Source organism: Myotis daubentonii, chromosome 2, assembly GCF_963259705.1.
Source record: "Myotis daubentonii chromosome 2, mMyoDau2.1, whole genome shotgun sequence".
Taxonomy (NCBI): Eukaryota; Metazoa; Chordata; class Mammalia; order Chiroptera; family Vespertilionidae; genus Myotis; species Myotis daubentonii.
The window spans coordinates 171,077,557-171,149,645 of record NC_081841.1 but is presented as its reverse complement, the minus strand read 5'-3'; the positions used below and the strand labels follow the sequence as shown (position 1 = coordinate 171,149,645).

The 72,089-nt window shown below is 39.0% G+C and overlaps 3 pseudogenes; 2 read left to right on the top strand and 1 right to left on the bottom strand.

The window, feature by feature from the left end:
• The first annotated feature begins 34,396 nt into the window (after positions 1-34,396).
• On the top strand, positions 34,397-35,093 carry LOC132226393 (peptidyl-prolyl cis-trans isomerase A-like; annotated as a pseudogene).
• Positions 35,094-61,773: 26,680 nt separating this feature from the next.
• LOC132226391 (jun dimerization protein 2-like) lies at positions 61,774-62,293 on the bottom strand (annotated as a pseudogene).
• Positions 62,294-71,093: 8,800 nt separating this feature from the next.
• On the top strand, positions 71,094-71,557 carry LOC132226390 (ferritin light chain-like; annotated as a pseudogene).
• Positions 71,558-72,089: the final 532 nt, after the last annotated feature.

The following is a 72,089-nucleotide window of genomic DNA, read 5'->3' as shown; positions in this document are numbered from 1 at the left end:
TAGTTTGGAGAAAATATTGTGTCAAAAACAAACACAACCATAACAACAAAATGACAAAAGCTGTATAATATTAGTGAAAATAGAGGGAAATGAAAAGATTAGTATCATAGAATTTAGTGAGCGATATAAGAGTAGGTAAAAAGAAGTTAAATTCTATTTTGGTTCTAAATTGGGCAACTGAATGGTGGTACAATTCACTGAAATAGGGCAAACAGGAGAGAAGCAGGTTTAGTTTGGGATATGTGAGTTTGTTATGCTTATGGTTCATGCAAAATGAATTGACCCGGAGGATCAATGCTGTAAGTATGACTAAAATCTCAGTGGATTAAAAAGACAATGATTTATTTCTCATGTGTGTTAAATTCTCATTATGGATAAGTGCTGTTCTCTGAATTCCAGATGCTTACTTATTCCAGGGGGATCCATTCTGAATTAAAATATTTCATGGAAAGAGAATCAGAGGCTCTAATTCATCCTGTAAGAAGCATGCTTTTAGGAGTACCATGATTACTGTGTTGGTGCATTGTGTTTCAGAAGAAATCTGGCCTGGGATCACCTACTGTATTCTTATAAACTCCTATTTTAGTCTCATTGTCATTATATATTCCTGTAAAATCACAACAGTTCTTAAGAGAAGGAAACTGCTCAATTAATGTCAAGCTCGGTCAAATATACTTCATATGTAGAAGTCTAACAGTGAAACTCTATAATTTGCAATCACAACAGTCATTGTCTAAAAGTAAAAACCTTGAATTTTTATTTAATTACTATGGGCATCCAGAGCTCACCTCCACATTTTTTTCGAGAAGTAGAGTTAGACCAATGCATTTAAGCCCTAGAATTTATGTAGAATTATCTGACAAGACTTTCTTGTCAATCAAGGTAAATTTTTCTTTGGAATGTTCTATTATAGTGTACCTGACTTGAGACAAACTCTGTATAGAAGTACTATCATTAATATTTAACATTCAAATGGAAGCATTCAAATTTTAGACAATTTTACTTCCATGACTCTTCTAGACTGCTACACTGAATTTCTTTGTATAGGACATCTGTGCCTTTGTGTGTGTGTGTGTGTGTGTGTGTGTGTGTGTGTGTGTTTGTTTGTTTGTTTGTTTGTTTGTTTTTAGCAGAGCGCTATGTACCAGTTACTAAGGCTAAAGGGGAGCAGAACACTCTGTGGCAATTACTAACCCCAGATAGGACTCCAAAAATTTCTACTAATTGTATCTTAGTATTAGCGTTGCCAAGGAAAGCACACACAGTTAAGCCCTGAATGGAGCAACGTTAACTCACCTAAAACTAAAGAGACCCAGCAGGATGAGCTTCAGTCATGGGTGTTGGTGCCCCATCACTTGCAGATCTCTTCTGGCAGCTGACACGGGGCAATTTGCCTATCTGCCTACACGCACCCCTCTAGTTCTGTACTGCAAAAATGTCAACATTTCCCCTGGGAAGTCTGAAATACTAAATGCTGGGGGCATGAATGAGGACCATTGACATATACCCTTAAGCAGAACAAAAGAACATACAGTGAGCTTGAAACAGGAAAAGACATCCCCACACAAAGCAATAAGCACAATAGTCCGTGTAGGCTCTTTATTTCTTGATAAGAAAGTGCTTCATGTCCAAGGCCAATTTTTATGTGGCCAAGCAAGGGTTGAATGACTGCACATGAGATTATATTTTGCAATACATTTCAAGTGAGTGCTAAGAAAGACAGGTTTTTTTCAAGACACATGAAGACCTCCAGTAGCATAAGAATGCTTGTGGGTGATCTGACCAGTTAACTAAATTCTATACCTTAGTTTTTTGTTCATTTTAAAAATAAGAATAATATCCAAACTCAAAGAGCTATTGTGAAGACCAAATATGCGAATGCATGGTAAATGCTTAGGATTATGACTGGCACAGTAAGTGCTAAACAAAATTAATCATTATTATCATAATAATTATTATTAATATTAAATGTGTGGTCACGTGCTTTTCATGTAAAAACTATAAGATCTCAAAAAGATTTCTCCTGAACCAAATAACATCTGGCCATACACATCAAATGGGAGTATATAATTGCCAATTTTATACTATATATTAATATTAGTCATGAAATTATTAGTATTATATTACTTTAATTTTTTAAAAATTTAATTTCTACTATTCCTTTGTTCCTGGTACAGCACCCTCATGCTATCATATCTACAAATCTACTCCAAATATTGAGTGTCTGGAGCAAAGAAATAAACAAAGAATAAAAAATGTTAAATGTCTTCTCTAAAATTAGTTATTGGTGAAGAGTCCTCCATGCAAAATTTGTAAACTCATTTTGGAAATGAATTTGCTTGTCCACATACTTTAACTTTACTCTGTTTTCTTCTGTCTAAGAAAACAGTTTATTTAAAAAACCTGATGCATGACTATGATTTATAAATTTGCTTAAATTACTTACTTTTGAAATATTCAATGATTTTATTTTTAAAAGGGAAGATGAAATATAATTATGATGAAGTGTTGGACCTTCAAAAGTATAATTTCGTAAACATAGAACAGTGATGGCGAACCTATGACACGCGTGTCAGAGGTGACATGCGAACTCATTTTTTTGGTTGATTTTTCTTTGTTAAGTGGCATTTAAATATATAAAATGAATATCAAAAATATAAATCTTTGTTTTACTATGGTTTCAAATATCAAAAAATTTCTATATGTGACACGGCACCAGAGTTAAGTTAGGGTTTTTCAAAATGCTGACACGCTGAGCTCAAAAGGTTCGCCATCACTGACATAGAATAACATTTCATGTAAAATTTGTAATTAGAAAATAATACAATATTGATATTGTAAGTAATTTTTAAAAACATGTTAAAGTGATTTTAAATAGTACTGTTCAGTCAAAGTGCAAAATACTTTAAAATGTACATAGGTTCAGAAATGTTCAAGGCCAATAAAATATATTTTATTAGATAGAGAAAAATAGATATAAAAATATAAAAACATGTCTTTCAGATAAGAAACATGGAAATAATTATCAATAAAATATATTTATTAATGGGAAAGGCAAGAGGGAATAAAAGCATAGAGAGAAGAATATTTCATTGTGAAGTAAAATGTGATTTTTGAGTGAGTGAGTTGCAATGCAGAAGACACTGAGAAGATGAAGTGACTCATCATCCTATTCTATATTGAAGCAAAAGTGAGTCCTATAATAATCTTTTTCATGTACTTAGTGATAGATTAGTTATCATCCAAGGGGACCCTGAACTGTCATGAGAAATTCAGTGTAAGAAGAATTTTAACCTTTCAGAAGCAAACACAGGTCTTTCAGTGTGGCGTGCTTATATGGCAATCAAGTAAAGAGCAGGAGATCCACAAGGAATACTGCTGGGAAATGAACTCATGCAGAATTTATAAGAGTTATTTAGAAGCTTGGTGAAATTTAAACTCAAACAATAAATTACAGTTATAGAATGTTGAGCCATAAAAGGAGACATCATAAACTACCCAATCACTCACATTCCTAATGACGTTGATGGTCAGTATCAGGGGAAGAAGCCAAGGTTATTTGACTTAAATCTGGGAAAATCACTGGTCCATCAAGGCAGTCCATAAATTGTTCATCCATCATCCTGAGTCAGTAAATCTAGCCAGGAACCGAAGAATATTTCATATCTAGTAACTACTCAAAGATGAATATTTGTTGTGATAGGTAAAGGCTTTAATCTCAAAGACACAAATATTTTATTTTAATTAAAAAACAACAGTTATCAGGTAATAGTTGTATGTGTGTGTTTTTTTAATGTGGAAAAAATATTTAGAAAAGTCAGATTTTGACCTTAAGAAAGAATGGTTTATTTTGTAAATATTAATGGGTTCTTAAAGTTTGCTATTTTGTTTTGTGTAATTTTAGAAAATACTCAAATTCTTTTGTCCCAGGGAACTAAGCTTGTCTAATGACTGTGAGGAAAAAGAAAAAAAAGTATATGTTGTGCTGCAAAGTAAGTTTCAAGAAAAGAATTATTGTGTAAAAAGTTGAAACTTATTTTAAGAGCAATTACATAGTATAAGATATGTCATTCTAAAAGTTCACTCTATAGGGGATTAGAGAGCAACCAAAGGACTTGTATGCATGAATATTAGCATAACCAATGGAAACAGACACTGGGGATGTGGGGGCTTGCCCGAGGTGGGAATGGCTGGGGGGAATGGGTCAATTGGGGAAAAAAGAGACATATGTAAAACTTTAGACAATAAAATATATATATATATAAAAAATACAAGTTCACTCTCTAGAATGAGAAGGCTTGGGATGGAAGAGAGAGCAATAGTTAGGCAACTATCTCAATAAGCAAAATTATGGGTTTGGAACAGCACCTATGAAACTATAAAAGGGAGAGTTATTGACACAAGAAAAAAATATTTCCCCTGATGTTTTGGATATGTATGCTATAAGGAAAGGGGGACTTTAAAAATTTAAATGTATAGACCTTTAAATATAAAGATAATAGAGTTATGTGCCAATGTTTCTGTTGAGAAATCAGCTGACAGCCTTATGAGAGCTTCCTTGTAGGTAACTAACTGTCTTCGCTTGCTGCTTTTAAGAGTCTCTCTTTATCTTTAAACTTTTCCATTTTTATTATGATGTGTCTTAGTGTGGGCCTATTTGGTTTCATCTTGATTGAGACTCTCTTGGGCTCCTTATAACCATTGTTTTGAAATGTATGTTCGGTATATTGCTTGCCGCCATTTCATTCAGATTTTGTTTTATTTGTTTTTTGTGTGTGTGTTTTTTTTCCCCTAGATATTTTTCCTACTCTTTTATTTGGGGCTTGTTTCTTTCTTTCCTCATTTGGCTGCCTCTCTCTGTTTGTTTCTGTGTATTAGGTAGATCTGCTATGTCTTCCATTCTTGGTAGGTTGGCCTTATGTAGTGGGTGTCATGTGGTATCCAATGGCACAGTCTTCCTGATCACATGACTTAGGTGCTCCAAGAATGTCCCTTGTGTGAGTTATGTGAGCCCTCCTATTGTGGTTGAGTCTTGCAGGCTGTTTGCCCATCGGTGAGTGGGGTTGCCCCTCATTCTGACTGACTGTGAGGATTGACCCCAACCACAGTGTATGAGCTGCTGTGCAGGTGCTAACCACATAAAATGAAATGAGCCTCAGCAGGGCCTCGTGCCTGCAGAGATCTCCCTTTGGACGTACTGCTTATGGGGACAAGTAGATCCTGTTCTGATGTTGTCTGAAGCCTGCTACTGGGTGTGTCTGTTCTCGGGCCTCTTCGAAAGGACTCTGATACAGGTCAATGTCAGATGCTGCCTGTGATTGGCACTGGGGAACCTGTTTGAGGCTACAACTCAATTGATAGTTTGTGGCTGCCTCTGTTGGGCCTAGGTTTGCATGGGAATGGCCAAGCTGTCTACCAAATCGGGCTTCCACCAGCACTGAGCCTGGGAGCAGATCAGAAAAAAAACCAGGGCACCATAATATTAAACTCTGCCTGCCTCCACCTTTGGCTGCCTAGTAGGTTCAGTCACTGAAGGAACTTCTGGAAATATGTGAGTTGTGTGAGGTAGGTTCTCAGTGAGTCACTATGTAGGGTGGATGGTATTCACCAGACTGATACAGGTTCAAACTCGGTGCCAGTGCTGGGCCACTCAGCAACAGTCCTATGGCACACCAAGGCCAGCTTCCCTCCACCAGTGCCTGCAGACTTTTGTGTTGGGGCAGGTCTCACAGAGTCGTCATGGGGAGGCCATCAGTGTTGATCATGCCCACATAGAGCAAGACCTCACCATGTGAAGGGAAGGCCCTGCACAAGTCTGGCATGTAAGGAAAAAATGGGCCTCATCCTGGAGCTCCACAACTCAGTCTGACCACCTGGAGCTCCTGAGCTCAGCAGGGCAGGGCAGGGCAGCCAGCAGCTGAGAGGGGGGGGCTAGTGGATCTCCCAGGGAGGCAGTGGTGGTCAAGCTTTGGGGAAGGTGGGGGAAATGGTCCCTGTCCTAGAGCCATACAACTCAGTTTCTGTCACTCCCTTAGTCTGCCCAGACCTCTACACCCCAACCCAGGCAGCTGGCTTCTCCACAGGGCATGAGCTCTCAAGGGCCGTGTGACAGGGATTCATGAGTTTGGGGCTCTTGCATTCCCCCTGACTGATGTCATATGGAGGGGACTGTTCCCTTAAAAACAAAGGCGTCTGTGAGCCATATGGGAGAGGGACTCAGTACAGGGACATTGGCAGCTGTCGCTTTAGCTCTCTCCCCAGAGCCACACAGCCCAGGCTCTCCTCACATGACTCTAGTCTGCTCTGAGCCACCTTCCCTTTGCAAGAGACCAAGGCGAGTGGCTGAAAATGAGATTTTTTTGTTCTGTTCCTTTAAGAGGGTGCCTGGATTTTTAGCAGACTCCCATCTCTCTCTGGCAGACAGCATCCCCACTGATTTTCACAGCCAGATGTTTTGTGGGCTCCGCTCCCTGGCTCTGGTGCTCTTGGCTAGGGAGCCCAGTGTGGGGTCTAAACCCCACACTCCTTAGAGGGGACCTCTGCAGTTGAGATATAACTCTGGATACTCAACCCCTACATGTGGATGCAGAGCCAGCCCTTTTTGCGTCTTCATCCTTACTGCTAGTCTCAGCTTGGTCCGTGTAGGCATGATAAACACTGCTGGCCTCCCCAGGATGACTCTGTGAGATCTACCCCAACACAAGGATTTACAGAAGAGCAGCTTCTTTTGTAAATCCTTGGTAATAAAATGTCTGTTCAGCTAGATTTCAGTTGATTATTCAGGTTGATTGTTCTATAATTTAGTTATAATTCCAGTTCGTTCCTGTGAGAAGGTGACTATAATTTCCACCTCCTCCACCATAATCTTGAATCTCCTTAATTATTATTTTTCAAATCCCCCCACTCTCCAATATGGAATTAATTAAAGCACAGCTAAACCAGAAACAATTTCAATTCTAACCATAAACTCCTTACATTTTAAGATTAGTTAATACAAATGGCTGTAAAATATATGTCATTTTTGTCATTAGTTGTTGTAATGCTCTAATTATTATGTAGCATCAATTAATAGAAAAATTATCTATCTTTTGGTTCATATTCATAGAAAAATCTTTTAGTTGTTCAATGAAACAACAGTAGAAATTAATTATTAACCTCAAGTAATTTATCATCAAGAGAATGGTGGAATTGGAAAGTGATCAAATTAACCTAATTATTTTAAAAACCATGACTATCATTTCAATGCCTTAAATAAATACTGGGGTAAGCAAAATGTTGTGTGCTAGTGTCATAAAAATGTAACTCTTAGAAATATTTTCTAAATTTTTAGAAAGAAAAGGAATAAAACAGCCTAAATTTTTATTTGATATATTTTATTATTCTTTTAAGGTTTGTTTAATTAGTTGTCTTAAAGCAGTTAATACATCACATTTCTACTTACAGTAATAGTGTCAGGTGTTCAGGATATCTTATTTATATAGGTACTACGTTTCATTAACCTCCACCTTCAAGTGTAAGGTATTCATGCATTAGGTAGCAGCAATATTCCCTGAAGAATCTGGAAGATTATACAGACGATGATAATGACTAAAATGTTCTTTTGATGAGGAAATGTCATATCATAAATGTGTCATTTAGAATTCTACATGAATAAGGTCATCACTGAGGGAGAATTTTGATTTCCCTTTTTAGAAAATGACCTCATAAATTTCTTCAAGTTTTCATGTTCTGAAATAAATGGCATCTCTTACTAAAACATGAACTTTCAGTAGGTCATTCAAAGTAAGTAAGTCCTGCAAAGTAAGGACTAAGGGAGACCATGGCCACAAGAAGCCAACACTTTCTTAGAAGAAAACATTCATAAGGTCAAAAATGTCAATCAGAAAAGGCGTAAGACTGTGCATATATTGTAGCATCAATTTATTATTTTAAAACTGTTTGTTCTGTCTTTAGTATGATCCAGGCTCGATTTTAGGAGCAGGCAATTTTTTTAAAGCCAGTAATAAAATAATAATAATTGTCATCAGAATAAGTGATACAAAGTCAAAGTAGAATATTCTCTGAGAATTTACCAAAGGTAGTCTCAATGGAGATGCAACAACTTTATAAAAGAAACCTTCTACTGTAAAGTATCATGTAACCTATATCCTACATAATGAGCATAAATTATGTAAGTAGGAATGAGGGATGGAATGGATGCCATTGTATGTGAAAGCCATTAAGCAGAACCTTAAAAAAAATCATAGAAGTGTTGGAAATACTAGATTGTCTAGATTTAAATTCAATAAGTGAATGATTGGGGCCTTCTAACCTTAGGCATATTCTATGTACACTTTTTTAAAAAAATATATATTTTATTGATTTTCTACAGAGAGGAAGGCAGAAGGATAGAGAGTTAGAAACATTGATGAGAGAGAAACATTGATCAGCTGCCTCCGGCACACTCCTCACCAGGGATGTGCCCGCAACCAAGGCACATGCCCCTGACCGGAATCGAACCTAGGACCTCTCAGTCCACAGGTCAACTCTCCATCCACTGAGCCAAACTGGTTTGGCTCTATGTACACTTTTAATAACAGTTATTTAAGCTAATATCACCATGCACATTTGCATTGGTGATATCTGCACTTTGTTGTTCTGAACTCCCATTTCAAAAGCTTTAGTAAATATAATTCTGAAGCTTACTTACTAGATGGTTTTAAAATATAACTGTAAAGGCATAATTTGCATATAATGAAATGCACCCACTTTAAGAGTACTATTTCATAATTTTTGACAAGTATACATACTCAGGTAACCACTACCACATTCATGGTATCAAATTTTCATTATTGCTGCTCTGTTGATGTCTATATGAGTGAGTCCATAGAAAAGAATTTCCATGACACGTTTACATTTCTTCATATCATGTGAGTGAGGCACTGACTACACTTTGCTCCAGACTAAATTTTCAAAGCTGTCTTTAGAGCAAAAGTCCTTGGATGAAAGAGAGAGTGCCTCCCTCTCACAGGCATGTTTACTGCCCAGTATAACACAGGTTAGGTGTCCTACCAGGAAAAAAGGACAACATGTGCATAACACATTATAAAAGATTCAGGTTCCCTAAACTCAGGCTCCCCCTCCTGTAACATAACTGAGTGTTTTCAGGTATCATATAACCTACCTCTCATAGCCATGTGGGAATTTGAGCTAAGGAAACCACAGGCTAAAATGATGATACACTGCCTACTACTATTTGAGCACAGTGAACAATAAACTGAATTTCGTCTGTGACATTGGCTCAATTGTTAGCTTTCAAGTAGGTAAAATTTCAGACCTTTCACAGCTTTGGCAATAATGATTGAATGCTGAAAGAAACATGACTTTGGAGGAAGACAAATTTGACCAATTACTGGAATCTCATAGAAGTCCATGGAAATAGGTAGTGATCATGCTAATGAAATTATATCCTCAACCAGGCAACAAATTGTCCTTGAATCTATTGTCTTCTAATGAGAAGGAAAGGGGGGTGGTGCATGTGGCAAATTACTAGAGAGAAGGCTCAGCACAGCTGTTTCAAAACTGTTACTCTGGCTGAGCTAACTCTCTTTGGGGTTGGAGACCTTTCTTGAGAATCTGGCCCTTAGTCCTAGGTCCATCTCATTTTAACTGGATAAAAATGTATCCAAAGTGTGAAGAACTTTTTGACCTGTTTGCAGATTAAAGTACAGATTCACACCTACACGGCACACAAAATAAGGAAATTTCATGACTGCTATGGGCAAAGACTGGGCCAATTATTAGATATTTGGATGATTTGGGGGAAAATGAAAGGTCAGAGTGTATAATATGAGTTAAATAAAAATGCAACAACACCTGGGAAGTCTTACTGCTTAATCTCTTCTGCAGACTAACACACCTACAGTACAGCAGCTGAGAGGCAAGAGTGACTATCCCAGGAGGTTTGTTTTCTTTTTTTCTTTGGGTGTTCGTGTGTGTGTGTGTGTGTGTGTGTGTGTGTGTGTGTGTTTAATTGTATGTTTGTTTGTTTGTTTCCCAGTGAGACCGAGTTGCTACAAGGCAGCTTTTGTCTTCTCTGGGAGAATTCTCTGAGACAAGCTCCTATAAGGAAATGGAGATGAGGCATTGACCGGTAACTGTGTTCTCATTGCCCCAGATTGGGTTTACTATGCTGATTAAGTTGACCCACTGAGTAACGAGAAACGGACACAAATAAACCTAGATAAAATCTTAGTAAGTACCCCTGTCCTGAAACACCACCACTGTACACACACACATAACACGCGCACACACACACACACACACACACACACACACACACAGCCTTTATTTGTCACCAGTCAAGAACTTAAGAGATATAATTTTAGTAATGGGACTACAAATGCCCTTGATTTAGCAGTCATTAAGAAAGTTTCTGCAGTGGGAACCAAGTTCATGTAAGTTGCAATGTACAACTTTTGGCTCCAGCCAAAGAAAAATGTGCTCATGGCTGCTGTTTCCCAAGTTTCCCAAAGTTAAAATAGATGATGACAGTCATGAACACCTTAACTCCTGATAAAGAATACACAGAAGGTCAAAAACATTTGGAAGTTTGTTTGGTTAAGTTATGAACTTCCATCCCAGCACTTGCAACAAAAAGTATATCTAAAGCCTCACAGTCATGGAGCTACTCTCTTCCTTTGTACCTACTGATTTCTTCTTCCCCTTCTATCCTGATTTCAGCCACTGTAAGAGCAAAGATAATTAATTAGAAGTGGGGCTGAGGGACCTCTCTGCTCAAGGAAGATTGGTGACCAAACAGACTTATCTGAGTATGTTCATGAATTTCAAGTAAAGACAAAATAAACATATGGCTCCATTGGATGTGTGCACAAAAATCAGGACTATAGAAGGAAGAGGTAACTAAATTAAGCTCATGTGGTTTGTGCAGGTTTCACAGTAGGGAGGTGGCATTGAGGGTGAGTCCCGTTGGGCCAATTTCATGTACTTTTTTTGTTGTTTTTTTTACATCTTAATGTATTATTGGAATTGATGTGTTATAAGTATGGACTTCTCAGTCTCATAATTGCCAAAGGGAATTGTCCTGAGTGGAAAGAATCCTATGTAGACAAATGTAGGTTAAACACATGAATTGCTTTTGTCAAACAATGTCATTGTCGCCGATTCAATGTCAACAGGACTCCCCAATTTGGAGTACAGTGAAGAAAGAAAATATTCAGTGCAAAACAGCTCAATTGTGATACATCATGGCTGGCAGCACAGTGGTGAGGCAGCCAAGGAGACAGCCACCTCTTTCTATATGAAAGAAGTTATAGAAATGCATTTCTGCTAAAAGTCAGGAAAGTCACATTATAAAACATGTAGAAGAGAGAATGGGCTGAGAGAAGCAGATGCTAAAGAGAAAGGATTCTGAGAGAAGCTGAAGAGACATCAAGGGCTGAGCTGAAAAGAAGAGAATTTAAGAGCTAATGTGAGACAAGTTCCTCATGCCAGCTTGGAACTCCAGGCTTTCTGGAGCAGCTGTCAGGTCTCGGAATGACATCTTGGGGCTGAGGCAGTGAGTGGATGGTAGCCTGGGGAAAACTCCTGTCATCCCTGTGTGCCAGACACCAGCTACAGACATAGTTGCATAGTTATCTTCAAGTACCTTATAAGCTAGATCACTCCATGTTGTGAGATCTTTGTTGAATACTGTTTAAAAGAAATGTAAGAAAAAACATAGCTAATATCTGTAAATAGTATTAAAAAAGCATTTGTGTATGTGTATCCACCCCCTGACATTTACCATGTGCCAGATGTGCTTTATTCAGATTATCTTATTAAGTCCTAATAACACACTAAGTGAATTACTATTATTGCTTTCATTTTAAAGACCAGGGGATTAAAAATAAAAACTTTGAGCCCTAGCCGGTTTGGGTTGGTGGATAGAGTGTTGGCCTGGGGACTGAAGGGTCCCAGGTTCGATTCTGGTCAAGGGCACATGCCCGGGTTTCGGGCTCGATCCTCAGTGGGGGGCGTGCAGGAGGCAGCCAATCAATGATTCTCTCTCATCATTGATGTTTCTATCTCTCTCTCTCTCCCTCTTCCTTCCTCTCTGAAATCAATAAAAATATATTTAAAAAATATATAATAAAAAAAATAAAAACTTTGAGTAATTTTCCCAAGTTCAAGCAGCTAGTAAATGTTTAAAACCAGGCAGTTTTATTCCAGAAGCAGGGTTCTTGAGAACTATGACACACTGCTTTTCTAGATGGAGTGTACTTTTACTAACCTCTGAATACTGTTTACTTATGCATTTATTTTATGATGTTGGTCTGTTCATTTCACTGCCTTACCCAGTGAGCATATACACACGCACGCACACACATGCACATGCTGATGCACATGTGTGTGCATGTAATGGCAATAAGAAAAATCCCAAGTAACTGCAACCAGAAAGTTGTTTAAAAGAGGGTGACAGGAATTATGTATTATCTGAATCAATAATTTATATGTAGGGGACTAGAATTCACAAGTGTTTTCCCTGCATCTAACTAAAACTTATTTTCTCAGGAAATATCAGTATGTGTTGTACAATTCTTGAAACTCAATGGGAATACCAGAAAAGAAATGGCAACTTTCGGATATGGTACAAGAATTAATTAAGCACAGATACATTTCTTCGACCCCAACATTTTATGTAACTCTAACGTAAGTATAATAGCCACAAAAAGGCAGTGACTGTTGAAGTGTGGACATTGAGCAATTATTCATGAAATAATTGTGGATTTTATGTAATTGCTATTTACACTTTGGTAAAATGAAGAAAACTTTCCCAGTGGTAACAAGTGTGAACTGCATGGGCTGGTTAGTTTGCAGTGTCTGATGTAAGGAGAAATAGGCCATGAGTTGTACTGAGACAAAAACATTTCCTTTAATAATATGCAGATTAGGGTATCTCCAACTCTGTAAATTTAAGAGATTTAAAATATAATAATACTAGGGTCCCGGTGCACGAAATTCGTGCACTGGGTGTGTGTGGGGGGGGGAGTGTCCCTCAGCCCAGCCGGCCCCCTCTCACATACTGGGAGCCCTCAGGCGTTGACCCCCATCACCCTCCAATCGCAGGATCGGCCCCCTGCCCAGGCCTGACGCCTCTGGCCTAGGCGTCCGACCCGGGCAGCGGGGACCTGCAGTGGCAGCGGGGGGTGCCGCGATTGCGCGGGCTCTGCCCCTGCCCCTGCAGGATGCCTCTGGCTGAGGCGTCCGGCCCGGGCAGCGGTGACCCACAGCTGCAGCGGCCCTGCGATCATGGGCTTCGCTTTAGGCCCAGGCAAGGGACCCCTAGCTCCCGGGACTGCCAGCTTTGACCGTGCCCAGCTCCCATCGCTGGCTCCACCCCTACTTCCTGCTATCACTGGCCAGGGCGGAAAAGGCACCTGATTCTCCGATCATGGCTGGGGGGCAGGGCAAAGGCGGCCCCAGGGCCACCTTTGCCCTGCCCCCCAGCTCTTAGCTCCCCCCTGGGTTTCCGATCACTGTCAGTGGCAGGGGGCTTCTTCCTGCTTTCCCTTTCGCCTCCCTGCATTGTGCCTACATATGCAAATTAACCGCCATCTTGTTGGCAGTTAACTGTCAATCTTAGTTGGCAGTTAACTGCCAATCTTAGTTGGCAGTTAATTTGCATATAGCCCTGATTAGCCAATGAAAAGGGTATCGTCGTACGCCAATTACCATTTTTCTCTTTTATTAGTGTTGATAAATATATTGTGGACAGAAATTGCCAACATGTAGTTGTTTATGTTAAGGGCACTAAAATGGAGAAGTTTGTCTTACACAAGTTCCACCCAGCATGTTTCTTCATTAACTTTTGAACTTTTCAGCTGTGCCTGAACTGTCTTCTCCTCACCATGACAACGAAACCACATACATTCCTTACTTTAAAAGGAGCCTACCCATTTTGCCAACCAGCATCCTTTGTGTGCATTTTGGACTCAACCAATCCCTATTGATTTAGCCACAACCTTTCGTTTACATACAGAGAACCAGATTGAGGACAATACATGCAGCCCAAGCCTTTATTACCCCTGTTTTCTTTGTTCTCCCTGGAGCACTCTTTAGGTTGGTACTTGAATCTGTGTTTCTTGGTTATAGTCTCTGACCTCAAATAAATGCTTTTTAGTTCTCTTTTAGCTTAAGCATCTTTCTTGATTAACAGCAACCTATTATACAAATTGTGCATCTTTTGCATTTTATATAGTTTTGTCAAACCTTAATATTTCTATTTATTTCTTAAATATTTCTTGAAATGTTACTGTTTTCCTTATTTTCTAACCCAACCCAGTCTTTCACTTCATCCTAGCCTGCCCTGTCAGGGTGCTATTAATATGAACTTGGGATTTAAGGCAGGCATGCCTATCTTAACTTCTTTACTTTATCTTTATGCCTATTTATTCCCAGAAAGAAAACTTAGAGATACATACCTAAAAACATCTCATGCTGTGGAAGTATATCTTGAACAAATGGAATATTACCATTGACATTAAGCTCTTTCTATACATTTACTTGGCAGTGGCTGACATAAATATAAAGGGGTTTGCTTAGCAGGCACATTTGTCATTTAGCATATATAAACTCAGAGAAATGTTAAAAGCATTAAATATTTATCCCACATTGAAGCGTCCTCCCATGCACCAAGAAGTCTCAAATTTAATTCCCCATCAGAGCACATGCCTGGGTTGATCCCCAGTAGGAGGCCTGCAGGAGGCCACTGATTGATGTCTCTCTCTCCCTCTCTAAGTAATCAATAAAAACATGTTTGAAAAAGTAAATAAAATATCTTCTCAAAATACCTTTTATCACAATCATTGAGTTTCTTTAATTAAGAATCTGATTTTGAGAGTCTAGTCTTGAGAGTTACTGACTTACACTAGCTGTATTCAAAGCTTCACACGTTGGTAAATGGAAACTGGACCATTAATTGATGAAATTTGGAATCCCCCAAAATTAGAATGGAGAAATTTATTAAAATTCAGGTGGTTTGATTTTGCAGAACTCCCCTAATACTAATCCAATTCACTTGAAGACTAATGAGCTCTCATCTTTCTCTTATAATGCTGTTTCTATCTTGCTAAGGGAACCATTAGCTACTTCATCTGAGATACTTAACTCCTTTTTTACAACCTCATCACCCTCATTCCTGCATACCCATTAGAGGAAATAGGTCTCAGCCTAACACAGAGAATTAATGACCAAGCAAAACTCAAAATTAAACTCAAAATTAAAACTGTTATGCTCCAAATACTTCAACATTTTCATAATTTCCATTAACAAACCTAGATCACGGAAATAAATTTAGATAATTCACAATTTATAAATCTATGTACATTTACTTACAGTCTGTTTTCAAAGTGTTAGGTTAAGCAGGACTGAATCCAAATCTTTGCTACTGTGAAAGAAATATCATATCTTTGAAGATGCTGCCAATATAAGCATTACTATTAAAAACATGAAGGACTCAGAAGTGGCAGTTTCTATCCCTTACCCAATTACTTTGTTCCCATTTGTCCTGTCCTGATAGCAGATGGTCTTTAGATTTTGGCAATGAATTATTATAATCTTATTCAGATGGTGTATCCAATGTAGTAGCTGCCATTCTTGTTATGCTCTCTTTGCTGGAGAAAATCAAAACAGTTCCCTGGATTCTGCTTTGTGGCCATTGAGTGCCAAGTGGTTTCTCAGTTAACAATAAAATAAGTTTAATTTTACCTAATGGTGTAGGAAATATAACTTAACTGTTTTTGTCCCAATGCCAAAACAGCTCTCCTGATATATGCTATAATTTAGTCACAGAGACTTTGAGCAATCATGCTGGCCCACTACCTGATGAAATACTGTTTACAGAACCGGTTAAACAGGAAGTATGAGCAACACGGGGTGGCTCTATAAAACAACTTTGTCCTAGAGGGTGGAATACAAACCCATTACAGTTAAGGTCTTGCCGTCTCCATTACCCATCTCTATGGAGGATTTAGTTGTTAGGGTAAATCAGGATGCTTTCTCAAAAAGTAAGTCAACTAAACATACCTCCTGTCCCCAAGGCAGTGCTTGATGTCCTCTGAGCTGTGTTGGCAACATAACTAGATTCAGTTTTGTGATTCCCTGTTCCATTTCACTTACTCTTTGATATAGTGCTTATTTGTAAGACTGTAACTTAGTTCATAGATTAAAGGCTAGATTGCAATTTTTATTGATTCTAGAGAGAGGAAGGAAAGAGAAACAACGATGTGAGAGAGAAATATCTATTGGTTGCCTCCCACATGTGGCCCGACCGAGGATTGAAACCACAACCTAGGTACATGCCTTGATTGGGAATCTAACCTGCCACCTTTTGATGTATGGGACAATGCTCCAACCAACTGAGCCACACTGGCCAGGGCTAGATAGCAATTTTTAATAGGATATGGTATAGACATTGTTTAAAGTTGGATATTGTGACTGATAACACTTGAACTTTCACTCTTAAGGAGTTAAATGCTTATGCTTGCTTGAAAGAACACAATATCATTCTATGTGGGAGCATGCTATTGGTTGCTACTGGGAAACTGTACATCATTCATTAGTGCAGATTGGCTCACTTAGTATTGGTTCCAACTGTCTATATTCAATAAATACCTTGCCCCTTGAATTATATGACCTAGGTTTGCCAAGCAGAAATGCAAGAGAATGAAGAGAAGGATAGGAATAAGTAATGTGAACTGGTGGCCACATGTGGGGAGATGGATTTTTTCAGCAATGATATTTGGTGATGTTGGATCACCAATGGTAAAGGGATCACCCCCTGGTCCCTAGTGTTACATCAGAAAGAAAGAGGTAACAGTGAAAATGCCTTTCTGCTACAGAAAATGATGTGCTAGTTAAATGTCCCCATCCCCTGCATTATTACTAGATAACAAGCACACAGTTTGGTTTTCTTGCCCTCCTAGAAATTTCAACAGCTGTATAATATAGTCCATTAGGTTCACTGCTACTCAAATTAAATGACAGAGTTGCCTACAATTGAGATTTCTGACTAATAAATTTGAAAGTATGCTATATTCCAGAAATGCAAGGACAGATTAGTGGTATGGATTGTCATGTTGTAGCTCCTTAATTTAAGTACATAAGAGAAATGAAAGCAAAGTTTGGTTACCTAACTGTTAACCTCAAAAGAGTAAATCAATATCTTCATCCATCCAAGAAAAAATTTTAAATAATAATGAATTCCACATTTATCTAAAATGTATATACTTGATATCTATTGCAAATATACATTGAAGATTAAATACTAACAGTACCAATAAAGTCAGAAAAAAGATAAGAATGTTTATAATCACAGCTAATATTCAATTTATTTGGAAGTTCTATTTCATTGCAATAAGATCACTAAAATGTTTTATTTTATTTTTTTATTAAATCTTTATTGTTCAGATTATTACATTTGTTCCTCTTTTTTTCCCCCCCATAACTCCCCTCCTCCCAGTTCCCACCCCACCCTCCGCCCTCACTCCCCACCCACTGTCCTCATTCATAGGTGCACGATTTTTGTGCAGTCTCTTCCCGCATCTCCCACATCCCTTTCCCCCACAAGAATAGTCAGTCCATTCCCTTTCTATGTCCCTGATTCTATTATAATCACCAGTTCATTCTGTTCATCAGATTATTTATTCACTTGATTTTTAGATTCATTTGTTGATAGATGTGTATTTGTTGTTCATAATTTGTATCTTTACCTTTTTCTTCTTCCTCTTCTTAAAGGATACCTTTCAGCATTTCATATAATACTGGTTTGGTGGTGATGAACTCCTTTAGCTTTTTCTTATCCGTGAAGCTCTTTATCTGACCTTCAATTCTGAATGAAAGCTTTGCTGGATAAAGTAATCTTGGTTGTAGGTTCTTGGCATTCATCACTTTGAATATTTCTTGCCATTCCCTTCTGGCCTGCAAAGTTTCTGTTGAGAAATCAGCTGACAGTCGTATGGGTATTCCCTTGTAGGTAACTGAGTTTCTTTCTCTTGCTGTTTTTAAGATTCTCTCTTTGTCTTTTGCTCTTGGCATTTTAATTATGATGAGTCTTGGTGTGTCCTCTTTGGATTCCTTTTGTTTGGGGTTCTCTGCACTTCCTGGACTTGTAAGTCTATTTCTTTCACCAGGTAGGGGAAGTTTTCTGTCATTATTTCTTCAAATAGGTTTTCAATATCTTGCTCTCTCTCATCTTCTGGCACCCCTGTAATTCTGATGTTGGTACACTTGAAGCTGTCCCAGAGGCTCCTTAAACTATCTTCGTATTTTCGGATTCTTTTTTCATTTTGCTCTTCTGGTTGGGTGTTTTTTGCTTCTTCACATTTCAAATCTTTGACTTGATTCTTGCGCTCCTCTGGTCTGCTGTTGGGATTTTGTATAATATTCTTTATTTCAGTCAGTGTATGCTTAATTTCTAGGTGGTTCTTTATCACAACATCGAGGGTCTCATTAGATTTCTTGAGGATCTCATTAAGTTTATCAGTGGCTTCTAGACAGTTCTTGAGAGACCTTAAAAGTGTGGTTTTGAGCTCTATATCCTCCATTTCTGTCATTTCTGTCCTGTTTCTTTGTCTCTGCATTTTTTATGCTTTCTTGGTGCACCCCCTAGTGGTCTTTGTGTGCAGTCTTGTTGTAGTTAAGCCTTGATTGTTGTGGGTAATGCCAGCATGATTTGACCTCCAGGCCAACTGGCTGTGAGAATCAGCTGTGTCTGCAGTGAGAGAACTTCTGTCCTCTGGGGAGGTGCTAATCTAGCCTTTGCCTGAGGCTATCCGGCCAATGCCTCTGTGCAGGGCTTGGACAGGGCGGGTCGCACGGGATCAACAGGGTGGGCGGAGGGAGCAGTTCTGGCTGCTCGCAGTCCCGTCCCCAGAGGCTCTGCCTCTCAGAATCCCAGCAACCGCTGCAAACCTCAGAGAGAAAGCTGCCTTCGAGTTCCGACCGAAGCCAGAGAGTCCCGCTTCTCCCATTTGAGTCTGGGTCCCTAGAGACTCGCCCAGAACTGGAGCTCAGAGCCTGAGACTCCCTCCCAATTGAAACAGACAACTGCGCCCTCAGCCATCAGCCCACGCCGCACGCACCTCCGCACCTTTGTATTTTCCGCACTGTGCCTCCTCTGAGTCTCGGTATGCTGTTCTCTTTCCTTCTAGTTGAAGAATTTCCCCTCAGCCAGCCTTCCTGTGGTTCTGGGTGATGTCCGTTCCGTCTTTTAGTTGTATTTTTGAAGTGGTTGTGCGAGGCAGCAATCTCCGGTGTTTACCTATGCCACCATCTTGGTTTCCCTCCTCTAAAATGTTTTAAATGTATTGTATAAAAATCACAATATCAAACATTTATAGTTTTTCTACCTAAAATATCTAGGAAGATCAATTAAAACAACCATAAAAATTGTAATAATGCCGGGGAAATTGGCAAGATAAATGGTAAACACAACAGAAGCAACAATTCTCCTTTAATGCCAATAATAAACAATAGAAAATGTAATTAGAAAATATTTCATAGAGTCACAGCATGTTAAATTAGGCATTTGTAGGCTTGTGTTGGGTTTTGATTAGAGCAGCCGTGGGCAAACTACGGCCCACAGGCCAGATCCAACCCGTTTGAAATGAATAAAACTAAAAAAAAAAAAAAAAGACCGTACCCTTTTATGTAATGATGTTTACTTTGAATTTATATTAGTTCACACAAACACTCCATCCATGCTTTTGTTCCGGCCCTCCGGTCCAGTTTAAGAACCCATTGTGGCCCTCGAGTCAAAAAGTTTGCCCACCCCTGGATTAGCGTGTGGCAGGAGTTCTGAGAGCAGGAGCAGATTGTTGTGCATGCTCCCTACAGTTTCAATGATATCCTCACATCACCAGCCACACATTCCTTTCAGGTGGGGATAGTGGAGAAGTCCACATCTGGGAGCCAGGAAGGCTAGAAAACTCTGTAACTAAAAGCCAAAAGATAACAATGCATGGATGTAGTTATATCAGTAGGACTTCAGGAATATTAATACCCTTTATCATAATTAGCAAGATTTAAATTTTTGCCACCACATTTATCTATCCATTATATATATATCCACTAGGGGCCCGGTGCACGAAATTCGTGCACTGGGTGTGTGGAGGGGGGGTTGTCCCTCAGCCCAGCCTGCCCCATCTCACATACTGGGAGCCCTCAGGCGTTGACCCCCATCACCCTCCAATCGCAGGATTGGCCCCCAGCCCAGGCCTGATGCCTCTGGCCCAGGCGTCAGGCCTGGGCAGGGGACCCCCAGACCCCTCCGATTGCTGGCTCTGCCCCTTGCCCAGGCCTGATGCCTCGGCCAGAGGCATAGACCCCCATAAACCTCTGATCGCCTGATCGGCCCCTTGCCCAGGCCTGACGCCTCCGCCAGAGGTGTCAGGCTTGGACAGGGGACCCCCATCTCCCCCATATCACTGGCTCTGACCCCCGCCCAGGCCTGAGGCCTCTGGCCCAGGAATCATGCCTGGACAGGGGACCCCCATCTCCCTCTGATCGCTTGCTCCACCCCCCGCCCAAGCCTGATGCCTCTGACCCAGGCTTCAGGCCTGGGCAAGGGGACCATCATATCCCTCCAATCCCCGGCTCCGCCCCCCACCCAGGCCTGATGCCTCTGGCCCAGGCATCAGGCCTGGGCAGGGGACCCCCAGCTCCCCGCAGTTGCAGGCTCCGGCCCGGGCAGTGTGGACCCACAGTGGCAGCAGGGGGCGCCGCGATCGCGCGGGCTCTGCCCCTGCCCCTGCAGGACGCCTCTGGTAGAGGCGTCCGGCTCGGGCAGCGGGGACCCACAGCTGCAGTGGCCCCATGATCGTGGGCTCCGCTTTAGGCCCAGGCAAGGGACCCCTAGCTCCCGGGACTACCAGCTTCAACCGTGCCCTGCTCCCATCGCTGGCTCCACCCCTACTTCCTGCTATCACTGGCCAGGGCGGTAAAGGTGCCTGATTCACCGATCATGGAGGCCGCCTTTGCCCTGCCCCCCATCTCTTAGCTCCCCCCTGGGTTTCCGAGCACTGTCAGTGGCAGGGGGCTTCTTTCTGCTTTCCCTTTCGCCTCCCTGCATTGTGCCTACATATGCAAATTAGCCGCCATCTTTGTTGGCAGTGAACTGCCATCTTAGTTGGCAGTTAATTTGCATATAGCCCTGATTAGCCAATGAAAAGGGTAGCGCTGTACGCCAATTACCATTTTTCTCTTTTATTAGTGTAGATTAACCTTTGTCTGCGTGTTGGTATTTTTTAAAGGGGAAATGTTGCAAATATATTTTACATTCCTAAAAATTCAGATCCACTACTTTTCATTGCTTCTATATATATATATTGAATGTTGGGCAGCTGTCTCCCATTATAGTAGCCCTATAATATTTTAATTTAAAAAATATAACTGATGCTGAGAGAAGGAGAGAAACATTGATTAGTTGTTCCACTTACGTATGCATTGGTTGATTCTTGTATGACCCAGACAGGAGAACAAACCTGCAACCTTGGCATATTGGGACAACAATCTAAACAACTGAGCAGCCTTATGATCATATAAAAGTTTTTATTACACACTTGAAGCCTATATTTTTCAAATAATTCCCTTGATTTACCACTTCACTTGCTAAGTAAAAACATTCAAAATTATCCAATGTTTTATCTGTATTAAAACCAACCCTGTATATTTGATATTTAGTTATTTTCAACCCACATCATTTACCTAAGTTGAAAATCCTTTTATTTAGTATGTCCTGAATAGTTATTAAGATGCTATCTTTTTGAAACATGATATAAGTAAAAATAAAGTGAATCTTATTCTTGTGCCAACTATGAAAGAGAATTTTAGAAGGAATGACATTTTGTAAATTCTGTTCACCCTCTTTTAAATCACATCTAACATTGCTTGAGATAATCTTAAAATCTGCCAAGAGATCTTAGAGACAATGAGGCCTTTAATGGAAGATGTAAGACAAGAAGGTTAACTTGATTATCCTATAATATAAACTGATAGGGCCAAACTCTTCTTATTTCATTCTTGTGCCATGTTTGTCTTCTAACTCCCTTACTGTACACACATGAGCATGCACATACACATACACTTATTTACATTGCCACCAAACATATTTTAAGAAAAGCAAAGTATGTTTCTTTCTAAACGTATAATTTATTTTAATTCTTTCAACAGCACATAATCATTAAGCACTGAATATATGCTATTATTATAGGTACTAGGAACCCAATAACAATCAAGCAGTCTCTGTTCCTATTTTCCTAATGTATATAGTGTTATGAGGGAGAGGGATTTAGCTAGACTACATAAAATCACACACACACACAGAGACACATACACACACACACTCCACACACTCACTCACACACATTCCTGCTATAACTTAGCTTCGAAAATATACACTAAAATTGTACTCTATGTGGTAGGAAACTTAACTACTCTGGTGAAGGAGGGGTTTGGAGTGCTCCTTATTTTACTCCAATTATTTATTTCTTAGTTATTTCTTGCTTCCTATTTTTCTAAGCTGGCACCAAGAGTGGGCTTCTCATTGTGTTGTATCCATAGTTATACACATTTGTTCACTGTAGTTGCACAATCATCCACAAGAAGCAGTCTAACTATCCTACAGATTACTGGGAGGGGTGCCCTTCACCTTCCTGTACAGGGTAGACTCACAGACATTTAAGTGTTCAGATAAAGGTTCAGTTCTCAGTAGGTGAGGTACCGCGATATTTTCCTCCTTCTCTCCTTCTAATTTTGGAGAGAAAGGTTTACCTTTTTAACTTTAGATCTACTTTTTTTTAAATAGTAATTCAATAAAGAAAAGGTAACTTTTCTAACGAATGGTCTGGAGCAATTGGACATCAATAAGGGGGGGAAATAAACAATCTATTTCAGAACTTAACAAACAAAGTAGTTTAAAATTGATTACATGCATAAAAATGGAAACTAATTCTAAAAATTAGGAGAAAATTTCAGCTCTCGGGCTAGGCAAAGAGTTCTTAGGCTTGACATAAAAAATGACTTATAAAAGAGCCCTAGCTGGTTTGGCTGGTTTGGCTCAGTGGATAGAATGTTGGCCTATGGACCAAAGGATTCCAGGTTTGATTCCGGTCAAGGGCACATGCCCGGGTTGTGGGCTTGATCCCCTCCTATTGTAGGAGGCAGCCAATCAATGATTCTCTCTCATCATTGATGTTTCTCTCTTTTCCTCTCCCTTCCTTTCTGAAATCAATAAAAATATATTTCTTTAAAAGATTTATAAAATGAAATTTTGATAATTTGGACACTATTTAAAATTTTTATGAAACATCCTATTATGAAAAGGAAAGGTATTGACTGGAAAAAAATATTTAAAAAAACACACATATCGAGAAGAGGATTCATATCTATAAGACATAAAGATGTTTCAATACTCAATAGTTAAACACACAAAATATTTAATTAAAAATTGGGGAAAGTAATAAGCACACATTTCACCAGAGAGAGAGCACTGAGCTGCCCAGTGCCTCATGGCCAATTAAAGCAACAAGCATAAAATCAAAGCGTTAAGTCTTTCACACTCCTACTGTGATGGTAAAAGCAAGAGACTAGAACTAGAGAAAGCACTGATTATCTTTTATCCATTTTCCTTCATCGGCCTGTGCAGAGGTTGAGGGTCATTTGGTTAATGAAGACATGGGAGTCTTCACCATTGAGGGAGCCCAGAACCAAAGGCTCAGGCTGTTATATGGACCATGGGTTTGCAAAGAGGGTGAGTGGGGAGGATTAGAAGTGGAAATGTAGTGGATTCCGAGTCAGAGTCCAGAAAAAGTGCATTCAAGGTTTCTCCTTCCTTTGTTCTTAAGGAGACCTCAGAAGAGGTGCCTGAAGAAGACCTCTGCCAGAGGAATCAGGTAAGAAGACCTAGCAATAAAGACAGATGGGCTCGAAAGTCAAATATGTGAGAGTGTGACTTGCCAGGGTGGCCTGAGTACTCAATTGCAACTCTTTTCAGGGAGTGCAATGCATTGGCTATGCACCAAGTCTGATGTGGGGAGGGCAGTTTCCTGTCAGGTGAAACATTCTAATGTCCCTGATCAGACCTGAAAAATTAGTTTCTAAATTAGGAGCTGGAGTCCCCAATTCTTGTAATGATATATGAAGAATGTGTTGGGATAAGGCCGATGAAGAGTTGGGATGGACCCCTGGATTCCAGAAAGAGAAAATAGTCTATTAAAATACTGAGCCAAAATAATAGAAAGGAGAAGGAGGAAAAGGAGGAAAGAAAAATGGTTTATTGAATTAAATAAAAGAAGGCTAGTAATACTGGAGGTGACTGATCAAGTGAAAGCTAGGGAAGAGGCACATTGGAATGGCAGTAGTCAGAAGGCGTATGTTGTTCACTTGAAAGATCGAGATGTCTGGGAAGTATTCTAAGAACAATGGAAATCGATGAATGGCTTTTAAGCAGAAAAGTTACATACTTAAGTTTGCCATTTTAAAAGTTACTCCAACTGCTTGTGAAAAGTACATTATAGTGACTGCAAAAAAAAAAAAATTGGAAACGGGACTTCCAAGTAAATTTATTTTGTAGTACTTTAGGAAGCATGTTGGTTTTGTAGATGGAACTTAAAAATAAAAGAAAAGAAAAGTGATTAGCAGAACCAAGAGCTGTATTTTGTATTAGAATTGATATTCCTAATCATTTTGGTGTGTGAGAGTAAAGGATAAGAAGAGAATGACCCTTTATTGTGGTAGGATCAACTGAGTAAATGCAGTTTTATTTGTTTGTTTGGTTGGTTTGGGTCTTTTTATGGATTTTGGAACAATGAAAGAAAAACATTTGGAGAAAAACAAATACTTTATATTGGTCATATTAGGAGATTGATATAAAAATCAAAGGTAAGTGAAATAGGCAATAATAGAAAGATATCTCTGTAGTAAATATTGAATTGTAAAGAAATATTGAAACATATATAAAATATTTAATAGTTTAGATATTTAGATATCCTAATTGACAGGACTGACAACTACCTAGTCTATTTTCATTCAAAAGTTAAGAAATTTCAGAGCTTGATTACAGCAATAAATTTAAAATAAAAAGTGAGGATAATGTGAGATCTTCATTTATCAACTACTAACATTTTTTATTTACTAGGACTGGCCATTGAATTCCTGTTAGATTTAAAAGTCCCAGAATGACCATTTTGAAAATTAGTGCCCAACAGTAAATGCTTTTTGTTATGAGGTATGTACAAGGACAAAGTCAAGTTTTGATTTAGTAATTTTTTTCTTACTGTATGAAGAAATTATACTAAATCATTTGTTGACTACCCTTTTTCATGTCTCATGAAAATATATACTTATAACAAGACGTTCATCTTTGATATGTGTGTCAAAATAGTTTTATGGGGAAAATGCTAGGTGAAAAATGAAGATTATTTTCTTCTAAGCTATGTGACTACTGATTGTTATTTTTTATAAGCACTGTTTTTTAATGGGCACTCCCTCTCACTGGGGAAAAATACACAATAATTCAATGATATATATCAGAAATCTAAAAACATATATCATTAAATTTTTATAACAACCTTGAATGTTATATGGTTTAATACTTTTTAACTGATAAAGTATTTAAATCTCAGAGAGAGCAGGCAACATGTTCAATACCATAGGAAAAATATCCATGGCAGGATAGGGATTAGGTCTCACAGATTTGAATCTTACATTCTTTTCATTACTTAATTATATTTCATAATTAAAATAACAATAATACTATATAATAAAAGCCTAATATGCTAAGTGTCTGGTTGTCTGGTCAGCCATTCAACCAATCAAAGCGTAATATGCTAATGATATGCTAAGGCCACTCAACTGCTCACTATGACATGCACTGACCACCAAAGGGCAGATGCTCCGACCGGTAGGTTAGCTTGCTGCTGGGATCTGGCCGATTGGGACTGAGCGAGACAGGCTGGACATGCCCTGGAGCCCTCCCATGGTCCCTCCCTGGCTAACCAACCTTCTGCATTCCTCCCCAGCCCTGACTGTGCACCAGTGTGGTCCCTCAGCCTGGCCTGCGCCCCTTTGCAATCCAGGACCCCTAGGGGGATGTTGGAGAGCTAGTTTCAACATGATGGCAAAACAACCAGTCTCTATGACGGGCACTGACCGCCAGGGGGCAGATGGTCAATGCAGGAGCTACACCCTGGTGGTCAGTGCATTCCCACATGGGGGAGAAGCCTCAGCCAGAAGCCAGGCTCATAGCTGGTGAGTGCAGCAGCACCAGCCAGAGCCTCTCCCACCTCCACAGCAGTGCTAAGAATGTCCAATTGTCGACCCGGGGAGCGGGCCTAAGCAGTCAGTCGGACATCCCCTGAGGGCTCCTAGACTGCAAGAGGGAACAGGCTGGGCTGAGGGATCCCCCCCCTCCAGTGCACAAAATTTCATGCACCGGGCCTCTAGTATCAATAATATTAACTTTCTTTGAAGCCCTTTTTGAGAATTGGGTAGATTTTAAATTTCTTAATGGAAAATATTATTATATTGAATTTTACTGTTGAATGTTTTGTCTAAAGTTTTTCTAAAGAAAATTAGCATTTTTTATACACAGAGATCTCCATATATATTGTGCTATTTTTCTGGCCTTAATTTATTCTAGATTAATATTTTCCTGCTTTTATTTTCCACCAAGTATATTTTTGGAATGTCTTTTACATTCTAGTCACTGTTTCACATACTAGATTTTGATAACTTTTTATTTATTTATTTATTTATTTTTCTTAAATATATTTTATTGATTTTTTACAGAGAGGAAGGGAGAGAGATAGAGAGCCAGAAACATCAATGAGAGAGAAACATCGATCAGCTGCCTCCTGCACATCCCACACTGGGGATGTGCCCGCAACCCAGGCACATGCCCCCGACCGGAATCGAACCTGTGACCCTTCAGCCCGCAGGCTGACGCTCTATCCACTGCGCCAAACCAGGTCCAGCTTATTTTTTTATTTTTATTAAATTCATTAATTAAAAGTTTATCAAGCCCCAGCCCATTTGGATCAGTGGATAGAGCCTCCATCTGTGGACTGAAAGATACCAGGAACCCAATCAAGGGCATGTACCTTGGTTGCAGGCTCCATCCCCAGCCCTGGGGTGCCTGTGGGAGGCAACAAATCAGTGTTTCTCTCTCACATCAATGTTTCTCTCTCTGTGTCTCCCCGCCTCCCTTCCACTCTTTCTAAAATATATATATATATATATATATATATATATATATATATATATATATCCTCAGGTGAGTATTAACAACAAAAAATGGTTTACAAAACTTGGCCATGGCCAGGTAGCTCAGTTGGTTAGATAGAACATTGTCCCAATATTATAAGGTTGTGGGTTTGATCCCCGGTCAAGGCACTTACAAGAATCAACCAATCTCTCTATATAAAAGGCTAATATGCTAAATGTCCATCTGACTGGTCGTTATAATGCACACTGACGACCAGGGAGCAGACGTTCAACACAGGAGCTGCCTTGATGCACAATGGCCATTTACAGAGAAACAGCACTGCGGATCTGGTGCCCACAAAGTAACACTCAGCTTCCCCAAAGTGGGACAAAGGCTCTGCCACCACCCCAGAGTGACAGACCACCAAATCACAGTCTACGCTGCTGAGACCTCATAGCGCAAAATGTGGCCCACAGCGCAGCAAAGCCGGTAAACAGTGGCTGTGGGTGCCAGGTAATGACATCAAGTAGCAACACCCAACTTCCTCTCTCTAGTGCAGTGGTTCTCAACCTTCTGGCCCTTTAAAAACAGTTCCTCATGTTGTGATCCAACCATAAAATTATTTTCGTTGCTACTTCATAACTGTAATGTTGCTACTGTTATGAATCGTAATGTAAATATCTGATATGCAGGATGGTCTTAGGCCAGTGATGGCGAACCTTTTGAGCTCAGCGTGTCAGCATTTTGAAAAACCCTAACTTAACTCTGGTGCCGTGTCACATATAGAAATTTTTTGATATTTGCAACCATAGTAAAACAAAGATTTACATTTTTGGTATTTATTTTATATATTTAAATGCCATTTAACAAAGAAAAATCAACCAAAAAACTGAGTTTGCATGTCATCTCTGACACGCGTGTCATAGGTTCGCCATCACTGTCTTAGGCGACCCCTGTGAAAGGGTTGTTTGACCGCCAAAGGGGTCGCGACCCACAGGTTGAGAACCGCGGCTCTAGTGACTAACCTCCTTGGAGTTTCTTCAGCCCAGGAACCTGACTTGCTTTATAGCCAGGTGAAAACATTGTACAATTTAACCAAATGTTTGTGAAGCATTTTCACGTGCCTCACCTCATTTGATCCTCACAGAAGTCCTAGAGTAGGTAGAAGACAGTAGAATCCTATTTTCTTTCTTTTTTTTCTTTCTTTCTTTATTTAATATATTTTTTATTGATTAAGATATTACATATGTGTCCTTATCCCCACATTGCCACCTACCCCGCCCCCCCCCCCGCCCCCCGCTCATGCCTTCACCCCCCTGTTGTCCGTGTCCATTGGTTAGGCCTATATGCTTGCATATAAGTTCTTTGGTTTATCTTTCCCCCTTACCCCCACCCTCCCCTACCTTCCCTCCAAGGCCGGACAGTCCAATCAATGCCTCTCCGTCTCTGGATCAGTCCTTGTTCATCAGTCTATGTTGTTCATTATATTCCACAAATGAGTGAGATCATGTGGTATTTATCCGATCTCCAGTTCCACCCATGCTGTGGTAAATGGTAAGAGCTCCTTTTTCTTCATCTTCTTAAAGAATACCTTTCAGCATTTCATATAATACTGGTTTGGTGGTGATGAACTCCTTTAGCTTTTTCTTATCTGTGAAGCTCTTTATCTGACCTTCTATTCTGAATGATAGCTTTGCTGGATAAAGTAATCTTGGTTGCAGGTTCTTGCTATTCATCACTTTGAATATTTCTTGCCACTCTCTTCTGGCCTGCATGGTTTCTGTTGAGAAATCAGCTGACAGTCAGATGGGTACTCCCTTCTAGGTAACTGAGTTTCTTTCTCTTGCTGCTTTTAAGATTCTCTCTTTGTCTTTTGCTCTTGGCATTTTAATTATGATATGTCTTGATGTGGTCCTCTTTGGGTTCCTTTTGTTTGGGGTTCTCTGCACTTCCTGGACTTGTAAGTCTATTTCTTCGACCAGGTAGAGGAAGTTTTCTGTCATTATTTCTTCAAATAGGTTTTCAATATCTTGCCCTCTCTCTTCTTCTGGTACCCCTATAATTCTGATGTTCGTACGCTTGAAGTTGTCCCAGAGGCTCCTTACACTATCTTCATATTTTTGGAATCTTTTTTCTTTTTTCTTTTTCGGTTGGGCATTTTTTGTTTCTTCGTATTTCAAATCTGTGACTTGATTCTTGGGATCCTATTGTCTGCTGTTGGATCTCTGTATATTATTCTTTATTTCAGTCAGTGTATGCTTAATTTCTAGTTGGTCTTTTTTCATATCCTCCAGGGTCTCACTAAATTTATCGGCAGTTTCCATAAAATTCTTGAAAAACCTTATAAATGTGGTTTTGAACTCTATATCCAGTTGTTTGCTTTCCTCCATTTCTGTCATTTGTGACCTCTTTGTCTCCGCATTTTTTATGCTTCCCTGTGTTGATAAAGTGGTTTTGAGTGCTAGGTGTCCTGTAGGGCCCAGTGGCTCAGCCTCCCCAGTTACCTGAGGTGGACACTCTTGGTGCACCCCCTTGTGGGCTTTGTGCACACTCTTGTTGTAGTTATGCCTTGATTGTTGTGGGATCACTGGGAGGTATTGACCTCTAGGCCAATTGGCAGTGAGAATCAGCTGTGTCTGCAGTGGGAGAACTTCTGTGCTGAAGACACCCTTCTGGGGCAAGACTTGCTTCAGTGGGGCTTTGGTGCTCACTGAGACTGCACCCTGAGTGTGTCCCTTATGGATCTGAGGAGTTGTAATCTGGGTGGTCCCCCTCTGACCACTGGGTACAGTGGCTCTTGGATCTAAGGAGGTGCTAATTTAGCCTCTGCCTGAGGTTACCCAGCAGGAGCTACGAAAAGAACTGCAGATTCCCCTTCCTTTTTTGGAGTTTGGAGGTGCCCTGATGAGGCCCAGCTGTGAAGCAATGCAAGCTGCTGTGGGGTCTTGGGCCTTCTCTTGGAAGTTCTGGGTCTGTCTGGCCCAGCTGCAGTTTGTTAGGTAATTTTCAGGTTGCAAAGGGCCAAGGCATTCATATGCAAAAGCCTCTGCCCCAGCCTGGGTGGGGCAGGGTCTCAGGGAATCAAAGGGCGGAGCAGCAGCTATGTTAGATCCTCAGCCCTGCCCTAACGGGCCTCCCTTCTCAGTGTCCCGGTAATTGCTGCAAGCACCTCTGAGGGAAAACCGCCCTCAAGTTCCAAGTTGTGCCTGCTGCCAGACAGTCCAGTTTCTCCCCGTAAGAGTCCTGGATCCCCAGAGACTTCCCGGAACCGGAGTTCACAGCAGTCGGAAGCTTGTGACACCCTCCTGATTCAAAAAGACAGCCGCATCCTCAGGTACCAGCCCCTTTCCATGAGCGCAGGAGAGCCTCTGTACCTTTGCACTTTACTTCCGCAGCTCCTCTGAGTCTCAGTGTGCTTTTCTCTTTTCTTCTAGTTGTAGAATTTACACTCAGCCAGTCTTCCTGTAGTTCTGGATGATGTCCGTTTTGTCTTTTCGATGTATTTTTGAAGTTGCTGTGGGAGGCAGCAATTTCCCGGCGTTTACCTATGCCGCCATCTTAGTTTCTCCCCTATTTTCTTTTCATTAGCCGGAAAACAGAGATTTAGAAAGTTCAGAAACTTGACCAGACTAAAAAGAAGTAAGAAATGGTGAACCTTGAAAATGACTTCAGGTTTTTTCACTGTGCAGAATATAGTTAAGCACAGGTACAGTAAAATATTTTACCCTTTGCTCTCCCTGCATGATCTACAGTAATAATCTGCTTTGTGTTGATATTTACTGCTGTGTTGCTGACAATTATCTGAAAGAGAAGTTGGGGTGCTTCACTGAGCTGGAAGAAGTTTAGCTAAATCAGAAATCAGGTCTAATTAAGCAAGTTTATCTATATATATAAAACTCTCGTTGGCACCTATCACACAAGTATGTTTCCATCTGTCATTGTGGATTCTGAATTTGGTTGACACTTCTATTATAGAGAAAGAACAAATGGTGATATTAAAATATTTCTTCTAATTAATTTCCTTTCAATTAGAATTTGTGCACCAGGCCTCTAGTGAATACATAAATGAGTGGAATAAGAAATCTCTCTTTCCCTCTCTCTCTCTCTCTCTCTCTCTCTCCCTCTCCCTTTCCCTCTCTCTCTCTCAAATCAATAAATTAAGAAAAAAAACTCAAATTACTCTCTTATCAAACAATACTTATCTGACATGTTCTAGTTTTTGTAATTATGTTATACCATTTACTGGTTATTCATTTTTGAAACAATAATTATAAAATAATATATATTTTAATATAGTTTAACAGATTAACATGGTATTAAACATGATACAATATTTTAAGGATTCAAAATAGTACTAGAACATAGACATTCTAAAATAATTTATTATGGTCATATTGCATGAAATTTGCCCTTTAGTCAATAGAATTCTGAGTAACAGATTTTATTGGATTACGTCTAATAGTTTATTAGCATTTTTCTTTTAGCAACAAAAACTTCCAAAGCTGAAAAATAAAGTTATATTATAATACAATTTTCTCGACACTGTAATTCATATTGTTTTAAACAAACTACACAAGATTAGGGATAGTAGATATGATAACTTATGAATAAGCCATAAGCATAAAATAATTTTTTAAAATTATTTTTAAAATGTGACTTGAATCTTAACCATATTTTAAGGAATTGATTCTACTGATTAATACATAGATTCCAGCTGGTTTTCATTACATAACTCAGACCTTTGGGCTTTCATATTCTACATTTGAAGTAGTAGTTAGGATTGGCTTCGTAAGTGTGGGGTTAGTCCAGTGCCATTGAATTCAGCGCAAGCGGCCCCATCATGAGATCAGTAAAACGGTATTCACTGAGAGATTATTGTGCATATAAGAACAGTGCACACACTGGAGCCCTCAAATCCACAGTGGAATGAGCTCAGCATATACTGTTATAAGACAGCTTACATAGTGAAAATTTAGAGGCTGCTTATCATTTACAATAATTGGTTATATCATTCAAGTTTTTATAGGAATAAGGGATTGGTTAAGGTGGTTACTCATGACAATTTGGGGAATAGATTATGTTTCTTTTATGATTTTCAGAGGCATTCATAAGAAGTAGCCCAAGTTAAGTTTTCCCTATTTGCAAAATAAGCTAAATTAGGTTTTCCTTATGTATTCTAAATTGTTTTGCCCATTCAGGGAATTTTCAAATTTATCTTCATTTTGTATTTTACTTTGACAACACAGAATTCCAAGCAGTATAATTAATTGATTCATTCATTAATTCAATCTTCTCTTTAACAAATATTGCATTCCAATTAAGGTAGGCACATGAGGGTCAAAATGAAAGATTAGAAAGAAAATATATCCATGATTCTGACTTACTCTCAATATTCTAATATATCATGTTACCCCAAGTATTAAAAATATATTTATTGTCTTTATTATAGCAGTATATGGATATTTTTAACAACTTGTTTTAGACTTTTACCATTGAATTGGTAATTCTTACAAGAAAAGTAAACATTTTGTCTTCATTGAGATAATTGAAATATACTGTGAAAAAATGTTAATTTTCATGCAGTAAAATAGATCATTCTTGTGGAAATATATGTGATCATTTGACATTTTATTTTCTCTACAGGTGTTTCAAACTAAGGAGATAGCTTTGGAAGTGGAGGGACTAACATCTACAACTATTATCTATTCCTGGATACAGTTGTTTTACTAGTATCTCAAGTTTCATAGAAAACCAAGAAATTAGACATTAAGTTCAATTTTGAATACATTTTTAGAAATGTTCTGGCATTAACAAACAATTTTTGCCAAAATATCAGTATTTGTATTATAATATATTGAATTTAAATAATTGTTATCACAGATTTTCAAGACTTTTCTTTCAAGATAATTATAAATTAAATGGCTATTTTGTTAGTAGTATAACTACTACTATTTAAGAGGAATTCCACATGATATGAAATCATTTTCCAATGATTTGCACACACACACACAATTGTTAAAATCCAATTTGTGATTTCTTGGTGTTATAAGTAGTTAATGTACATAAATTCTTCATTCTATATCTCAATCTTATCAGGACAATCCAATACCACATATAAGAAAACTGAGGCACTGAGAGACTAAATAAATTCCCTATTTGTGAGAGTTATTGCTTACATCAAAGAAATTATAAGTGAGAGGTCACACTCTAGGTGGTTCCCTAAAACACCTAAAGGAAACACTCCACACAAGAAAAAAATCAGTATTTGAAATATGCCATAACTAGAAATCACCAGTGAAGAATTTTGTCCTCTACCACTCTCTGTCTTCTTGTTACAAATGTGGTGAAGCCCAAATCAACAAAGAATGAGTTTAAGTGAGGGAGAAAAAAACACCAAACGTGTCCCTCCTCCCATAAGAATAGTCTTGATTTTCACTTAAATTTAATAAGTTCAGGTTTTTCTTACACTGTATTTTATTATTTGAACAATAGAATAGTGTCTTCTCTTGGTAGACAAAAGCAGATATTTCATCCTGAGTGAGAAATAAAAGTTAAAAGAGTAAATAGCAAGACAATTTTGGAAAAGAATAAAGTTGCTTTGTGCTGGCCCCCTATGATGTCAGTATATTCAATACACTGATCTATACACATGGGCCAGGAAGGCCACACAGAGTGTGACAGTCTGTGTTCCAAGCAGAAGGTTACCAGCATGCTTAATGGAGTTCTTTTAGCTCTCTCAGGATGGAATTTCCATTGGGAATGAACCAGTTATTTGAAAATACTTTGTTTCCTGCTACTTAAAACATTTGTTTTAAAATAGACTTTCAAAACATTTATATTCCTCATAATTGAACTTAGCATGAAATACATGAAAAATGAGCTTTTCACATGAACTATAATTATATTTGATGTTCTCTGGTCAGTTAGTTCTGAGTGTAATGAGTAAAATAATTAGTTATTGAGAGAATTTTGTTGATATTTTCTATTGAAAGCATATAAAGTATACTACTAGTTCTTCTAGGTTTTACTCTACTGAATTATTTTAAAATAGAACAGCAATCTTGTATCACTTTTTCCCTGGGTGTCCACACGTATCTTGGATCATTAAGGATGTAATTGTCCACTTTGCAGATGCCGCTGCCTTGGAGACACCTGTGACCAGCCAGGGTGAACCCCACCATGTTCTTCGACATCTCCATCCCCGGTGAGCCCTTGGGCCATGTCTTCTTCCACCTGTTTGCAGACAAAGTTCCAAAGACAGCAAAAAAACTTCCGTGTTCTGAGCACTGGGGAGAAAGGATTTGGTTATAAAGAAGGTTCCTGCTTTCACAGAATTATTCTGGATTTATGTACCAGGGTGGTGACTTCCGGCGTCATAATGGCACAGGCGGCAAGTTCATCTATGGGGAGAAATTTGAGGATGAGAACTTCATCCTGAAACATGCAAGTCCTAGCATCTTGTCCATGGCAAATGCTGGACCTAAGACAAATGGTGCCCAGTTTTTCATCTGCGCTGCCAAGCCTGAGTGGTTGGATGGCAAGCATGTGGTCTTCGCCAGGTGAAAGAAGGCATGGATATTGTGACAGCCATGGAGCGCTTTGGGCCCAGGAATGGCAAGACCAGCAAGAAGATCACCATTGCCGACTGTGAAGAACTCTAACAAATTTGACTTGTGTTTTATCTTAACCACCAGACCATTCCTGTTGTAGCTCAGGAGAGCGTCCCTTCACCCCCTGCTTGGAATGTTCTATAAACTTTGTGCTCTCACCACAGTTCATTGGGTTCCATAATTTCCTTACCCCATCCCAGTCTAGCAGGATTGCGAAGTTAAGTTTATGATTATGAAATAAAAACTAAACAGTTAAAAAAAAGAATGTAGCTGATCTTCAAATGTCCTAAAATCACATTCAGAACCTGCAAAAGGTACTTCTGAGGCAAACTGCTACATCAACTTATTTATGAGACCCTATATGTTACCTCATTAGTTAGTGATTATTTCTACCATTTCAGAAAAATCTCAGATACCTTTGGAGAAAGCTCACATCCACAACAGAAATGCTTTTTTTTTTTTTTGCTAATATTATTGTTATTTCTAATATTGCTATTTTTACTTATTTCTTGGGTATTGTATTCACTACTAATGTAGCTCTGAATGTTTCCCATGATATAGACAATACAATTTCATAAATAACTGGGTAATAACAAAATGTTAAAATCTCATAGCAACATCTGCTGTGGTTATAGCCACCACGTAAAAGAGCTGGCCATGTTCTCCTTAGATGGACTTTTCACATGATGTACAGATATTGTGAATGTGACACATTGGCCATCAGGGTTAGACACTGAGTCCAAATGTTACAAAACAATAAATGATTTTTTCTACTGACTAATTTTCTAATCCTCACCTGAGGATATGTTTCTTCTTATTATTATTATTATTACTGATTTTAGAGAGAGAAGGGAGAGGGAGAGAGAGAGAAACTTCCACCAATTGCCTCCCATACATGCCTGGACCAGGGATGGGGATCAAACCTGCAATCTGAAATCATGCTTTTAGAAATATTGCTTTATTACCTGTCTGATGCTGTATATAATAAACTTGCATTAGTATTTAAAATACAGAGGTGTAGTATATGTAGACTGACAGATTAAAGAAAAATAATAAACACTACTAAGAATAGATGTGGAAAACATGCAGAATACAAAATAAAACTGAATTATAGTACCTGTAAGAGAAAAAAATACAAAAGCTATAAGAAATCTTACATTAAAAGATTTGAGTTTTTCTTGTTAACAATGTTGCACAGTGACTTAGACTAACAAGGAAAAACAAAACAGCTCTACAACAAAGTGGATGGCATTTTTGAATCCCATGTATAAAGGGGAAATTTTACAACATGTATACATAGATAGTGGTATCTACAAAATAAAGATTATCATTCTCACATAGAATTACATCTTTAAAATGTAAAAATTAGAACTTAATGTCACAACATTTTTGTTTTTATTTCCAAATAATTACTAACAGAGAAATTTTGCAATAATTGTACAAATAATGTTTTTTCCTCAACAATTTATATATATAAAAAGCCAGGGTTCGTAACGTCCACAACAACCAAAAGCTATACCAAACACCTGCAGTCCTGCAGTTAGTGCTGGGTTGCCATGGCGACCCAGCACTGACTGCCACTGGTGCGGGCACAGCGACCCAGAACTTACTGCTAAGGGGGCTGTGGATCAGGCCCAGAGAGAGGCCCAGAGAGAGAGGCAGGGTCTGATCTGCAGTCTCCATGGCAGCTGTTTATCAGCTGTTACCTCTCTCTTTCTCTTGGGGCCTGGCCAGCAGCTGCACCTCACTTTCTCTAGGGCCACCACTGGGGCTGCTGATCAGCCCTGCCTCTCTGATCAGGCCCAGAGATAGGCCCGGAAATGCTCCTTGGCACAGAAACCTACCAATCAGAGCCAAATCTGGGTGAAGTATGAAGAGCCAGTAGCCATAGGAGGCAGAGATTTGATGCTGCCTGGCATAGAAACCAACAAATCAGAACCTACTCTGGGTGAACTGTGAATGTAGAACCTAAGGTGGGGGCTGAGGAGGGGTTTTAAGGGCAACAGCTGTTTGGTGTAAGGTGTAAGAAAGTGGTTCAACTTTTTTAATGAGCGGTTTGGCAGTATAGTGCATATGGCTGACTATCAGTCCAGATATAGGAATTATGTATTTTTGTCTGCCAAGAGCATCTCCTCTGATGAAAAAGCCCCCCCTCCCCCATTTAAGCAATCCTATCCTATATAATCTATCTATACTACTAAAAGGGTAATATGCTAATTAGACCGGGTCAACTGGCCATCTTCCGGACGTCCAACTTCCTTCCAGACAAAGCCATGGTGGTGGGGGCCAAGGCAGAGGCAGTTAGAGGTGATCAGGCCGGCAGGGGAGGGCCGTTGGGGGCGAGATCAGGCCAGCAGGGGAGGGCAGTTGGGGGCAATTAGGCAGGCAGATAGGTGAAGGGTTAGAAGCCAATGGTCCCAGATTGTGAGAGGGATGCCTGACCACTGGTTTAGGCCTGTTCCCTGTGAGATCAGCCCCAAACCGGTGGTCAGACATCTCCCAACGGGTTTCTGATTGGAGAGGGTGCAGGCTGGGTGCATCTACCCCCCCCCCCGCCCCGGTTCCGTGCATGAATTTTATGTACTGGACCACTAGTTTAAAAATAAGCCACTGACATTAAGCCTTATAACCTCCTATCTCTTTACTGTATATTTTTTACAAACAAAAGGGACTTTATAACATTACAATATATTAAAATGAGGAATTTAGATTTATCCATTCTGCATTCTTATCATGGACCTCATTGAAGTTTTGGCAATTGTTTCACTGATCTCTTTTATAGAAAGAGGAATGAAAGGGAATAAGGCAGGAAAAGAGGAACAAAGGGACAAAGTCAAGGATGGAATGTAATAATGTTAAATTCCTTTGATATAAAAACATATATGATAAAAATATATATATTCAGCCAAGGTATTATTTACCTTCCAAAGCAGAGATAAGGCATTTCCATTGATGCAAGTAGTATCAAATAGCTGTATTTACCTGCTAATTATAACCAAATAAAGATCAAGTAAAAGTAAAAAATAATAATAAGTAAGTTAATGACAAAATACATAAAACAGAGCTAACATTTCTATTATGAGCTAGATTAAATTTATAAAATAAAAAATATAACTATGAGAGTATACATTGCAATATAAATGTTAAGGGAAAATGGTGTCATAAGGGAAATCATAATAGCATTAAAAATTTTTTCTATGGGATAAGAAAATAGATGAGAGTTGGGTTGTCCAGGAAGAAACACATTCTAACTATTTCATCTTAAGAACAAGGGATATACTATAATATCATATTAGAATTTTGAAATATTTCAATTGGGATACATACTTATTATTTAATATTAGATTTTCCATATAGAAATATCAATTGAACTATGTCTGTTCAAGAAGGAAGATAGCAATACAGGATTGAATAGGCATGGGTAATGGTAAAATGTGGAAAATAGAGAAATACAAATACATTACTCTAGAATGACATAAATGATGATTGAAAAAAAAAGCAGAATAAAATGCAAATACACCAAATGAGGAGAAAAAAGAAAACACTGCAAAGTAAAAGCTATGAAATAACTAATATTGATTCATTGGTATCACTATGTGTACTCTGCGGTTCTCATGAAACCCTCAAAATCCTCTGTTTTATGAGTGAATAGGGTCTTTCAGCCACAACCACTCCCATTTTTTGAAACCTTCCATTCATTCCATTTTCCCATGGCATTCATCAGGTACAACATCAAAGAGTTGTCACTTTAGTTAACAAATACTTGCCCCAAATTTTCTAATGCATCCTCTCTCCTCACGTTTAAATTTGAAAATAAGGAAGGTTCTACAGTTTATTGCTCTGGGTGCTCAAACAGTAATAGAAAAACACTGGCTGATTTTGGGTGCCTGACATCCACTGTGAAGCGTTCTTACAATGTTTCAAGTATCTGATTCCAGTTCTTCCTTTGGTCCACGGACATTACTATGAGTTCAATGCTTTCTCCACAGCCTGTTCATAACCAATGTCTCCCACTGACTAGAATGCCTATACATTTTGACATGCAAAGAAAAAATCTTAGAAATCATTATATTTTTTGTAATGCATGTCTTATTATTTTTAATATATTTTTAAAATAAATCTTTATTATTGAAAATATTACATATGTTCCTTTGAACAAAAATAGACCCAGAGATATAGAAACATTGAACAGACTGACAAATCTCAGAGGGAAGACAGAAGAGGGTGGAGATGGGAAAGAGATCAACCAATAGAAATCATTCTTCATGCTGCTTTTGGTTCACCCCAATGCTCTTCAAAAATTAATACTTGAGGGTGTATACATTCTTTCTGATTGGTGTTTTGGGTTTCTTAGGATATATTCCTAGAAATGGGATCACTGGGTGGAGGCCTGGGTCGGGGCAGGGGTGGGCTAGAAGAGGTCAATGGGAGAAAAAAGAGGATATATATGATACTTTCAACAATAAATTTTTTTAAAAAATTTAATACTTAACAAAATCCCATTGATTTTATCTCCTCAATAGTCATGACTTCATAAATTATCTCCCTTTCTTCATCATCTTCTATGCATTGTCTATTGTAGAGAATGGTAAAATGTTGATACTTAAATACTGACTGAAAAACTGTATGAGTAAATTCAGAAATTTACAATAGCAACTTTCAATTTTCCTTTTTAATTAAGTTATTTGAAGTTCATTTTGCATGATTTGAAAATAAAATCAACCCAGTAGAGTACTCAAATTATCTTATGAAATTTTTAATAATATTCTTTTTATTCTGGCTAGTATGGTTCTTGAAGTTAGAAATTTTTTAGTGCCACTTTACATGTATGATAGTCAGCTGGTTTTTCAAAGAGAGTTGCTTGAGTTAGTGATTGAATGCTTTTATGACTACAGAGTAAGTTTATATACAGAGTCAGATTACATAAGGATAAGATGGATGTAGAAATATGGCAGTCTACTTTTTCAATTTCATTTGTCATTAAAATCTTAATGGAGAATAAATGTTGAAGTAGTCTACTGAGCAGCATAATTTTAAATCTTAGAACATTTTACTTTTAATTGTTTTGTTGTCTTATTTGATAAATGTTTATATATTATTACTCATGAAAGTTTTTTGAAACCCAAATATAGTGCATATTGAGTGTGCATAAATAAATATAAATGTGAACAAGTTACTTTCTTCTGCTTTTAAAGAACTAAGAGTAAAAGCACTTTACATTTAAATGGGTCTTTCATCTAAACTATTTAGAAATGCCAGCCCATGACTTGTTCAGTGAACTGATACAAAAATGTCCTAAATGGCATCAAATTATCTTACATGTTTCTTAATATATAAGAATAAATTTCTTGAATATGTTCTTATGTTTAATATTGCTAATTAATTTTGAATATATAAAATATTTAATTTTATAAGAAGAAAAATATACAATAAGACAGAAATTTTAATAAATGATACTAATTAAATTACATATATAAAACATAATTCCTTCTATTAGAAATACAAATCTTTAACTAAAATTATTTACTATATTGTAAAATTTCTACCATGCTGCCCTTTAATTATACAAGAAAACTATATGTACCACCTCCAATCAAATTACACACACATTCACCCTCTCCTCTATCTGTACAACATTTCCTCTTAATTCAAATCTACAAAACAAGGTGTGTTGACTGAGTTAGGTCCTACCTAGGATTTCACTCTGTAGGTAGTGTAACAACTGGGCTATTATACGCATTTGTAAATAGTTTTGTGATATGTAGTTATATGTACTGGATAAAGCAATGACTCTCCAAAACAAACAATCCACCAGGAGAATAAAAGAAAGAATGAGACTTGTAATCCAGGAAGACATCCATAGGAGAAAATGTAATGACCTTATTGCTGTCATCTGGGCAGGAGAATGATTAATATTGATGGGTGTTATTTTATACTACCCACTATAATTGCCTATTAGATACTTAACATTTTATTTACGAATTAACACAACTTTCTATTAACATATAGAAATATATCACTTTCTGATTAGAGACCATGTCCTACATTTTGGAACTTGAAACATTCTATAGTAAAATTGTGTCGATTTTTCTGTTATTTATAAAGACACTTTATACATAATCTTATATAATTCCTATAACAAATTAATCAGATAAGTTTTCACAAAAGAGAAACTTCTAGTTTATTAGGAGATTCTCCCCCCCCCCCCCAAATCACAGAGAATTTTTATTGTAACTGAGTATAATCCCTTAGGCAGGGAGAATTAGTACAGTTATAGCAGCATGAGTACATACATTGTTTCGCGGTAGAAACACCATATTCAGACATGGTACATACAAATTGTAAAGGAGAAAACAACACCGAGCGTGGGTTTCAATTTCCCCCCCATCTCTGTTCATGACTCACCCTGGGCTTTTATTCAATTCTGGGCTTCAAGATGCAGAACCATCTGAATTTTCCTGTGCGGAGCTACTCAGAGGGGTTCTTTTCTGCTCTTCATGAATAAATATGAGCAAACCAGTTCTATTTACTTATGAAACAGTTCAACCTAAGCATCAACATGTAAAACAAACATGATGAAACAGAGCACACATTTTAAAGACTATTTCATTTTTCTGTCACTTTTTGTTTTATTTATTTTAAATACATCTGGAATCATTTGCTCTCTGTTAATACAAAGACTCTCTAAAGAACACAATTACTTTTCATGTCTGGATGATGGCTGTTAATACAACAGCAGTGCTTCACCAGTGAATCAAATGACTCAAAGAGAATTCCAGGCCACCTGCTGAAATGGCACCTTGTAATGAATAAACTTGATTTCTGAGTTTTGATCCTCAAAATCTTCCCATAAATTGAAAGTATTAAGTCTACTGCTTTCTCAAAAATAGTTTGACATTTCTAAATTATATTGAATTATCAGCAATGTCTAGAAAAAAATTCAACTAAGGTTTTATTTGACTGAAATTTGACAGAAATTTGACTGTTGTTGTTTTTTTGCTTGAAAAGAGCTCAATTTGGAAGAAAAAAAAATCACCCCATTTCCTTAAAAAGACACACTAGATTCAAAATAGTTTAAAGAATACATTTTTTACTTTTCTTTATTTCATGCAAATGTAGAGAGACTATATTTCTATGGATAATGGATATAATGATAATGATGAGATGAAGAATTATGAGATTGATTGTTTCAGGGAGTAAATGAAAATTTATAATACTGAATTTGGGGCACATTTCAGGTCTTGCTAACTTATTTAGCTCAATTGAAAGTAATACTTTCCTTGATGTTAGTATACTAACCTCATAATAGATTTTACATAGTTGTTATTAATATGGTCTCTGGATGCACCTAGTTGAGTACAAATTCCAACTTCCCAATGACATGAATGTTGTGACATTGATTAAGGCAAAAATGATGAAGATACATTTTTCTCATCTGAAAATAGGGATGAAGGGAAACTAAACTGAATACTAAAAGAGCAATGCACATAAGCAACACAGAATTCTATTTGCTATATTTCATTTATTATCATTCTGAAGTGATTGTTACATAGGTAGTGAGATATAATTCACATATCAAAGAATCCAACCATTTAAAGTATACTATTTCAGTGTTTGTTTGTTTTTTATATTCAGAGCTGTGCAAATAGCACAACAATCAGAATACTTATATCAGCTCCCACAGAGGTAGGCGAACACTAACCTGCTTTCTGTCTCTATAGATTTGCCTCATCTGGACATGTCCTATAAGTAGAGTCATATACTATGTTGTTTATAGTAAATGGCTTCTTTCAGTTACCATAATGTCCTCAAGTTTTATCCATAGTATAGCATTTGCCAATATATCATTCCTTTTTGTAATTTGAGGGACCTTTGGTCCTACTAGTAAGCATGGAAAACTAGAGGATAGCAGCTGAACGGAGAGGGCTCTCCAATTCATGGGTAGAGGACAGAAGAAGCAATATATATGTCATAATAAGGAAAACTACATTCAATCAAAACTGACTTAGAACTGACATAAGTGGCAAAATTAGTACATAAGGGGAATTAAAAGCTATAACGACAGTCCAAGTGTCCCAGTAGAAATAGGAAATAATAAGTAGATATGGAAAATATTAAAAAGTCCACTGCCCTGACTCTCCATAAAAAAAAAAACAACTCTGAAAGTAAAACTACAATGTTTGAGATAAAGACATTCACCATATGCTAAAAGCATATGAAAAGTGATAAAACGAAAAAAAAAAAAAAGAAATGAAACTTTAAGCAAACATAATCAGTTGAGAGGGCATATGGGAAGAGCTAAGGCTTATGGAGGTTCTCACACTTTACAAAATCCCAAGACCCTACAGGAAGAACTCTGTGTTAATAATAAACGCTATGGTTCCAACTTCCTTTTCCCTTCTATTAATGCCTCTCCATCTCGGCATGGAGGCTAGAGTGTGCACGTACGATCGTGTGATTTTTGTCCTTCATTTTGTTTATGTGATTTATCACATTTATTGATTTGCCAGACTTGCATCTCTGGTGAGGGAAAAGGGAAGGAATGAGGGACATTTGTAATACTATCAACAATAAAAAAAAATATTTTTTAAGAAGAAAAAAAAGACATTCACCATATAGAATTAACAGCAGATTATATTACAGCAGAGAAGATAAGAGAGCTTGAAGATCTATCAAAGGAAATTCTATGATGAAATAATAGTGACAAAAAAAAAAAACTGAAAAAGATACATAGAGCATCCATGAGCTATGATATAATTTCAAGCAATCAAATATGTGTTTAATTGAGATCCCTAAGTAAGAATAGGTGGAATATAAAAAGAGTGAAACCATAAATTCCAAGGAAAGAAAAGTGAAAACAAGTAAACAAGCTATGGTAAAAGACAGCATCATCATCATAATGCTTAAAACCACTGATATAAAGTCTTGAAATTAGTCAAAGGATAAAGAGAAGATACAGTATAAATATAAAAATAAGACTAAGAAACTTTTACGGAAAACAATGCAATCTTGGAAAAAGTGAATCAACATATTCAAAATAAAATAAATTGTAATATAGACTCAATACCCAGAAAATAGAATCCAAAGCAAACAAAATAAAAAAAAAACAATTAAAATAAGAACACAAAAAGTAGAATAGAATATTTTTAATCTAATAGAGAAAAATCATTAAATTAAAAGGCTGTTCTTGAAATTTGATAAACTTCATATATTCTAGCCACATTATGAAGAAAAAAGAGAGAAGACACACCTTATCAATATCAACATCTTTACTGTTTAAAGTGAAACAGATGACCCCTTTTTTCCCTCATTGACCCCCTCCACCCTATACCCACCCATTCCCCCCAAAAAGAGAGAGAATGTAAAACATCTCCTTATAAACTTTATATTGACTGTAAGTTAAAATAACATTTTGGATATATTGGGTTAAATAAATGTTATTAAAAGTAAAAAAAAAAAAAGACTCAGTGCGGGAACACCACTATAAATCTGGCAGTCATTAAAGTATTATTAATACAACATTAGCAAGTGTATTCAAAAAAAAATTCAACAACTGAGGTAAAATGAACAAATCTCTTGAAGGACACAAGAAACCCCAGTTCCACCAAAAAGTCACAGGTCATCTGAATAGGCCTAACGTTTTTAAGAAATTGAATTTACTGAAACTTTTCTCAGTAAACCATCAAGGCCAGATGACTTTACTGATGAATTCCAGCAAATATTTAAAATGGGAATAATGTTAGTGGTCTAGTTTCATCTTTTTTCATGTATCTGTCCAATTTTCCCAACACCAATTATTGAAGAGACTGTCTTGACTCCATTGTATGTTCTTGCCTCCTTTGTCAAATATTAATTGAGCATAGTGGTTTGGGTAGATTTCTGGGTTCTCTATTCTATTCCATTGATCTGTATGTCTGTTCTTGTGCCAGTACCAGGCAGTTTTGAGAACAGTGGCTTTGTAATACACCTTGATATCTGGAATTGAGATCCCTTCTACTTTGTTCTTCTTTCTCAGGATTGCTGCAGCTATTTGCAGTCTTTTTTTTTATTCCAGAATAATTTGGGGAGAGTTCATTCTAGGTCTGTAAAATATGCCATTGGTATTTTAATGGGAAGTGCATTGAATCTATAGATTGTTTTGGGTAGTATGGACATTAACTTACACCATACACAAAAATAAACTCAAAGTGAATAAAGGACTTAAACATAAGATTGGAAACCATAAAAATATTAGAGGAATCCACATGCAGCAAAATCTCAGACATATGCTGAAGCAATATCTTCACCAATACAGCTCATAGGGCAACAGAAACTAAAGAGAAAATAAACAAATGGGACTACATCAAAATAAAAAGCTTTTGCACAGCAAAATAAACCATCAACAAAACAATAAGAAAGCCCACTGCATGGGAGAATATATTTGCCAATGTTATCTCTGATAAGGGTTTAATCTCCAACATTTACAGGGAACTTATACAATTTAACAAAAGGAAAATAAACAGCCCAATCAAAAAATGGGCAATTGACCTAAATAGATACTTTTTGAAAGAGGACATAGGAAGGCCAAGAGACATATGAAAACCTGCTCAAAGTCACTAATCATCCTAGAGATGAAAATCAAAACAGCAATGCGGTACCTTCTCACACCTGTCAGAATGGCTTTCATAAACAAATCAACAAATGACAAGTGCTTGTGAGGATGCTGGCGGGGGCGGGGGGGGGGGGGGGTGTAGGGGGGAACCCTCATGCACTGCTGGTGGGAATGCAGACTGGCGCAGCCACTGTGGAGAACAGTAGGGAGTTTCCTCAGAAAACTAAAAATGAAACTCCCATTTGACCCAGTGATCCCACTTCTAGGAATATATCCCTAGAAATCAGAAACACCAATCAGAAAGGACATATGCACCCCTATGTTCATAGCAGCACAATTTACAATAGCTAAGATTTGGAAACAGCCTAAGTGCCCATCAGCAGATGAGTGGATTAGAAAACTGTGGTACATCTACACAGTGGAATACTATGCTGTGGTAAAAAAGAAGGAATTCTTACCATTTGCAGCAGCATGGATGGAAATGGAGAGCATTAGGCTAAGTGAAATAAGCCAGTCAGAGAAAGATAAATATCACATGATCTCACTCACTTGTGGAATATAATGACCAACATAAACTGATGAACAAAAACAGATCCAGAGACAGAGAAGCTTTGATCAGGCTATCAAACCTCAGAGGTAAGGTAGGGAGGGTGGGGGTAAGTGGGAGACATCAACCAAAGGACTTGTATGCATGTGAAGCAGGAATTTTTTGGGAACATAGGCAGGCTTAGGGATTTTTTAGAATTGGGGTCCATGGAAAAGCGCAGGGCTGCAGACTGGGAGAAGGTACATTTCCATAACACAAGGAAGCCAGGTGCAGTTACATCTCCATAAGACAAGGGAGCAGCAACAGTTGCATTTACATAAGACAAGGGGACTGGAAGTAGCCAAGAAAGGTCTATATTTACAAAATAAAGAGAAGGAAGCCCTTCATTCAGAAGGAGAAGAAGAAAGCCCAAAGGGAATAGGAAAACAATAAGGAAGGAGTGGGAGAGAACCTCAGATGTTCCATATGAAGTTCTACCTTTGAGCCCAGGAATTACTATAGTAACCAACTCAAAGAGGAATATTGGCCAATCAGAGGGGATATCAGGACACAGGAGCTGCAGCCTTTATGAGCCATGGGGAAAAAGAACTCAGCGGGACCCTTTCCCCCTCACTACCTTTGAGTTCATTCTGTGAGACTCTTCCCTCTCCCCACGTGGGAGTCTGTATCTATTCTTCAATAAATTTCCACCTTTGCTATACCACTTTCTGTCCATGGATTCATTCTTCAATTCAGGTGGACAAAGAATCCAGGTTCCAGTCCAAAAATTCAGTATCACATGCATATAAGCCTAACCAATGGACACAGATAACAGGGGGGTGAGGGCATGAGTAGGGGTATGTGGGGCAATGGGCGGATAAGGACAAATATGTAATACCTTAATAAATAAAAAAAAAACCTAAAAATAATAATAAAATAAATAAATGAATGAAAACTAAAAGGAAAAAGAAAGGGGTGATTCTGCTCTCAGAAGAATTGAAAATTGTTAGCCAGAGTCAACAGAGACATTCCACAAAGAATAAAAGCTGGGGAAATATAATCAGCATATGTTTCTTCCAAAATAAAATGCTTTAGGTCTAGGAAAATTGCTCTCCTAATGCAATATATTACCAAGCATTTTGGTATTTTGCACATGTACATATTTAGAGCACTGATTCCATTATTGTCTCTAAGTGCCTTGGCAGCACAAAGGATTTTATACTTGATGTGGAAAGAGTAGTAAAGAGTGAAGGTGGATGCAATGAACTTGGATGCAATTCATAAATACGCTAGAAAAAGTGTCGTATTACAAAAAGATTGACAATAAAACACTTTATCTTACAGAAGCATATTTGTCCTTTGCTGTACCAGTATTGTAATAATACATTCAGAGAGGAAATGTTTTGTTCCAAAATCTTCCTCTGATATATATGTCAAGAAGAGGTTTTGCATTTTCTCTTCGTGGAATTGAGACTTGGTGAAAAACTATCCCAGTTATCTATAATTGTACTTTATGAAAACTTTCAAAATTTCAAGGGAGAATCTCTTTTATAATGCCACCATTAGTAAGATTGAATGACCCCAGTGAATTATGTTTTGATCAGGTTTATTTTGTAAACTGCTCTGTTTGCAACAAAATGCTCAGTAAAGACATGATCTATTTCTTTTCATTAAAATACCTATCTTTAAAGAACTAATTTTCTCCACTCACTGTTCCTTAATTTTTCCTTTAGGCTGCTGGTAACAGCTTACATGTGAGATAAACTGTGACACCAAAAATATTCCAAAGTGTTGCTCTGTTTATTTTTATAAAATAGAAAATTATGCTCTTTTTATAATCACTGAGTTCCCATGCACTGTGGCTTTTACAAAGTCAAGTACCAATCGCATATATAGAATATTAAATAAATTTCATACAAAATTCAATTTCTTTTTTTTAAAATATATTTTATTGATTTTTTACAGAGAGGAAGGGAGAGGGATAGAGAGTTAGAAACATCGATGAGAGAGAGAAGCATCTATCAGCTTCCTCTTGCACACTCCCTACTGGGGATGTGCCCACAACCAAGGTACATGCCCTTGACCAGAATTGAACCTGGGACCCCTGAGTCCGCAGGCCGACTCTCTATCCACTGAGCCAAACCAGTTAGGGCACAAAATTCAATTTCTAAATAGCTTATAGAAAGTTGATTATACAGTGGGGCCTTGACTTACGAGTTTAATTTGTTCTGTGATGGAGCTCGTAACTCAAATTACTTGTATGTCAAATCAATTATGAACGAGTGAGACACGTGATGCTGGGCTGATGTTGTGGCATTCACTGTGATGTTCGCTGCTCCAACTAGCAGTGGGGTATCTGAAGCTGGCTCAAAACCCGAATTTTAGCTCTCAACTCAAAGCAAAATATCGGCCGAGAGACGTCTCATATATCGAAAAACTTGTTAGTCAGGACACTCGTAAGTCAAAGCCCCACTGTACTTTACAGAAATGTTGTGTTAAATAACATTAAAATACTGTGTGTGTGTGTGTGTGTGTGTGTGTGTGTGTGTGTGTAAAGCATCTAAAAAATAAAAAAGTACTCAAAATAGCCTTAAAATAAAACTACACTAATAAAAGAGAAAGATGCAAATTAACTATACCATCGCGACACCCACCAGCCAATCAGGAGTGAGTATGCAAATTGACCCAACAAAGATGGTAGGTTAATTTGCATATGCAGGGGCCGAGCAGCCAGGGGAAGGATGCTGGAGCCAGGGTGATGACGCCAGCGTCCCGAGCCCAGGCCTTAGGGGAAGGCCCTGCTACAGACACAACACAGGGCTGCTGAGCTAGGGGCGTGCTCCCAGGCCCCCGGCCCAGTGGACACAATGTGGGGCTGCTGGGCTGGGGTGTGCCCCCGTGGTGGCTTCCTTCACGCGGCAGTGGCAACGAAGCCCCTTTGCCCGTCAGACAGAGAACGGACAGCTGGGCATCATGGCTCCGTTCGTGGGGTGGTGGCGGCAAAGGCCCCAGGCCTGGCAGAAAGAGACAGAGAGCAGACAGCAGGGCATGGGGGCTTCATTGCCACGACAGTGGTGAAGCCCCCATGCCTGGCAGACAGTGAGCGAACAACTGTGCATGGCGGCTTTATTCCCGTGGTGGTGGCGGCAAAGCCCCCAGGCCCCATGACAGAGGACAGCAGGGCGAAGCAGCTATTCCCCACAGAGAGCAGAGAACCACGGGGAGTGGGCCTAAAGCATCAGTAGAACGTCCCCTGATGGCTCCTGGATTTGAAAGGACACAGGTTGGGCTGAGAGACTGCCCCCCCCAAGCACGAATTTTATGCGCCAGGCCTCTAGTATATATATATAACTGTCGAAAGGCAATACAGCTGATTACACCTTTACATTTACCATAAATTTACTACTTCAGAAAAATAATTTTCAACATATGATAATTAGATTAACATAAATATACATATGTTGTAAGATACTACCAGATATGCAAAAATTTCAGTGTTATTTTTGGTTCTTTTACATGACATTATAACTTTTGTCACATGTATTTATATCATTTTTGACAATGATAGTGGGTTGAATTGTGAATCATTGACAAACCAAAGAACACTAAAGATTGTTAGCAACAAATAAAAGCCTAAAAGGGGCAAAAACACATTTGTACCGTAGAACCTTCAGAGGATGCATGACCCTGCTAACAATTTGATTTCTGAATTCTTGCCTCCAGAAATGTGAGACAATAAATTTCTGCTATTTTAAGGCACCATGTTGGTTATAATTTGTATGGCAGTCCCGGTAAACTAATAACCATCACTATGAAGCTTGAAAATAAACATAAATAAATAATTACTTTTTGGAGAAAAATATCACATGTCATGTTAACCAATGATAATTTTACTCTGATAATAATTGAAATACAGAGGAAATTGTATAAATGTTGTCACTAAAAGAGTATGTTCATATATATGTTGTGGACACATAAGTTTGTACATTACAAAAAAGAGCTGATGAGTGAAATAATTCATGCACTTCAGCTTTTTTGGATAATTTTGTTTGACTTGCAAAATAAATTAATAAAGATGTATCTAGGCATACATATTAAAACATTTAATTATAATTTGCTATTTAAATATATTGATATGCTCAGGCCATTTCTTAAAATTTTCGGCTTTGACTTCTCAATCCATAGCCATAAAGAACTTATGCCTGCCCTAACTGGTTTGGCTCAGTGGATAGAGCGTCGACCTGCGGACTAAAGGGTCCCAGGTTCGATTCTGGCTGGGGGCATGTACCCTTGTTGTGGGCACATCCCCAGTGGAAGGTGTGCAGGAGGCAGCTGATCAATGTTTCTCTCTCATCAATGTTCCTAACTCTCTATCCCTTCCCCTTCCTCTCTGTGAAAAATCAATAAAATATATTTAAAAAAAAAAAAAAAAGAACTTATGCCTGGTGCAAGACTAGGTCCTAATAAATATCTGTGGTTAATAAGTAAATTGTTTTGAGTATTCAAATGAAATCTTTATATAAAAGCCTAAGCAACTGAACAACTGGTCGACCGGTCGCTATGATGCGCACTGACCACCAGGGGGCAGATGCTCAATGCAGGAGCTGCCCACTGGTGGTCAGTGTGCTCCCACAGCCAACCTCCCAGGGCCTGCCAACCTCCCACGGTCCCTCCTCCTGGCCAAGCAGCCGGCCCCAATTGGCCGCAATCACCAGCCAGGCCAAGGGACCCCACCCATGCACAAATTCATGCACTGGGCCTTAGTAATATAATAAAGGCAGTTGTAGAAAATCCCTCTGGTACAAATTTTATTATTTTTTAAAGTCCTCACCTAATTATATGTTTTACTGATTTTAGAGAGAGGTGTAGGAAGTAAAGGAGAGAGAGAGACACAGAGAGAAAGAGAGATGTATGAGAGAAACATCAGTTGCCTCCATTTGATATCAAACTCGAAACCTAGGTATATGCCCTGACCAGAAATTAAACCAGCAATCATTTTGTGCATGGGACAATGCTCCAACCAACTGAGCCACATGGGCCAGGGCTTTTTTGCACATTTTTTAAAAACAAAGCTACTTCACCAAAGCTCAAGTAAATCTAAGTTCATTAAGCTGTCTCTTCATTTTCTCCATCTAGGAATATAATTTCTCTTTCCTCTACCTTGCAATATCACAATTACACTTATATAAATGGGAATTATTCTTGTTCATTGTTATTTGCACATAACATATTCAACAACTTAGACTATATCTGCCACTGGAATTTAACATTGTAAAAACAATTCATATTTTCACAGTATTAAATTCACACAAGCATCCTATATAATAAAGAGGTAATATGCAAATTGACCGTCACACCCTCACACAAGATGGCTGCCCTCATGTGGTCAAAGATGGCCACCCCCATGTGGTCACATGATGGCCACCACAACATAGCCAGCAGGGGAGAGCAGTTGGGGGTGATCAGGCTGGCAGAGGAGGGCAATTTGGGGTGACCAGGCCTGCAGGGGAGGGCAGTTGGGGACAATCAGGCCAGCAGGGGCACAGTTAGGTGTCGATCAGGTTGGCAGGGGAGTGGTTAGGGGGTGATCAGGCTGGTAGGCAGAAGTGGTTAGGGGCAATCAGGCAGGCAGGCAGGTGAGTGGTTGGGAGCCAGCAGTCCCAGATTGTGAGAGGGATGTCTGCCTAAACCGGCAGTCGGACATCCCCCGAGGGGTCCAAGATTGGAGAGGGTGCAGGCTGGGCTGAGGGACACCACCCCTCAGTGCACAAATTTCATGCACCGGGCCTCTAGTATTCTATATAGTCTGTACTAATTGTATGTTGTAGATTGAGTAAATAATATTTATCCCTGGCCTCTAGAATCAATATATATTCTGGATATTTCTTGTGACCAATGCCCTATACACTTTATAACTGAACAAAATAATGATTAATAATGTGCAATGGGCATTATAGAGATTGTTTTAGCATTATTTCTAAGTTTAGTTAAAACAAACATGTGAATGACTGTATCACAATATTCATTTAGACTTTCATATTTTATTACTGATTAGAATTGGGGCATGTTTAAAAAGTTACATTTTTTTTCAATCCCTATGTTTCCTTTTTCAAATTAATAATTATGAAGACTACTTGATTAAGGTTTGCATCATACATAATGTTATATACAATATATTTTGTTATTTATAAAAAAAATCCCCTGTGTAATCATTACTTGCTATTTGCTACCTCATAAACTAGCTGGCTCTTTCTAATATCATGTATTTCGGAGGGCTGCAATTTGAGTGTTTTTAGTCTTTTAAGAAGTATTCAAACAATATAGTTAACATAAATATCAGCCAGCAACATGGCTTCATGTTTAAAAAACAAACTAAACCCCACAATGCCAAAAACACAGTAGAATATAAAAAATAAAAATAAAGGATGCTGATTTCACTTTTTATAGGTTCCCTGGAACTGATGTGAAATAACATTTATATTTATATTTCAGAATTCTGAACCTACAGATGCCAAACATGAATTATAAGTACATTTAATATTACAAATAATTTTAATGAACTTGGAATTGCAAGAATTATCTGTCGAGAGAAACCAAGATGGCTGCATAGGTAAACACCGGAGTTTGCTGCCTCGAACAACCACTTCAAAAATACAACTAAAAGACGGAAGGACATCATCCTGAACCACAGGAAGGCTGGCTGAGTGGAAATTCTACAACTAGAAGGAAAGAGAAAAGCATACTGAGACTCTGAGGAGGTGCAGTACGGAAGTAAAATACTAAGGTACAGAGGTGCACGAGGGCGCGGTTGTCGTTTTCAATTGGGAAGGAGTCTCAGGCTCTGAGCTCCAGTTCCGGGCGAGTCTCTGGGGACCCAGACTCATACAGAAGAAGCGAGATTGTCTGGCATCGGTCAGAACTCGAGGGCAGCTTTCTCTTGGAGGGGTTAGCAGCAATTGCCAGGACACTGAGAAGTAGAGCCTCTGAGAGCAGCCATAACTGCTAGCCCCACCCTGTTGATTTTGTGGGACCTGCCCTGCCCAAACCCTGCAGGGAGGCTTTTGCTGGATAGCCTAAGGCAGAGGCTAGATTAGCACCTCCCTAGAGATCCAGGAGCCAATGTACCCAGAGGTCAGAGTGGGACCATCCAGTTTGCAGCTCAGTGGAACCATAAAGGACACACTCAAGGGGAAGACTCAGTGAGCACCAAATCCCCATTGAAGCAAGTCTTGCCCCGGAGGGGTGTCTCCAGCACAGAAGTTCTCTCACTGAAGACACACCTGATTCTCACAGCCAATTGGCCTGGAAGTCAATTCCTCCCAGTGATACCTACAACAATCAAGGCTTAACTACAACAAGACTGTGCACAAAGCCCACAAGGGGGTGCACCAAGAGTGTCCTACTCAGGTAATTGGGGAGGCTAAACCACTGGGCCCTAGAGGACACTTATCACAGAAAACCACTTTATCAACACAGGGAAGCATAAAAAATGTGGAGACAAAGAAAAAGGACACAAATGACAGAAATGGTGGAAAGCAAACTATTGGATATAGAGTTGAAAACCACACTTTTAAGGATTTCAAGAATTTTCTAGAAACTGCCGATAAACTTAATGAGACCTACAAGAAATCTAATGAGACCCTCGAGGTTGTGATAAAGGACCAACTAGAAATTAAGCATACACTGGCTGAAATAAAAAATATTATACAGAATCCTAACAGCAGACTAGAGGATCACAAGAATCAAGTCAACGATTTGAAATACGAAGAAGCAAAAAACACCCAACTGGAAAAGCAAAATGAAAAATGAATCCAAAAATACAAAGATAGTGTAAGGAGCCTCTGGGACAGCTTCAAGCATACCAACATCTGAATTATAGGGGTGTCAGAAGAAGAGAGAGGGCAAGATATTGAAAACCTATTTGAAGAAATAATGACAGAAAACTTCCCCTACCTGGTGAAAGAAATAGACTTACAAGCCCAGGAAGTGCAGAGAACCCCAAACAAAAGGAATCCAAACAGACCACAACAAGACACATCATAATTAAAATGCCAAGAGCAAAAGACAAAGAGAGAATCTTAAAAGCAGCAAGAGAAAGAAAGTCAGTGACCTACAAGGGAGTACCCATACAACTGTCAGCTGATTTCTCAACAGAAACTTTGCAGGCCAGAAGGGAGTGGCAAGAAATATTCAAAGTGATGAATAGCAAGAACCTACAACCAAGATTACTTTATCCAGCAAAGCTATCATTCAGAATTGAAGGTCAGATAGAGAGCTTCACAGATAAGGAAAAGCTAAAGGAGTTCATTACCACCAAACCAGTATTATATGAAATGCTGAAAGGTATCCTTTAAGAAGAGGAAGAAGAAGAAAAAGGTAAAGATACAAATTATGAACAACAAATACACATCTATCAACAAGTGAATCTGAAAATCAAGTGAATAATCTGATGAACAGAATGAACTGGTGACTATAATAGAACCAGGGGCATAGAAAGGGAGTGGACTGACTATTCTTGTGGGAGAAAGGGGTTTGGGGGATGCGGGAAGAGACTGGACAAAATCGTGCACCTATGGATGAGGACAGTGGGTGGGGAGTAAGGGAGGAGGGTGAGGTGGGAGCTGGGTGGAGGGTAGTTATGGGGGGAAAAAGAAGAACAACTGTAATAATCTGAACAATAAAGATTTAATTAATCAAAAAAATAATTATTTGTCTCTACTTCGTCTTGCCTTTTGCTATGTGCATTGTAATGTTAATGGGAATTTCGTAGAATGGGAACATAATGGAAAATATTATAATAGAAAGATATAAGTGTCTTTTTATAAGTTTTTGTTTTTCCATCTAGTTTGGACCAGAACATTCCTTCACTCTAATAGCATTGTGAAAGAAGTGTGGCTAACAAATGTCACCAAAGTAAAGTTCAATATTTGTACATTTTATCTTGAGAAACTATGACCAAAAATGAGGAAGGAAAGATATGGTGGGATGATTCTAATACCAGTAACACATAATACATTTATTGAATTGATTAAATAAGGATAAATTATATGTTAAATAAATGTTAAAGAAAATTATATTAATAAGCATCATACAGATCAAGACATTTATCTTCACAAGAATTTAGAAATTTGATGGAAAAACAACCAAGATTATTTATTCTAATTCATAATTCATGCCTTCTTTTATAACATTGTAATATTTTACTATTATTAAATGTAATTGGCATACAAAGCTTTAGAATGAGGTATTTATTGGAAAGTAAAATGAGATGGGCTTTCTCCTATTGGTTTGGATATATTTTCATTAATCAAAATTGGTACTGTTGTATGTAATCATCTTTATATTCATGTAATTCAATTACTGTGAATAGAAAATTTGAATCAAGTAGTTTTTCAAGTCAATATGCACAAACATATTGAAACATATTTTGCATATATGATTGTTAAACTCCTACCCAAGGAATTATTAATACATCCTGAGCAGCTGCTATTTCTTTTTTGAGGGAAGTGTGAGAATAAAATTTGACATGTTGCAAGGCACATGATCCAATTCAATAAGGTTGATTAATGAAAATGAGTCACTAATACCCAAATTAGTATATTATTAAAAGATATATGAATATGTATGTTGAATGCTAAATATGTTTTCAAGATTCAAAGACTTAAAATATCCTGAAAGCTGTCAATAACAAAATCTTACAGTATTAAAAATTCACTTAATAAAATATTTTGTAATTTTGACAATTTTATTTCCACTAAGCTTTTCACTGTGATTTCAAAAATATGATGTTACAACATTATTCAAACACTATAAAAAAGGCACTAAAACAGTTGACTTTTATTATTTTAAACTGAATTTTTAAAACTTAAGAATACATAAAAATTTACCTGTTTTATTTCTAATGTTTATATATTTGATTTGAGGTTATGTTATTCTTTAATTATTAGTGAAATATTTTGTTATTTCCAATTTTCTTTTCAAATTGAGTATTAGAAATATATAAGGCATGCATTATTTGTGATTTTAGGCATAACATGTGTACATCACCTGAATTTTTAAAAATATGGAGCAATTCATTTAACTTAAAAATATCAAAGTATTTGCATTATATAATTTTAAAACTATCTAGCTTTATTTTCAACTCATAATTATTTTATATACTTCAAATATTTTATGATTCATGTGCTCTTCACTTGCCTGTTACACTGAGTAACAAAATTACGACTTTCACTGAAAAATGTTAGTATATTAGCCATTTTAAAATTTTCTTTTGAAACCTTTTTTTCTTAGTATTTTTCCTTTCACATGAAGAGTATATCTTAATTTCTGTTTTCTTTTGTCCCTGGTTACTGATTATTACTAAAGAAAATCACAAATATTTGCTGACAGATTTCACTATTAATTAGTTTCCTAATCTCAGGCACCCTTCACAGATTGTTCTGGTATCTAATGTCATGTAACAAACTGCCAAAGAACATGTTGTTGCTCCTAATATAGCAGTTATCAGTCTAAATTTTGTACTTAGGATCTCAGACTTTTCTATCTCTGTATAGTTTGTTTTGTGTTTTATTTTCCTTTGCTTTTTGTGTTTGGGGTTTCTCCATGACAAATCTATGTATAGATATTTTTAATTATTATTTCTTAAAATTCTTTGTGAAATTTGAGATTGTGATATATTTTTTTTTATATGTTTTATTGATTTTTTACAGAGAGGAAGGGAGAAGGATAGAGAGTTAGAAACATCGATCAGCTGCCTCCTGCACACTCCCCACTGGGTATGTGCCCGCAACTAAGGTACATGCCCTTGACCGGAATCAAACCTGGGACCTTTCAGTCCACAGGCTGACGCTCTATCCACTGAGCCAAGCCAGCCAGGGCGAGATTGTGATATTTATATATAAATTCTGTCTAACATATTTACTAGTATCTCTTATAATTTGATTTTAACATTCATTTAGAGCTTTTTTATATCTCACACTAGAGCAGTGATGGCGAACCTTTTGAACTCGGCGTGTCAGCATTTTGAAAAACCCTAAATTAACTCTGGTGCCATGTCACATATAGAAATTTTTTGATATTTGCAACCATAGTAAAACAAAGACTTATATTTTTGATATTTATTTTTATATATTTAAATGCCATTTAACAAAGAAAAATCAACCAAAAAAAATGAGTTCGCATGTCACCTCTGACATGTGTGTCATAGGTTCGCCATCACTGCACTAGAGGGTCCGTGCATAAAATTTGTGCATGGGATAAGGTCCCTAGGCCAGGCCGGCGATCAGGGCCAATCTGTGGGGTGACTGGCAGGGTAATCAGGGGGCCCCCACTGGCACCCGCCTTGGCTGGCCTGGCACTGCCTGCTCGTCAGCCAAACCCCCACTGCTGATGCTGGTCACCTCCCTCTCCAGGGCAACTGGTGAGATGATTGGGGGTCCCCACTGGAACCCACCTTGGCTAGCCTGGGGCCTGCCAGCTGGGGGCAGCTCCCGCGTCAGCAGTCACCAACAGGTGGTCCACGGACCACTGGTGGTTCGTGAGGTCCGAAAGGTTGATGACCGCTATCCTGCATTGAGTGTCTACCCCCTGGTGGTTAGTGCACGTCATAGTGACCTGTTGTTCCACTGTTTGGTCAATTTGTATATTAGGCTTTTATTATATAGGATTATATCACACACTTCAAAAACTTTTATCTTCAATTATTTCAACTTCCATTTAGCCACGTTTGTCCAATATTTATTCATCATGCATTATTAATATTGAATATAACTTTTAATTGAACAAAATAATTCATTTTATTTACTTTTACTAAAGTAGACTTTTTATATATTCAGAAAGACCTTTTAAAAATCTGAGTCAATAATTTTACTAGTAAATTCTTTTATGCTAAATTTAAAATTAAATACACGTGGTGAGAAAATTGAAGATGATACCATAGGCCAATGCTAAGGAGCTTTTTCTCTATAATTTATTCTAATATTTTAATGGTTTCAAATTTTATATTTAAGTTTTTAATTCATTTTGAGTTGTTTCTTGTGTATGGTGAGAGAACAGAGTCTAATGTTATTCCTTTGCCTCTGGCCACTCAATTTTCCCAGCACCACTTACTTAAGAGTCTGTCCTTTCCCAATTGTGTATTCTAGGCACCCTTGTTGAAGATCAGTTGATTTGCATGGGTTTATTTCTGGGATTTTAATTTTGTTTAATTGTTTAATATGTTTGTTGATTATGAAAGTTATTGAATTTAGTCAAATGTTTTTGCTGTATCTATTGAGATTCTTAATTCTATTAATGTAGTGTATAACATTGTTTGATTTGCATATATTGAACCATTATTATACCCTACGGATGACATGGTATATGATCCTTTTTATGTGCTTTGAATTAATTTTTCTAATATTTTGTTAACAATTTTCAATCTATGTTCATCAGGCATATGGCCTTGTAGTTTCATTTTCTTTTGGTATCTTAGTTTGGTTTTTATATCAGGGTGATGCTGCTCTCATAAAGTAAGTTCTGACATGTTCCTTCTTGTATTTTATAGAAGAGTATAAGAAGGATTGTTATTATATATATACTAGAGGCCCGATGCACAAAAATTTGTGCACTCGGGGGAGAAGCGGGGGTCCCTCAGCCCGGCCTGTGCCCTCTTGCAATCTGGGACCCCTCGGGAGATAACGCCCTGCTGGCTTAGGCATGCTCCCAGGTGGCAGAGGGCAGGCCCAATCCCTAGGTGCAGCCCCTGGTCGGGCTCAGAGCAGGGCCGATTGGGGAGTTGGGGGGCCACCCCCTGTTATGCACAGAGCAGGGCGGATTGGGAGGTTGCGATGCCACCCTCAGTCATGCTCAGGGTAGGGCCGATTGGGGGGTTGGGGCACCGCCCCCGTCACACTCAAGGCAGGGCCGATGGGGAGGTTGCGGCACCACCCCCTGTCACACACAGAGCAGGGCCCAACAGGGGGGTTGGGACTCCGTACACTGTCACCCACAGAGCAGGGCCGATCAGGGGGTTGAGGAGCTCCCCCCATCATTCACAGGGTAGGGCCGATAGGGGAGTTGGAACACCGCCCCCTGTCACACACAGAGCAAGGCAGATCAGGGGGTTGGGGAGCTCAGCCCTGTCACTCACACACGGAGCAGGGCGGATCAGGGGGTGGGGGCATCACCCTCTATCACCCACAGAGCAGGGCCGATCAGGGAGTTGGGGCGCCGCCACTCTCACACTCAGGGCAGGGCCGATGGGGAGGTTATGGCTCTACCCCATCACATACAGAGCAGGGCCCGTGGGGGGGGGGGGGGTTGGGGTGCTGCACCCTGTCACACACAGAACAGGGCCTATCAGGGGGTTGGGGTGCCGCACCCTGTCACACACAGAGCCGCAGGGCGATCAGGGGGCTTGGGCGCTGCCCCCTGTCACAGTGATCCCGGTGCCGGGAAGCCTCTCAGCTCTGCTGATCCCGGTGCTGGGAGGCATATTACACTTTTACTATATAGGGTAGAGGCCTGGTGCATGGGTGGGGGCCGGCTAGTTTGCCCTCAAGGGTGTCCTGGATCAGGGTGGGGGTCCCCACTCGGGTGCCTGGCTAGCCTGGGTGAGGGGATGATGGCTGTTTGTAGCTGGTCACACACCCTTCAGGGTGGGGGTCCCCACTGGGGTGCCTGGCCAGCCTGGGTGAGGGGATGATGGCTGTTTGCAGCTGGTCACACACCCTTCAGGGTTGGGGTTCCCACTGGGGTGCCTGGCCAGCCTGGGTGAGGGGATGATGGCTGTTTGCAGCTGGTCACACACCCTTCAGGGTGGGGGTCCCCACTGGGGTGCCTGACCAGCCTGGGTGAGGGGATGATGGCTGTTTGCAGCTGGTCACACACCCTTCTGGGTGGGGGTCCCCACTGGGGTGCCTGACCAGTCTGGGTGAGGGGCTGAAGGCTGTTTTCAGGCTGGCGGGTGACTGAAGCTCCCAACTGTTTTTGTTTTTTTATTCTGGGCCAGCTTTAGCTCTGGCTCCAGCTCTTAGGCCTCGCTGCTGAAAGCAGGTATCTGTTTTGTTTGGGTTCTACAATCGAAACACAGTATCAACTCCAGCTCTGAGATCCTGGCCGGCTGAAAACTGGTTTCTGGGGTTTTGTTTAGCTTCTATATTTGTAACAATGTTTCAAACTGCAAGCTCAAAGGCTGGCAAGGCTGGCGGGGAACGTTGGAGTCCTCCGTCACTGAAGCAAGCAAGCTTCATGTTAGCTTCCAGCTGCCTGGCTGCCTACTGCCATCTTGGCTGGCAGTTAATTTGCATATCACCCTGATTAGCCAATGGGAAGGGTAGCGGTCGTATGCTAATTACCATGTTTCTCTTTTATTAGATACGACTAGAGGCATGAGAATTTATGTACTTGGGGGTAGGGGGGCGGGGCAGAGGTGTGAGTCCCTCAGCCTGGCCTGCACCCTTTCACAATCTAGGATCCCTCAGGTAGGGTCCCTAGGCCTGGCCTGAGATTAGGGCCTATCAGGGCTTTCCTTTCCCCAGCTGCTGGCAGCTGGCCCTTCCCCTGCCGCTGTCACTGCTTGCCATCTGTGCAGAGCTGCTCCCCTCCTCCCCTGCCATCAGTTGCCTCCCTCTGCAGGCAACAGGTGTGGCCTGTGATCACTTGGCTGGCCTGGGCCTCCCTCTGCGGGGCAGTCGCTGGCCGGCCCCTCACACCCACCACAGCATCGCTGACGGGTGACCTGGGCCTCCCTCTGTGGGGTGATCAATGGCAGGGTCCCCAGATCGATCACCCCGCAGAGGGAGGCCCTGCCCACCCGCTTCAGCCCCATCAGCCGGGTAGCCTGGGCTTCCCTCTTTATTTATTTTTTCTTTTTAAGGAAGAGTAATGTTTACTGAGTGATACAGAACTGAGTACTATGAAGGGTTTACCAGGGTGGAAATGCGCCACACCCCTGCCCCTGCCACCCCCAATACCCAGAGACTACAGTATTTAGAATTTACATGCAACAGCCATAACTGCTGAATATCTGTTCATAACAAATAAACCATAACATATTTATACTGTATCACATCGAGTGACTATAGAAATCCATTTATATATTGCTTGTATAAAATCTATTTTTTGTAAAAAATATTTTTAAAAAAGAAAGTATAAAAAACATGTGCAGTTGAAAGCCCTGCCAGGACATTCAGTCTGTGAACATTCAGTGAGTATGTGCTTTGGAAAGGCGCCGTATCTCGTGCCCACAGCAACTCCAGCAGGGCCGGTGAGGGTGCGCCCAGGCTGCCACTCTGGGCAGGACTGAGCTGGACCATGGTGGGTGGGTACAGCAGGGCCTGGCACTGTGCCCTTCTCCAGCCTTGCATCAGGGTCAGGGTCAGGGTCAGGGCTGGGGACAGGCAGATTGCAGTTTCACTGAGTTCAACGCTCAGCCTAATTTTGGTTGCAACTCATGGCTTTTCCTGGCTGCTCAGAGGTCCTTTGGGTGGGTGCCCTGGCAGAGAGGCTGAGGAAGTGCCCACAGCTGCCTGGTTGGACATCTCTCTGGCCCAGAGCCTCTGTCTTGCTTCCTGCAAGCCTGGCCTCAGGCAGAACAGCCCCCCTCAGGACTACGTTGGTCTCAGCACTTGGTCCTGGGTTTCACCAACCTGGGTTTCTTCCCCTGGTGTGGCTGATCTGAGTTCCGCCAAAAAGCCCGGCCGATGCTGGCTGTGCTGAGCCTCACTGAAGAGGTTTTCATGCAGCAAAGACGAGCCCTCTGGGACCCTCCTCCTCCCCCTTCTCCCCGTCTCCTCTGCCTCATCTTCCTCCTCCCAGCCCATGGTCATTTCTCCAGCTGCTCCAGCAGTGGGTTGGCTTCCGAGTCGGGGTCTTAACACTGTCGGTCCTGACGATGCAGGTGGGGCGATGCCGGTTGAGCATCAGGATGAGCTGCTGCCACTCCTGCTTCGGCTCCTCCACCTGGATCCTCAGCTCCGCATTCATGAGCTCCAGCCACTCAGATTCCCGCTGCAGACACTCCGTCCCGTCCGCTCCTTCTTCTTGTTCTGGCAGCGGGCTGCCACCACTTTGTTCTTTTCCAAGAGCCTTTTCCTCCGCTCCTCTTCCTCGTCTAGCTCACTTTTCACAGGTTGAGGCCTTTTGCCCAGTTTCACCTCCAGGAAGTGCAAAGGGGCGATCATGGTCCCAACTTTGTGGATGTCAGTGTATTTCAGCTCCTCTGCAGTCAGGAGCCACCTGAAGAGTCCAATCAGGGAGCCGAGCGCTGGCAGAGAGCCCACAGTCATGGAAGGGCCCGGGATCTGTCCAGGCATCATAGCAGGAGGAGTGGCAGTCCAGCCCTGCAGAAGCCACTGCGGAGGCTGGGACCCCAGGGCCTGGGCCAGACTGCAGGCGCCACGCCTGCTCAGGAGGCGCAGTGGCACCAGCCCCACCCTGCAGCCTCCACCACTGCCAGCGCCTCCTGTTGCGGCCACCTGAGCATCCCTCCCGCAGGCTGTGGCAGGCAACCTAGGTCTCCCTCTTTGAGAGGATGGATCCCGGGGCTCTGCCTGCCTGCCTCATCGCTCCTAAACACTCGCCTGCCTACCTGATCACCCCTAACTGCTGTCCTGCCTGCCTGATCACCCCTAACTGCTTGCTGGGGGGACCTTGTTGGTTCTGGCCACTGGTCATTCAGGTTGTCTGCCATTTCGGTCGCTGGGCTTTTATTATATAGGATATTTTTTAATGTTTAGTAGAATTGACTTGTAAAGCCATCTGATCCAGGCCTTTTCTTTTTGGGAGGTGTTTGATTACCAATTCAATTTCCTTACCCGTTACTGGTCTGTCCTGGCCTTCTATTTCTTCTTGAATCAGTATTGGTAGATTGACTGTTTCTAGGAATTTAGCTATGTATTCTAGATTGTCCAATTTGTGTATAATTTTTATAATAGCTTTTTTATATATTTTTTAAATTTTCCATGGAATTATTTTTAATATCTTTCTTTTTATTTATGATTTTTTTTATTTTTTTAGTTTCCTCTTTGTTTATCTTAAGTAGTTAAGGGTTTATCAATTTTGTTTATATGTTTAAATGACCAATTTTTTTATAATGCACCTTGGTCTAGATTTCATTTGATTTATTACTTTTGATTTCATTAATCTGGTCTATTTCCTTCTCCTGAGTTATGAAGTAATTGGTCATTTTTTAAAATAAGGTTTCCACCTCTTTTTCTTTCTCGTTTTATTTGACACTCCCATTATGAATATATTGGTGCATTTGATGGTTACCCATAATTTCTGTAGACTTTCTTCACCCTTTTTCATTTTTTTATCTTTTTCTTCCTCAGACTAGATAATTTCAGATAACCTGTCTTTGAATTTGCTGATTTTTCTTCTTTATCAAGTCTGCTTTTGAAGCTCTCTATTGATCTTTTCAGATCAGTTATTGTATTAAGCTGTAGAATTTCTATTCGTTCTTTTTGTTGAATTCCTCATTTTATCCATGTATTGTTTTTCTGGTTATGTTTACATGTCTAAATTTGTTCTCTTGTACCTCACTGAATTCCTTTAATATGATAATTTTGAATTATTTCCAAGGAAGTCCATTTATCTCCATTTCTTTAGGATCAGTTACTAGATGTTAATTTTGTTCCTTTGCTGGTTTATTTCCCTGATTCTTCATGATCCTTTTAATCTGGCATCAATGTCTGCTCATTTGAAGAAGGAGTTAGCTCTTTTGATTTTTAAATTGGCTTCAGCAGGCTAAGTCTTTCATCAGCTTGGCTAGAGAGTCTGGGCAGGCTTGTTTCTTGAGCCTGCTGGCAGGGAAGCTAATGCTAAGGTCTGGAGGCAAGAGGGCTTTGTGTTGAGTTTCATGGCCCACTGCTGAAGTTGTTATTAGAGTTTCTAATTATGGTTCTTACTTAGAATAATGGGTTATCTAAAATTTTCCTTTGGAAATTTATTAAAGGTTATATTTAAATACAGCCTAATAAAGATTTAGATACAAAGATTGCAGGGATTTTTAATTGTATAGATATTTTGTTTTCCATAAATCAGTATGTATTTTCTATGATTCTATAAAATTTTCAAATTTACTTACAAAATATCTCTTGATTTAATAAGAAAAGCATGGATATAAACATTACATCTACTTAAAGATATATTCCAATGAATCTAAGAAAAAAATATAAGTCAATTTATAAAAAAAAAAATATATATCTGCCCTTTAAGTTTGCAGGCTTAAATACTAAGTTTAAACAAAATGCAATTCTATATGTTGCATTGCTATGATAATTTAATTATAATTAAATAATTAAATATAATAAAAAATGTATATTTTTAAAATTCATACAACTTTAAATGGTTCTTAAAGAAAAAAATTAAAAACAAATTTCAAGCTAAGTGATTTATTTTCACATGAATTATTACATTTCAGATATTCAGAGGTGATAATTATCTCTTATTATTTAGTGTGTTATAGCATACTAGAGGCCCAATGCATGAATTCATACACAGGTGGGGTCCGGCCAGCCCACCCCGATGGGGGCCAGTCAGGTCGAGCCTGTGGGGAGGAGGGGACTTGGGAGATTTGCCAGTGGGCCCAGCCCTCGATCGGGGGGCCGGGGGGGGGGGGGAGGCAATTGGGGGTGGGGCCGGCCAGGGGGAGGAGCTGCAAGTGTTTGTGGCTACAGTATGCTTCATAGCGACCTGTCGTTCCAGTTGTTCCAGTCATTCCGTTGTTCTGGTTGTTTGGCTTTCATATAGATAGATTGTTGATTGATTTCATGGGTTTTTATGTACTAATTATTTGCTTTAATGTTTGGTTGGAAACACTAAGTAATAATAAAGTGATCCTAATGAAATAAATAAAATAAAGTGATCTTATATGAAATGTAGTTATTTTATAATTGAAAGAAAATTTTAGAATGACAATGTGATTAAAAACAGATAGAAATTAAAAATTGTAGCAGTTAGTTCTTTTAACAGTGAAGAGGTCATTCTTGGAGAGCAAATAAAAAGGCACGGCAGGAGATAACCACAGAGACATAATATCTTGAAATCAGATTGATGTAAGTAACTCTTGATCACCCACAGGCACCCCAATTATCTAGAATTATTATATCAATTAAGCACCTGTCTGTACAGTTGAGTGTTATTATGCTTGATTTGATAAGATGGGAAAGTCCCAATTAAGAGAACGCCCTAATTAAACATGGTTTGTGTAGAACAGTCTGATTACTCCAAAAATATCATTTTTGTGTACTACTTCTATATAATTTTGATCCATTACTTATCATATTTTCAGTTATGTGATATTTTATTATAGATATTTTGTAACAGTAAAGAAAAAAATAACACTTGCAGAAATAGTCCATGTATAGCTAATCCATTTCTATTACTACTAAACTACAGCAGTTTTTATAAGATTACATTTTCTGATCATTTTTGTTTTATTCATTTTTTTTTTACTTTTCATACACTTTAATACATTTATATTTTAAATTTCTTAAAAATCATAGATAGCCATTATATCTGTGTAACTTCTATGAAGTTGATGCAAGTTTGTTCACAGTACAGATTGCAGTCCTGTCATATTTTACAAGCTAATTAAAACTGGTTAGATAAATTGGTTAAAATTGAGATTTTCAAATGGAAATCAAAAGGGTTTTAATTATTTGGAAGAAGAGCATGCATTGTTAACTGAAAGAGATGTGTCATTAGAACAGAATGAAATTGTGTAAGGACTTGTTTCCAAGCAAGCCTCTGACCCCTATCGTATCAACAGAAATTTAAACTTAAATTTATATTGCATAACACATTTCATGAAAATATGCCAGCTTAAAATACCAACAATTGACTGTTCTGCCTTGGCTGCTGCCAAGGCACCTGTGGAAAAGTTTGTGGGGAATGGAAGGAAAACAAACAAACAAAAAAACAGTCTCTGAAGTTTACCTTTGACTGCACCTACCCTGTAGATTTTGAACAATTTCCTCAGGAGAAGATCAAAGTGAATGGGAAAACTGTGACTCTCAATGAAAAGTTTCAACAATTTAAAGGAGCAAGAGCAAGATTACTGTTATTTCTGAATTGCCTTTTAGTGAAAAGTATTTAAAATATCTCACCAAAAATACTTGAAAAAGAATAATCTACGTGATTGGTTGCATGTAGTTGCTAAGAGCAAAGATTTGAATTGTGTTACATCTAGATTAACCAAAATAAAGAAGAGGAGAGAGAGATGGAAGGTTATCTGGAATATTTTGAATGAGTTTCTGAATGAAATTTAGGAACCCCCCCAAAACAACCCACCCCCCTGAAAAACCCACCAGTTATTACTTACTGTCTTATATAGTTTCTGTGGGTTGGAAATTTTAGTATTGGTTACTGGGAGGTTCTAGATGGAGTTCTCCATGAGACTACAGTAGATATCAGCCAGGCTGCAGTTTTCTTAAGGCATATATGCATCTGGGGAATTAATTTCCACAGAAGTCGCACAAGAGTAACATGACTTACTTGGGAAGTTGGTGTTGTCAGTTTGCTGGAAGCCTTGTTTCTTCTTTATGAGGCTAATTGGGTGTCATCTCATCATGAAAGCTAGCAATCACTAGAGCAAGAGATTCAAACAAACTGGAAGTTTCAATGTTTTAATGACCTTGCCTCCTATTGCATTGATCACATAGAGACAGCCATCCTAGACAGTAGACAAGACTGCACTGTGGTAAGGAGATCATTATTTTAACCACATTGGAGGCTGGCTATCTCAATAGCTTAATGATACCAGCCCAAGTTCTTTTGCTGAATTTTCAAGGTTCAATTTCCAATGCTGTCATTGATTGTGTGACTTTCAACAACATACCCTGATTTTTAAATATTTTAAATAACTATTATGAAGTAAATGATATTGTATTTTTATGAGGTTTAATGAGCTGATATTTGAAAAGTGTTTTGAAAAGAGCCTGGAATACAGTAAGTTTTCTATATATGTTTGTTATTTTTGAGTTTACAGTAATATAAAAAGTAAATAATTTTATGTCATTTTCTAGAGGTAAAAGCATAAAGCTTGCCTGAACATCTCACTGCCGTAGACCAATTCCAGCATGTCATAATTTTAAGAGTTTCATCAAAAGATTGATGAGACTTGGGGACTCAACAGGGTTGAGTCACAGATGTAGTCATCTGTTGGGAATGGCTAAAGGCATTTCCCCAAACCTGAATAGGAAACTGATTGTGGCTGCCAGACAGTTAAAGGGCATCTTAATCTACATGTTATTGCCTCCTACTGGCCAAACACCTGAACAGCCGTAGGCTATTCCCCAAACTGACAATGCCTCTGTACCCTTTGAAACCTTACCCTTTGAAGTGTATTATCTCCACCTTGCCTTAGGACAGATTGTGTTAATAAAAGCAAGGGTCCTAGACAAGGAGGGACTCTTCAGTTCCTTTAGCTGAAGGTCTTCTGACCCCCAATGCCTTTCAAAATTATATCTCATCTCCGGACTCTTAATTAGTCTCTGGATTTCTATGTCATCTACTCACAGCCTTTTCCAGATTCCTGAACCCTTCTTGATGCTGGGACAAGAACCCCGGCATAAATGGAGGCCCAAGGTGGGACTTTCTGAACCCTAGAGCGACAACAATGTCTCACATTCATATACTATTGTCATTACATAATTTTTGCTTGACTATTTTTAAAAAAGCTATGAAATAGATTGTCTGCCATAAATAAGAGAAAAATGATGTAATAAATAGATACATTTTTATAGATGGAGAAACAAAACATAAAAGTTAAAGCTCATAATATTATCCCTCACTTACCAACCTTGTATATTTAGCAAAACAAAAACAAAAAATCTTAAAAACTATATTTAGAAAAACAAATATGTTAGAATAGTATAGTTTTAACTACCATTTGCATTGTCATTCTTGGAGTTCAACATACATTATATATCATGAAAGATATTTATGAATCAAAATATTCAAAGAGGTCTGAGCATGATCAAAAATATAAAATCAACAATTAACGAAACAAACCAAAATCAACACAAAAGTGTGTGGTTAAGACTAACACTCAGTTTTGAATTTCAAGTGAGGAGAGAGGGAATGGCAGAGTTTGAAATAATTTCTTGTTCATGCCTGAGATCATTTCCTGACAAAATGAAAATATGCTATAAACTGAAAATACTCTCTATAGTTTATGCTCAATGTAGATGCCTGCCAAGAATGACAATGTTAAATAAAATACGTCTTGAAATAGAACCCACTGCCATTGCTTTCCTTTGCTATTAATCTTAATTCACTGGTGAATTGGCTTAGCAAGAATCATATATTTTCATAACTATCCTTAGTAATTGGAAGAAATTAGAAAAAATACAAGCCAATATAAAAGTATAACTCATAAAAATGTATGGGAGTATTTAAAACAGAAACACTGAATGAGAGTAAAATTTACATCCATTTGCATTCATAAGTTAGTACCACCAATGACTCCAGTAAAATTGAATTCCTTGTTCCAACCATAATCAGCTATATTTTACATCAACAAATTTTGTATCTCAACATCTATCACAGAATGAGGGAACACATTTTTCTGAATTATACTCATCCTCTGTAAATCATACAATTTATAGGTAAAATCACTGCCAATGTTTTTTTAATGATTGAGAACAAAAGTGACAACAATAATAACACTTGTGTGAACACATACAATCAACCAACATGTGCTTTCTCTTGGTGTATAGAATGGTCTATGCTTAAGACTTAACAGAGCAATGTAAAAAGTGTTTTAATTAAGTACCATGTTTTCCCAAAGACACATTATAGCCACTCACATCAATTTGCCTTTTTTCTACTTCGTCCATCTCTACCCCCCAACCACCATTCTTAAATATGCATCTATGTTTTGAGTTATTGAAGGCTTGTGTTTTGTAATATGTAAAACTTTATCAACATAGGTCTTCATTCATAGAGGTGAGTCAACAAGTACTTATAGAATGAATCAATGTTGGGCTCCAGAAAAGAATGACTCCATTAACACTGCCATCTTAAATCATTAAAAAGTATAGTGCATGCCATAACCTGTTTGGCTCAGTGGACAGAGCATCGGCCTGCGAACTGAAAAGTCCCAGGTTCAATTCCGGTCAAGGGCATGTACCTTGGTTGCCAGCACATTCCCAGTAGGGGGTGTGCAGGAGGCAGCTGATTGATGTTTCTCTTTCATTGATGTTTCTCCCTTCCTCTCTGTAAAAAAATCAATAAAAATATATTTAAAAAAAAAGTATAGTGCAGTACCTGCACTTGATGAGTAAACTGGTGCATATGAAGTTTAATGTATTCATTTAACAGTGCTTTATCTTATAAAAATATTTTATTTTAATAGAAAAAATGCCATGCACTACTGGCTATAAAAATTTATTTATTTTTCCTGCCAGTCATCTAACTGATTTTCATTTAAATAAATCACAAAATATTAAAATAAAAATAATATGGAATAAAAGTAATTAAAATATAAATAATTACTTAATATAGAATGCTCTTTTTTTCAAAAAGTATTTACAGTCCTGGCCATTATGGCTCAGTTAGTTGAGTGTTGTTCCATGCACCAGGAGGTCACTGGTTCGATATATGGTCAGGGCACATGCCCAGGGTGTGGGCTCAATCCCCAGTATGGGGAGTGCTGGAGGTAGCTGCTCAATGGTTCTTTCTCATAGAAGTCTCTCTCTCTCTCTCTCTCTCCTTTCTCTCTCTAAAATCAATAAAAACATATTTTAATATATTTTTATTGATTTCAGAGAGGAAGGGAAAGGGTGAGAGAGAGAGAAACATCAATGATGAGGATGGAGCCTGCAACCCTGGCATGTGCCCTGACCAGGAATCGAACTGTGAACTTCTGGTCAATGCTCAACCACCGAGCCATGCCAGCCAGGCAAAAACATATTTAAAAAAAAAAAGTATTCGCAAAAATACTAGTATGTTGATAAGAGGCAGCAGTTAACATTATATTACACTAGCGGACAAGTACAGGAAATATGTTCATGGGGGTGAGGGTGTCCCTCAGCCCAGCCTGCACCCTCTCCAATCTGGGACCCCTTGGGGGATGTCCGACCGCTGGTGCCTAAGGGGGGTGTGCTGAGGGGGATGTCCCTTAACTCGGCCTGCACTCTGTCCAATCTGGGACCCCTCGAAGAATGTCCCTGTGGGATTGGTAAACTGGCAGTCAGACATCCCTCTCACAATCCAGGACTGCTGGCTCCTAACCACTCGCCTGCCTGCCTGCCTGATTGCCCCTAACCACTTCTGCCTGCCAGCCTGATCACCCCCTAACCACTCCCCTGCCAGCCTGATAGACGCCTAACTGCTTCCCTGCTGTTCCGATTGCCCCCAACTGCCCTCCACTGCTCGCCTGGGCATCCCTAACTGCCCTCCCTTGCCAGCTTGGTCGCTCCCAACTGCCCTCCCCTGCAGGCCTGATTGCCACTAACTGCCCTCCCCTGCAGGCCTGATAGCCCCCAACTGTCATCCCTTTCAGGCATGGTCCCTCCCAACTGCCCTCTCCAGCTGGCCTGATAGCCCACAACTGCCCTCCCCTGCAGGCCATCTTGTGGTGGCCATCTTTGACCACATGGGGGTGGCCATCTTGTGTGTTGGAGTGATGGTCAATTTGCATATTGCTATTTTATTAGATAGGATATGCTCAATGATACTGAAATAAAGTATTAGAATATATAGCTGCCTCCTGTATTATAAGAAATGTCATAGAGCGTTAATTGATATTTATTGTTTTAACTGCTAGCTTATTAGGATGCAACATGTAGTCTCAAATCTAATCAAGTCATTTGAAAAAATATTACTATATTCTTATTTTGGCTAACAATTAACATTTTATAAAACCTCATGAAACAAGTAATTAGAATGTATCTCAAAAGAATCTTACGCCGTGCTGATTGTTCATCAAAGAAGTAAGAGCGGTCCTGGATCTGCAGCTGTGTTTGGATGGAACAGACCCAGGGACACCCCTTCTTTCAGCCTCTGGCCACTCTCCTGCATCTTATCCAGTCACCACCTTCAGAACTACCTCCAGGACCAACTAACACACTGGTGGTTTTTTCTCCCTTAATTCCTTATTGCTGAATTCCACCGAGGTGGAGGCTGCAAGTCAACCGCCTGGCCAACCTGCACCTTCAGGCCTCCCACACCTACCTCTCTCTGGGCTTCTATTTCCACTATGATGATGTGGCTCTGGAGAGTGTTGGCCACTTCTTCCCTGAGTTGGCAGAGAAGAAGCACGAGGGCCCTGAGCATCTCTTAAAGTTGCAAAACCAGCACGGTGGCTGCATTCTCTTCCAGGATGTGCTGAAGCCTGCCCAAGATGAGTGGGCAAAACTCAGGTCTCCCTAGAAGCTACCCTGGCCTTGAAGAGGAAACTGAACCAAACCCTTTTGGAGCTGCATGCCTTGGGTTCTACCTGCCCAGACCCTCATCTCTGTGACTTCCTGGAGAACCACTTCCTGGATGAGGAGGTGAAACTCATCGAGAAGATAGTCAACCACCTGACTAACATCTGCACGCTGGTCAGCCCTCAGGCTTGGCTGGGTATCTTCCAAAGGCTCACCCTCAAGCACCACTAGGAACCTTTGGAGCCCAGAGGCCTTTGAGAGGCCCCTCTGTACTCCCCCAGTGTCTGGCTTTTACCTGAGCCTCTCCATGAAACTACTAGTCATTCTTTTAACCACCCTGAAGCCCTCTCCCATGCATTGGACCAAATGAAACAATAAAGCTTTTTGCAGCAAAAAATGCATACATACACACATACATACATACATACATAAATAAGAGAATATTTTGCTTTATGCAATACTTATGTATATAGATGATATATATATACACATATGCATATATATATATATATATACATATATATATATATAATATAAACTATTTTAAGTGACATAGATTCCTTTATATTTCTCATGTTCTTGGTACTGATAAAAGGTAAGTCTATCAAACATATAAAAATGCACAAGAAGCAATAATCCTTGCAATAATATATTCCACAGTAAAATCTTCAAAAAGAAAAAAGCAATACATTTGAAGATTTTCAAAGTCAGCAGAGTATTTAGTAGTTATTTAGACATGGTGATCTCATGGGTTGATTTATAA